This window comes from Centropristis striata, chromosome 2 (genome assembly GCF_030273125.1).
Source record: "Centropristis striata isolate RG_2023a ecotype Rhode Island chromosome 2, C.striata_1.0, whole genome shotgun sequence".
Taxonomy (NCBI): domain Eukaryota; kingdom Metazoa; phylum Chordata; class Actinopteri; order Perciformes; family Serranidae; genus Centropristis; species Centropristis striata.
This window is the reverse complement of record NC_081518.1, coordinates 11920530-11981477: the sequence shown is the minus strand read 5'-3', so window position 1 is coordinate 11981477 and position 60948 is coordinate 11920530. Positions and strand designations below refer to the sequence as shown.

At 38.2% G+C, this 60948-nt stretch overlaps 2 protein-coding genes across 4 annotated transcripts; one reads left to right on the top strand and one right to left on the bottom strand.

The window, feature by feature from the left end:
* Nucleotides 1–254: 254 nt before the first annotated feature.
* cmc2 (C-x(9)-C motif containing 2) lies at nucleotides 255–4600 on the top strand. 3 transcript variants are annotated; one of them, XM_059349799.1, is made up of 5 exons: nucleotides 304–614; nucleotides 1590–1663; nucleotides 2209–2279; nucleotides 2368–2439; nucleotides 2555–4600. In XM_059349799.1, exons 2-5 carry the CDS (start codon nucleotides 1627–1629, stop codon nucleotides 2636–2638), a joined length of 264 nt encoding a protein of 87 aa, XP_059205782.1. In that variant the 5' UTR covers nucleotides 304–614; nucleotides 1590–1626; the 3' UTR covers nucleotides 2639–4600. The 3 variants fall into 3 exon arrangements, with proteins under 3 accessions (XP_059205797.1, XP_059205782.1, XP_059205789.1); XM_059349814.1 differs by lacking the exon at nucleotides 1590–1663 and having other exon boundaries at nucleotides 255–379; nucleotides 2163–2279; XM_059349806.1 differs by lacking the exon at nucleotides 1590–1663 and having other exon boundaries at nucleotides 308–614; nucleotides 2163–2279.
* A 1269-nt stretch (nucleotides 4601–5869) lies between these two features.
* Nucleotides 5870–38845, bottom strand: LOC131984807 (chromodomain Y-like protein 2). Its single transcript, XM_059349788.1, has 7 exons — nucleotides 38670–38845; nucleotides 22813–23419; nucleotides 16328–16545; nucleotides 7530–7702; nucleotides 7233–7443; nucleotides 6935–7078; nucleotides 5870–6849 (listed from the first exon to the last, which is right to left on the bottom strand). The coding sequence occupies exons 1-7, from the start codon at nucleotides 38691–38693 to the stop codon at nucleotides 6691–6693; spliced, it is 1536 nt and encodes a 511-aa protein (XP_059205771.1). The 5' UTR covers nucleotides 38694–38845; the 3' UTR covers nucleotides 5870–6690.
* Nucleotides 38846–60948: the final 22103 nt, after the last annotated feature.

Sequence of the window (60948 nt, the reverse complement as noted above, 5' to 3'; positions counted from 1 at the left end):
CGATTTTACCATAGGTGGTCGGCGTCATGAGGAGATGATTTAGGCAAAAAAACAAAAAACAATTTTGACAAAAAATGACTTAGGCGATGATTTTATCAGTGTGACGAAATTGAAACCACCTCCCACTAAAGGGCAACTGGCTAAACGTCAAAACCATGAACAAAAACGGAAGTACGGGAAGGGAAACATCTTGTATCTGCTGTAAACTTCGGTCATCAAATGTCCCGCCTTTTTTGATGAAAACGTATTCCATTGGCGGATAGGGAAACAATCTGGACGCCGATTCGCTGTTTACCACTGTCACTCTCGCTGTCGTCAAACCGTTACGAAAGGGTTGCATGAGGCAGCATGTCCTACAGGTCCTCATTGTTTTTGTAGGGTACGTTTATTTTGTGTACAAAACCAACAGATTTAGTCGAAATTGTAGAGTAATTGTTGTGACCTGCGGGAATTTTCTACGAGGAGAAAGACGAAGCCCTTCGTGGTCCTTAAGCGGTTTGCAAGGACTTATCTTGTGTTTCAAACGTTAGCCGAGGCCGAGCAGTTAGCTAACGTTACACTTCAACAAGGTTTGCTGGAAAACTTTCGGATCAGATGACACGGTCTCCCCACTGGTAAGGGTCACACTCACCTAAAGCCGGCAGTGCGCAGTGCTAAATACATAGCTAATGATAACTCAGCAAGTTGTACAGCAACGTTGTGTGTGAGAAACCTTGCTGTTCATTACAAGTCAAACTCAATGTCAAAACTCACCTCAGTAACAAACCCCCCATAGTCTGTTGCAGCGAGCGTGTAGCCTGATCCAGAGTGTGTTATTAGTGAAGGCTGTATTGTTAACGTGTTTCCAGTGGATTCAGGGTGATGCAGGTAGTTTGCCACATTGTTGTATATCATCACACTGTCAAAATAATCGCCTAAGTCATTTTTTGTCATCTCCTCATGATGCCGGCCACCTATGTTAAAATCTCCTACATCCTCAGTTGATCAGATCATGTGATTTTACCCCTTTAAGAACATCATTTCTTTGACAATTTGCCACATTCATAGTCATCAGATAAGAACCCAGCAAAGAAGAGCTAGAGGGAGATTGTTTAGTTATCAGTTTAGTTTATCAGTGTTTTATTGTTGACACTAATATTGGTAACACTTTACTCTAAGGTATCTACATAAGAGTGACATGAGCGTGTCATAAACATGACATGGGATGTGCCATTAACATTAATGACACTTTTAAGTAGCATTAATGCCCATCATACTTGTCATGTCATGTTTCTAGCAGACTTGTGTGACTTATGCAGACACCTTCAAAATAAAGTGTTACCATATCTTGCTTAAGTCACAAAGGCATGTTCAAAAAATTGCTTAAGTCATTTATTTCTCTTAAATTACATAATTTACACATAGTGTTATTACTATGCCAATAGCCATCCTTTGTTACATCCTTTTTGAGTGAAATGATCAATAAATGTCATATGTTACACTTTTGGTGAAGTTTTTTGTGTGTCCTGCAAAACTTGAAAAAATGAGTTAGGCGATTATTTTAACAGGGTGACGATATTGTCCCCCTCTTTGTCCCTCTCTATCTGCAGGTAAGTGTCCACTGGAAAAACAAAACCAAGCTTCAAAATGACAGCTCAGGATGGAGAGGGATGGGGAGGCATGAGTATCCTTCAAAAAACATGTCATTTGAAGTGTTTCATCACTTCAATCAGTCAACCACATTTTGGTTAATATCAATTCATTGTTTACGCCATTTATCAAGTAATAATGTCACACATCTTCTAGTTGTGGACTCTCAGATAAGAAGATAGCCTGCATACCTTTTTTATATTGTTGCAATTGGACTATCTTATATAGCTTATTGACTAAACAACAAGTCTAACATGTCGCCTTGGGCTCTGGAAAATTGTGATGAGCATTTTTATTCTACTTTTGGACATGTTATAGGCTAGGTTAATGAATAGACTTTAAAAAAAAATCTGTAATGAAAACAACGTTGTTGCAGACGTGAGTGTATTCCTATGTAATGCAAAAGTGCATGACAGCAGAAATCAAAACTGCTCAAAGACAAACGTGCGATGACATCTCTTACAGTTATATTCCACACTGATTGTTAACTGAATGCCCCTATATCAGTGCTTCTCCTATTTGTTGATTTGCAGTATTGCCGCAGTGGTACCGTAAGCCCTTAACTCAGCATGCACCCTGACCTGTCACCTCACCTGCACACAGACGAGTGTAATGAACTGATAAGTCGTCTGAGGCAGTGCCACACAGAGGTATGTCATGCTCCACATTCATTTATTGATGCATGCTTTATCCCCACAGAAAACCAAACAATGTTAACATGTTTTATGTTACTTTCAGCACAATGTCATGAAGTTCTTTGGCACGTGTAACGATGTGGACCGTGCGATGCGTGTCTGCCTGAAGAAAGAGGTCTGTCACTTGTTTTTATGCACTTTGTGATAAAGATGCAGTCAGCTATCTGAATACTGGTCTTCTGTTATTTGTTTTTTTATCAATGTTTTCTTTGTTTCCTCACCATTCACAGAGACTGGAGAAGAGAGAACGCAGCAAGCAACATGCACAAGAGATGAGAAAGAGGCTGAAAGAAGGGCTCAAAGAGGAGCTCTAAAAGATATTTCACTGCAGCTTTGCCACTGGCACTGCGAGTATTCAGATAATGGGACTTTGAATTAAGCATGACACTGTGTAACAGGCCTCCCCTGCTGCTTTTATACCAAGACAGAGGAAGGGTGAAACTTCTGTCTCCTTAAAAATCCAGAGAAGTGTTGATTATATTACCATTGGCAGGTCTAAGTATCATGTGCTTTTAGAAGTAGAAGTATATTCTGATATGAGTTAAGATAAAAATTAGTAAGAGGCAAGATCATTTCAGTGTTGGGATCATATACCAGCAGTGATATGATTAAAATGCAAAGATTAATCCTATATTTATTGTGTTGTGAACCCCCCAAACACACTTTGGACTTTTATCATCTGCACAGGCTAAAACGTGCAGTGTTGCCAGAATGTTTTAGGTCAACATAAAAACAACACTTTGGATTCAAGATTGCTGGACGGGATCATCATTTATTTCTCCCTCTGTCAGCAGCACTCTGCAGCTCCATCAAAGAGATTAGTGGAGCTGGTGGCAGAACCCTTTCATCAAACCATTATTTAAGTTGTCAGGACACTTCCGGAACAGCATCATGTTTTATTCATGAAAACGGGGAGCGTTAATTTCAGACCATCAGAGATGCGTGTGAAGAAGACCCAAAACAGGATGACTCTGGTTTTACTCCCAATGTGAACACACACCCCTAAATATACATACTGAACACACTCGTTGTTGAAAAGTTTATTTGAATGGGAATCATATTGATTCGTTGCAAGTTTGACTGATTTCAAATAAAGTGAAAGTCATTTAATGTAAGAATCCATGCTTTGGTATATATGTGTCATTTTAAAACAAAGAATCAGTTGGATCGCAGATCTTGAAACGACCTTAAAGCATTTAAATGTGTTTCCTTAAAAGAAACATTAGAAGAATGGTTACAAAATGTTGTAAAATTGTCAGATGTATTGATACTTTTTGGATATTGCGTGTTTAAAATTATAAAATCTCTATTAATGATAGTATCAAAAGTGTCAAAGCTATATTAAAAAAAAACTTTATCAGATTTTAAACCCAGGGCTACACAGATAAAACGATGGGGAATAAATTAACTGGTCCTCAGTCTGTGGCTGGATAGTGGCTTGAGAAACTTAAAACAAAAACCAAATAGTGAAAGTACAGTTTCTTTATTTGAAGTAGCTCACTCTACCCATCACAACATGAATCCATTTTTGACAGACATTTAATTTGTAAGGCACCCCAAGGTGTGCTTAGAGAGACAAAGTGGGGAGAAAAACATGAATGATGAAACACACATTCATGGGATGGTACATGTTATTGTGGTTATAAAAGATCAGTCATTTGCAATAAATTATTAAACAAACATAAGTAGTTCTTTTTAAGTTTTAAATTTAAAGTTTTATATCAAGCACACTTCAAACATGCCGATTTGGGAATTTGGATCAAATGCCTTAAAGAAAACCTAATAGTTCAAAACAAGTATAAAGAAATGCATTTTATATCTCAGGTGACACACAAGAAATTGTCATATTTTACAAGTTAAAATGAATGAATAAATACACATCAGACCCATGTCCTAAAGGATCAGTGATTAACACTCAGTGGACCTGAGTGGTTTGTGTTCAGTAGCCACATTCCACAGGTCCTTCTCAAGAAGCAGGATATTAACTGTGACCGCACAAGGAATCGTCAAAGAAGGACCCATCCTGTATAGAAAAAAAAAATCTACTGACTACTACTGGTAACTTAAGCCTAATGGAGTCTTTGGTCACAAAACTGCTGTTGTTCTCTGTAGCTGATTATATCTCTGGCTAGTTAGGATGAATGGATGTGTTTTTTGTTTTTATTTTTCACAAAAGTTAATTTATATTGATTACTTAATGACTTTAATGGCAAAGTGTCATACAATTCTTTATCAAACCATTAATTATTCCCTGCAATAAAAAAAGATGATTACAACCTGATGGAGTATAAGCAGTTTTGTATGCTTCAAACTGATAGATCTGAATTATGATGGTCATTGATCATCTGTTCAGTAAAACATATATTATAAATTATCTGACATGCCTTTGATAATTTACACAGAAATACTTAATCTGATGTCAATTTAAAAAAAAGGGGAAAATTGAAGTGAGTAGTGTTTACACATTTTGGTTTTGAAATGATTAATTATCTGACCCATTTAGTTCATTAAAGTTTTTACGGGATCATTTAAAAAGGATGATTCAGAGAGTCGGAGGGCTGCTGGAGCAAAGGAAACCACATGGCACTGCACTCCAAATGGTTATCTCAAATAAATACAAAAATAAACTGCAACATTTCTAACAATACTTACAAGGTTTATACAAAACTTACCCTGAAATACAAGGTATTCAGACAGGCAACACATTTATATGTACAGTATATTACATGCAATTAGTTCCACAAAACAGTCTACATTATATATTATTCTATACTGTATGTGTACCACTGCAAAAATGGACAAATGTCTTCCGAGTTGTACAAAACAATTTTCACAGACGTACATTTTTTTTTTTTGGTAAAACAAAATAGATCCCTTAATATAATACACATCGCAATATAAAATTTCATAAAATCTTGAATCATCACATGCAGTTAGGACAAAGTTGACTCCAGCAACACGACATTTCCACAATATAGATCACTGACATTTAGTGTAGTCACAATGTGATTAATGTGAGGACCAAGCAATTATCTTTTTTTTTGTGTGCTCTAAAAAAATTCACAACTAAGAAATGACTGTCAGGTAATATTAACATGATGAACACGCATTTCACACAATAGCTATCTGCATTGATTACCGGAAGCCATGTTATATGAACAACCACAGTGCTGCATGTATAACTACTATATGTAGCTCAAACTAAATGGGATCAAATCTGTTACGTGATATGTGCCACTAATTAATTAAGTAATCTGAATTCATTTTGTACTCAACCCAAAACGCCATTTCAGAATGGACACATTTGTATATTTAGTGCCAACATAAACATGAGGCTTCCAGTGTTCTCCATTTAAATTATATTACTAATTTGCATCTAAACAAATCTCCCTCAAAAGAAAAGTCCTGACCTCGATGAGATTTTATTTGTATAAATAAAAGTTTTATTAAACTCTTGCCGTTTTTGCTGCAGGTGACAATAACTTAAGACGGATGGATGTTGACAACATGAGGGTGATAACGTGTGCACTTATGCACTAATCACCAGACGGTCTCATTAGTGTGAGCATCAATCTTGATTTCATGTAATTGAAGCAAATTTATGGTGATTATGGTAATGATAACAAATTCCCTGGCAAACAAGATGTCTGTTCTGTGTAATAAAGACTCTTACAGTATGAAAAATGAAAATCGTGATGAAAAAAAGCATACATTTTCATTGAGTTTTGAGAAGTTTTAAGCAGTCACTGAATGTGATCCACTGACATGTACGAGCGTGTGTGAGCATTTGTGGCCAGTTTTCTTCTGTCCGTACAGAGAGGATGGAATGTGCACGCAAGGAGCAAATAACAGTGTCCCTCATCCAAACTTGATTTACACTCAAAACAACAAGCGACTAAAGAAAATCCTTATATTCACAAAGCAACTCTTTGAAATAAATATATATTCATATATATTATCGCCTTTTTATCATGTGCTATCAGACACATTGATTTCATATATCCTGATAATTTCATAAACAAATAAGTTTTGCACATGTACAGAAAACCTCCCTGAAGACCCTCCTTCAGTGTTCACTTAAGTAATGCACATTTGGCCCTCTGCTCTTTGAATCCTTGAAAACAGGAAAAATCTGGACAGTTGTGGATCCAATAAATATAAAATATAAGTTGATTTACGAAAGAAGAAGATTGTGAAGTTATGTTGGTAGACATGTACGCAAACAGAACTCCAGAGAATCCCCTCTGCTCAGGGATGGAAGCAAAGACCTTTAATGCAACATTTCCTTCTGTATGAGATCTTGTCCTGGATGTCTCTCTGTAGATAACCTTTGACCCACATTAATCAGTTTTCCAGGTGTGGACGATCACTTCTCATACGCCTTGTTGTGCAGGTAACTGAAGAGTGCCTCGAGTCCTTTGGTTGAACACCAGAGCTGCTTCAGCATCCGACACTCTTTCTCATTCACTTCCTCCAGGACCGACATCAGGATGCTCCTCACCAGGCATTTGGATTCTTCTAAAACCTTTAAAAAAAAACACACGACAGAGGACAGGGTCATTTGGTTGTATTCAAGAAAAGGCTTTGCACTTTTCTAGATCAGGACCTACCACTGCATTGCATGACGCCATTTCCTTCACACGCAGCATCACTTCTTGGTTAAATGTGGTTGGCCAGAAGACCTGGGACACAAGACCTCGACTGCATGCTTCTTGTGCTGTGAGTTTTCTTCCACAAAACAGCATCTCATTAGCCTGCCATTGAGGACAGGAAGGGAAGGGGGGATTAAGTACGTTTCAATGCAAATGTTTGATTTGGGTAAACACAAATAAGTAAACAATGAGTATACGAGTGATCAAATTAAATCAAGTGGAATTAGCCTAAAGCCTTGATAGTGCTGGGACCCACCAGAGCTACGCCCAGGATCTGGGGGAAGGTGTATGAGGAGCATCCAGAGGGGGTGAGGTGGAGGGCTGCACATGGAGTCTGGAACCAGGCCCTCTCACTGGCCCACACCACATCACACAGGGGCAGGATGGAGGCCCCTAAGCCTAGAGCAGGTCCGTTTATTGCTGCCACAATGGGTTTCTTGAAGTGGATGAATGCCAACACAAACTCCCTAAAGGGGTCAAAGAGTGATCAGTACCAACTCTGTCAAGTCTAATGGCAAGTAAGAAGTTTTCAGCGGGGAATATTCCTTCTTACCGTACGGCATCTGCGATGCGGCTGCTCTCTTTTCTTCGGTCAGTGGACAGACGGCCTATTAGGTAGGACGGCTCCAGGCCACTGCAGAAAACAGTCCCCACAGAGCTGAGCAGTAATAATTTACTGTCATCGGCAGCTGCATTACCCAGAGCTCGACACACTTCCTTCATGATCTGAAGAGAAATAGGAGGAGATGCTGTATGTCACATCTTATCTCACCTGACAGATGAAGAAAGGTTTAAAAAGAAAGGATAAAATACAGATCGTCAATTCTTAGAGTAAGGCTTGACAACTACTCAAAAAAATGTTGGGCTCGCAGACAGGCAGGCCTTGGAAATAATAACAATGAGATTTCATGAATGCTTATTTCCATTCCTACATTACTGACAGCTTATGGAACTTTACAACAGAGATATACATCTAGTGTAACTTGGCGGCATGGATTGTTTTTTATCTTTAATTAAAGGGCTATAGATTTTCAGGATCTAATTCTTCTAGGTCTTACATATATTCAGAAGTAATAAAGTTTGCTTTTAATTATCTTCCGAATAAAAAATCTTAAATTTATTAATAATACAACAATGATGCAAGCTTTTAGTCTCCTGCTATGCAAAACTATTACATTGTTTCAGTCATTTTGCAAGTGACAGAATATCCAATTTTATCCTGACAGCTGTGAGTGGAGAGGAGTGAATAGTTATCAAGAAATTGAAATACAAATAGAAGAATACTTCAAGGGAAGACACATTTCATTAGAAACAGCACTGTACAAGCAATTTACAGAACAATAATTATCGAGCACAATGGGATTATAAAGCTATGATTTTTTCATCATATCTGTTTTTACAAACAAAAGTATTGCATAAGACTTGCATAATACAAAAATACAGTACACCCAATGCTAGTTATAATGGCATTCGTGGCATCAATGACCTTATAGATGCAGTACATTAAAGACCTAGATGATGCAGTAACTGTGTCTGAAAGCCTTCAACAAATGTCATCTCCTCACCACAAAACAATGGTGGCATAGTATATGTATGAGTATATATAATATTCTTATACAATGGTGTCACTTCATCCCAGTTCTGCAAAGCAGTCACAGTCACACATGACCCAGATCATCCACTCTACCAGCACTTTACCTCCTTATGGTTGCAGTTTTACACTAACCATGTGCAGAAAGGCCCACTTTAGCAGGAGCTTTGTCCCAACAGCCATGCAAGCTTTAAAAGGGTAACATCCTCTCTCAGTTACAAAGTATCCAAGAGCTAAGAGTGCTAACCTATATCTTTGCCTTGTCTTTGAATAACTTTTGTATAATTCTAGATCTAATTCTGAACCATTGATAGGCTGCAACTTGTTCAAAATGCAACAGCAAGAATTGTAGCATAAAACAGGAAAAAGGAAATGTATTAATCCAGTATTAGTGTCTTTAAAACTGTCTTTCTGTAGGGTTGAGGATTTGGTGTTAAACATGTTTTTAAGGTATTAAATGACTTAGCACCTTTTACTTTCTTCTATACCTTAATGACTCCCCATTCCATTCCCTTGAACTGTCTAGCACTGGCTTCAGCCAAAGTACCAAAAGTATCAAACGTGACTTACAAAAAGTATGAAAGTATGGTGAAGCAGCTTTCGGTTGTTATGCACCAAAGGTTAGAACAAACCACCACACATGAGACAATAACTGAAGACAATAACTTTTGTTAAGAGAAAAAAAACAGCTCAAAACTTTATTTATACATTTAATTTTTTTTGCTTTTAATTAACTCCACCTTTTTTTCACTTTATATTTCTTTTATATCTCTCATACTCATTTTATGGGTTCAACACTCAACAATAGTATATCTATCTATCTATCTATCTATCTATCTATCTATATATATATATATATATATATATATATATTAGGATTAAATGTCTCTATTATTATGTTCCTTGTCTCCTGCTTTTAATACCAGTCTTATTGTTTCATTTCTACCAACAAAAACACTTTGAGCTGCAAAGGTGCAACGTAAGTAAAGGTTTTTTTTCATAATCGTTATTATTTTTATTATTAATATTATTATTAGTTTTAGTATTAATAATAATGTAGGCACCTATTGGGGATAAATTTGCCTCTCAGTAAAGTGAAATTTTGTCGGTAACTTTGTTGTAGCTTTGTGAGCAGCTCAGGCTACAGGTGAGATTTGTTGATACAACAACTTGCTGGGCAGCTTGTTTCCTTGACAGCCTGCCAGCCAGCGGCAACTAACCTGACTCTATGTTGATACTCCTACTGATTGTAGTGTGGGACCAATAGGAAGTGTAAGAAAAGTTGTTTGTGCAGATGCAATACAATGAGTCAAAATGTTTTTTTTCTCTTATTAGGAAACTGCAGAGGGACAAGTTTCACTCTGCCAGTTAAATCAGCAGTGCATTGTTCAGCATCACCAGCCAGGGCCGGTTCTAGACAGGCATATATGAGGGGGCAGTCAGAAATGTGAAGGGGGCATCATGTGTACACATCATGCTCCAGCACTTTTTTTCTGTGCTTATAGTAACGGTGCTTTCTTTATTGAAAGGGGTCTATGTGTCCAACCCCAACCTGGAGAAGTGGATTACACTTTGTCAGGCCTCTACCTTCAGACCTGTCCAGGTGTCCCACCTGAAGACTAAGCTCCTGCTGGTATAGCTCTTAAGGTAACTGAGGCACGCAACCCCCCTGACCACAATAAGGTGGCAATCCCTCAGGGGGGGAAACTGAAAAATAAGAATAAAATAAATGAATAAAATAAAACATCCTTCATCCAGATTTCAACCAATAATCGTGTATCATGTGTCCCTTTTTGAGCTGATTTTTCCGCTATTGCAGATAATTTTGTCAAATTGTAATGTATATTAATTTTGTGAGTATATTAAAATGTGCTTTCTCAACTTCTAAAATTTTGATTTGAGGGGGCAAGACATTTATTTAAGGAGGCTCGGCCCCCTCTTGCCCCCGCGTAGAGCCGGCCTCGTCACCAGACAAGTGTGTGGCTTTTGTCTCATGTGATGAAGAGGGGAGCAAGCCTTCATTGTCAGACAGTCGACCTGTTAAAGAAGTCGCCTGGGAGCCCACACCACCACATCATTGTCTGCAGTCTATCTGCCCACTCCACTGCTGCATTTTAATCAGATTATCACCCCTGACCCATATTAACCATTCAACCTCAAAGTGAATTTAATTCTCTATGTCTCACCAAGCACATAATCTGTCCCCAGTTTTAAATGGATGTGGTGTGTGAGTGTGCGTGTGAGTGTGTATGTGTCTGAGCGACGTTATTCCAGGAAGGTGAATTAATAAATCTGCTCAGATACGAGAAGCAGAGATGGGCAGATGCTGGTTCCACTCTGTGAAACAGAGAGGAAGAAGAAAGCAGCCAAAGTGACATTTGTGTGCAGTGCGCAGATGCCTCGAGGACATTCGTAGACAAACAAAGGTGGTATCCACAACAAAGAAACTTGCAACAGCGAGCATCAGCATCCCGAGAAATGAAATCACCACTGCGAGGGTTGAGTAGAAGTCAATCAATCATATGTTTTGAAAATTGAGTAGGTTTGTCAGTTCGAGTTCTTTCCAGTTTCCTGGAGCCTTTTGATATTCTAAGTTTAAGATACTTTTACTTTTTTGCATTGTATATAGTGTTTAGATTTCTCAAAACAGAAATAGCTTGCCTTTTTATGAGGCTACATCCAAAACCACTCCTACGTTCACCTATTCACTGCTCCCTTTAGAACAAACAGTAGTTTACTCTAGAGAGCAGCAGAGCGCCTTGGAGATATGCATTCAAATAAAATAGTGGACATGATGCACTACACTTTATTTAGGAACGTCTCAGAGAGTTCTACCAAAGTCTTCCGTTTCTAATATTCAAAAGGCTTTATGAGAAATGGAAGTTTCTCATGTCAGAAAAATTAAAGCACAGGTGTTAATAATGCCATTGGTGATGGCTGGATTCCATTCATCTGCTTCAGTTTCAGGGTCATTGTGCTACGGTACGGCTCACTGTCATGGCTTACTTACTGGGAGCACAGGCCGAGCCATCATTAATGTTATAAGTAACACCTGTGCTTCTCAGGCCAAAATGTCTGCTGTGAAAAAGACCTAGTGGGACTCATTACCCTCTTAGTGTTTAATTAACAGCAGATGAGCAGTAAACAGACCTATTTACATACAAATATACCATATGCTACAGGTGCCTCATAAAAGTGATCAGGATACTTTCAATTGATTTAGATCACTTTCCTATTAAACAAACAGTCACATACTTGTTTGTTTACTATATGTCAAAGTCTAATGTCAGATTCTTGTATTCACTGTGGTGCTTGATAGATTTTTCAAAAAGTCATACCACAGGATATTTAGGGAACGCTTGAACAGCAGTAGAGCACCGATGCAGAAAGCTACCGTGTGTTAAGTCAGAAAGGTGACGGAAAGTGTACCAGTTAACAGCTCAGGGGGGCCTTCTCACTTAAAGCAAGCATTGAGGGTTTGGAAAATAAAATGTTCAGGGATATTTCTGAAGCCATTCAGTAGGCACATCCTGCAGACTCTCTTGTTCCTGTAGCTTCAAAGACTGAGCAACAGAGAGGGAGCTATCAGAGCTGTTTGATAAGCCCACAGCTTACGGGCTTACTGTCACACATGAAAGTACACACACATGTGCACACACACAGTTTAGGCCACTTCAGTGCCTGTGAAGTACAGGCTGCCGAGCACACAGCGCTGTATCAAAGCCAGAACCACCCTCTGTGGAAGATCTGAGACGAATCCTACAATCTGAGGGGAGGAAAATCCTGTTTACTTAGATTTATGATCCAGAGGTGGACGATTGTGACACATGCCATAATCTGTGGCTAAACCCACAAAAAACAAAACAAAACCATGTTAAAATCTCAATTTTATTTCTTCTTAAGTTAAAAACTTTTTTCTTTATGATATGCTTAATTAGTAGATCTAGCAAAGATCTAAATGATAAAAATAGACCTGAATGACATATGGCCTTTCCACTGTGCCGGGTCAATATCAGTTAGTACTGAGTAATTGTAACATAAAACCATGATGATCGTTAGAATTTTAAAAGAATCTGTGGGTGATTCCAAAACCTATCATAGACCAACTGCTCTAATCACAACATGGTAATCCATAAATTATACCTTTAGAAAATGAAAGAGAAGGTTACCGAATCTCAATACAAAGAGTCCAAATGCGAACAGACTGGAGGAAGAATCTAGTGAACTGTGGAGGCAAGTTACTGAATACTTAATGCAGCAGCTTGTTGTTGATTGGGGAGGGGGAATAAGCAACCAATCACAGGCTGGACCTTTCCTGCAGGCAGCCAATTCTACAAGTGGATCATCACAATGCAAGAAGCTACAGCATCAGAGCAGAGCGCCGGTAAACTGCATTCAGTGTTTCAGACATCCCAGCATTATGAAGCTGTCATTTCTTTAACCTCTTCATTAAGAATGGCGCATGTAAAGCAGCACATTGTGACGGTGAAAATTATAACTTTACACATACACACTTCAAATTAGAGGCTCTGATAGAAATAGTACATCCACGTCCATCATAGTGACAGATTATGATAAGTAACAGCGCAACTCCTGAATAAAGAATGTACAGTGTGTTCTGCAGCGAGATGTTTGACTGACATGGAGTTAGCAGGTGATCGACAAGTTGCTGCAGAGACCGGGAGAAAACATGTCAAAAGCCAGTCAACACAGCTTGTAGATTGTGTATCCTGAATGCTTGTAGAGAAGACTCAGCTGGTAAATTGTCAGACCTAATCAAAAAAGCTCCTAAAAAGAGAAAGATCATGTTTCTATGGTGTTGTTTTTTTTTGGGGGGGGGGTCTAATTTGAATCAAATTTTGTCATTGCAAAAGTAAAATTAATCATCTTATTTTAACAGCAGTTTTTGTATTGATGTATCTGGATAACCTTGTAAAAGGAACAAGATCGCCAACCTGAACATCAGAATAGGTTGTTTGTTAATACCACACAGAACAACCCATATGAGCTTTTTCGGTTAGGTTTAAGGTACAGAGCAGAGTCATCTAAAAATAGTGCACACGCCAATATATGCTGTATGTACAGTAGTTTTCAAAATAAAAGCAGTCCAATGTGACTAACCAGATTAATCCAGGTTTTTAGTATATTTTTTATTGCTACATGGTGCACAAACAGGTGCAGTAGATTCTCAGAAAACCAACAAGACCCAGCATTCGTGATATACACGCTCTTAAGGCTGTGCAATTGGGCAATTAGTTGAAAGGGGTGTGTTCAAGAAAATAACTGTCCGCCGTTGACTTTACAAAATCAAAACTATTTTGTACAAAGTTTTTTGTTTCCAGGATTTAGCAATCCTGTGATCACTAAACTAATATTTAGTTGTATGACCACAGTTTTTTATAACTGCTTCACATCTGTGTGGTATGAAGTCAACCATCTTGTGGCGCCTTTCAGCTGTTATTCCACTCCAAGATTCTCTAACAACATTCCACAATTCATTTACATTTCTTGGTTTTGCTTCACAAACACCATTTTTGATGTGACACCACAAGTTCTCAATTGGATTATGGTCTGGGGATTGGGCTGGCCACTCCATAACATCAATGTAGTTGGTTTGGAACCAAGATTTTGCTCGTTTACTAGAGTGTTTGGGGTCATTGTCTTGTTGAAACACCCATGTCCTCTTCAGCAAACGAATGCAAAAAAATGCAAACTGATCCATGATCCATGATCCCTGGTATGCGATAAATAGGCCCAACACCATAGTAGGAGAAACATGCCCATATCATGATACTTGCACCACCATGCTTCACTGTCTTCACTGTGTACTGTGGCTTGAATTCAGAGTTTGGGGCTCGTCTCACAAACTGTCTGCGGCCCTTGGACCCAAAAAGAACAATTTGACTCATCAGTCCACAAAATGTTCCTCCATTTCTCTTTAGGCCAGTTGATGTATTCTTTGGCAAATTGTAACCTCTTCTGCACATGCCTTTTTTTAACAGAGGGACTTTGCGGGGGATTCTTGTAAACAGATTAGCTTCACACAGACGTCTTCTAACTGTCACAGCACTAACAGGTAACTCCAGACTGTCTGTGATCATTCTGGAGCTGATCATTGGCTGAGCCTTTGCCATTCTGGTTATTCTTCCATCCATTTTCATGGTTGTCTTCCGTTTTTCTGCCATGAGTCTCTGGTTTTGCTCTCCATTTGAAAGCATTGGAGATCATTTTAGCTGAACAGCCTATGATTGTTTGCACTTCCCCTCTCCAATCAACTTTTTAATCAAAGTACGTTGTTCTTCTGAACAATGTCTTGAACGACCCATTTTCTTCAGGTTTCAAAGAGAAATGCATGTTCAACAAGTGCTGGCTTCATCCTTAAATAGAGGCCACCTGATTCACACCTGTTTTTTCACAAAATAGATGACCTCACTGATTGAATGCCACACAGCTATTTTTTTAACACACTCCTTTCAACTAATTGCCCAATTGCACAGCATTAAGAGCGTGCATATCACAAATGCTGGGTCTTGATGGTTTTCTGAGAATCTACTGCATCTACAGGTACTGGTTTGCCATGTAGCAATAAAAAATATACTAAAAACCTGGATTAATCTGGTGAGTCACATTGGACTGCTATTATTATGAACACTACTGAATATATAAAGGCTGCAGTTTCATTGAATTTAGTCTACACAACCACTGATCTAGGTTTAGGGAAAAAAACGTCCTGGTAAGGTGGTATAAAAGACAGTTTAAAAAGTACATAAATGTACGTCAACGTCGGAAATTAAGTAGTTATCAGGGTGACGTGGATACGGGAAATGACATAGTTGTGTAAAACATGATGTACAAAACGGAAGACATGGAAGTTCACTTGATGTTTAAATCACATTGTTTTCTTTTGTTTTCACATGGGACCTTAACCCCGTTCTCCTGAGTGGAAGTCAGACGTTTGTTTGACCCATTAACCACCACCAGTTTTTGAGGGGAGAGCAGTTTCTGTTAAAGGGGCATGAACAAGTCTTCAAATTGTCTTTTTTACCATGTTAAATATAACATTTTGATGATTCTGCAGATGTTGGTGATCACAGTGTTTTCTTGTGAGATGCTAACTGGACAGAGCAGGAAAGTTAGGGTCAACATTGCAATGTAGCAAAGATATCAGTGTTATTTCTACATAGCAAGCATTGGAAATGTGGCCATCTCTAGGGTCTCCAGTTCTCTGGAAGAATAATTATATAATGCTGCCCTCTATGAACTTCCTGCATAAATTTGTCTGTATTTCAACTTACATTTTGCTGCAATAACAACAGATGGCATAACACTGGATTATATGTAGCCCTAATTACTCTACTTGTAGAAATCTTGTTTGGCAGGAGGCACTTTTCTGTGTCAGTACTCAGGACAGAGCCAGGAGCAATCTTCTAACCTTTGTTGCAGAGTATACAGGCTCTTCTATGGCGATGCCCTGTGCAAAATTCATGCAGCTAAACATATTCACACCTGGCATCTGTCAAATGAAACCACACTTTTCAGAAGTTGTCTGTTGAAAAGCTCCCCTGGAGCAGTTGGGGAGTAAGTGCATAGCTCCAGGGTATATCTACAGCAGCTAATGAGGAAACTTTTCTCATGTATTTTTCCCCAAACAGAGATCCAAGGCAACTGGGATACAATGAAAAAATAATATAATCAAATGTAGGTCTAGACATCAGAGAAACACAAAAACATAGGGGACAAATGTACATTCCCGTTCTCACCTCTGGTGTCAGAGCGTTGTTGTCTGTCGTTTGGCTGGACAGCAGGACGTGCGTAAAGCCTTCCTCCTTTCGGACCACGATGTCTCGGAATCGACAGTTGCTCTCGTTCTGTCGCACATTGTACCTGAGCCGCTTGTCAAACACGTAGCCTTTCTCCTCAGTCAACTTCCGCTTTACTGAGCTGTGTAGATGCATCTTGCCATTGGCCAGAGGTGAGCCTGACAGGGGAGGGGTGACAGAACAAGTCAATGTGTCTTCTCAGACTTGTGTAGCTATCAGACACTTACTGATAGAACTGATAATTAATACACCCCCATGACACAAAAATTAAAAATCAAAAAACTGCATGTAAAACTTATTTTTCAATCTGGGTTTTGGTTGACGTGCATTATACTCATCTTGGCCACGATAATCTGTGTGCATACATGTCAAGGTTGAACCAGCAGGGAGCTTTACAAAATAAAATGTGTTTGAGAAACATTTTGTGATTCATGGACAAGAAGTCAAGGCACTGCCGGGGGGAGGATCGCTTTCGGTTTGGTGAATGAGTGCAGATCGGCATGAGAGTGATCACCTCCAAGTGCGAGGGACTGGAAAACAGTGGACTGCCCCTTCTGGGTGGGGAGTGAGTTACTGCCTCAAGCGAAGGAGTTTAAGTATCTCGGGGTCTTGTTGACCAGTGAGGGTAGAACGTAGCGTGAGGTGGACAGGCGGTTTGGTGCATTGTCAGCAGTGATGTGGTCGTTGTACTGGACCGTTGTGGCAAAGAATCGATTTACCAGTCCATCTATTTTCCATCCCTCACCTATGGTCATGAGCTTTGAGTAGCTACCGAAAGAATGAGATTGTAGATACAAGCGGCTGAAATGAGTTTCCTCCGTAGGTAGAGTGAGGAGTTCAGACATCCGGAGGGAGTTCGGAGTAGAGCCACCGCTCCTTCGCACTGAAAGGAGCCAGCTGAGGTGGTTGGTAAGGATGCCTCCGGGGCACCTCCTGTTAGAGGTGTTCCGGCCACGTTCAACTGGTAGGAGGCCCCGGGGAAGACCCAGAACACACTGGAGGGATTATATCTCTCGCCTGGCCTGGGAATGCCTTGGGGTCCCCCAGGAGGAGCTGGACGTTGTGGCTGGGGGGAGGGATGTCTGGAATACTTTGCTTAGCCTGCTTAGCCTGTTTATATGCATCCTGGTCCTGGATAAGCTGATGAAAATGGATGGATGGATGGATGGATTTTGGGATAAACATTTACATTTACAAACATCTTTGTACCCTATCTGGAATGACTATCTTTTATTCTTTCATGTTTTACTAAGTCTTAGAGAAGAGACAGTTATCCTCTGTTTGTGTGTGTATTATAAAATTGAAAAACTACTGCATACTCGTATTTGCAATAAATACAAGATAACCCTAGATAGCATTTTCAGCATGTGTGATGTTAGTGCAGCATGAAGCATATGTAAATTGTATGCCAAAACATAATAATAATATGATAACTAATAATAACTAATAATATAATAACTTCTGAATTATTAGAAAAACATAAGTTTTGGAAATGTAATTTACCAATAGAATTGTTTGTCATTAAAATAAATGAGTCAGATTCGACATGCACACCAAGTGTGTTTTTTGTAAGAATCCTGTTTTAAGTTTGATGTTTTTTAGGGATGTTAATTATTTTAAATGTGTGCTTTTGTCTGGACATTTTCAAGCTGGCAGGCATGTCATTAATGTGCTAAGATAGCATTCACCGTCATCCAACAGTAATCTGTCTGCATGAAATTTGAGCTGTCACTGCGGGATTCATTGAATATGAACTTTTGTTGATTGCATTAATATTTCTAGCTAGAGCACCGCACACAGAGTTGATTTATTTTGCTGTCTTGCTTAACTTTCACTTTTGAAATGTAGATATTAATATTTTTCATCATTATCCAGCCTTTTCACACAGAGAAGACATGACTTATGGGAGCAGTGCAATCTCGAGGGGACTGTCATGAATCCAAAAACTGTTGGGATTCACCTACATTGATAAAAAGCTTTCTGTGAAAGCTGAATACAAAATTGTGCACTTTCATCAGCTGAATGGATGAAAGAAGAAAAAGCCACGAGTTTAGCAGTGCAGTGCTTTATTTAAGATCTAGCGACGCAGTAGTAGGAAACAATGGCCCACAAATAAGTCATACATTACTCAGGAACAAAAGCTCAGTTTTTCTCACAGCAAGTGGTGTGATCCTGTTTTGAGACATTTCAGCTAACTACTAAAATATAAGAATATATATATATATATATATATATATATATATATATATATATATATATATATAGTACAGGCCAAAAGTTTGGACACACACCTTCTCATTCAATGCGTTTTTCTTTATTTTCATGACTATTTACATTGTAGATTCTCACTGAAGGCATCAAAGCTATGAATGAACACATATGGAATTATGTACTTAACAAAAAAAAGTGTGAAATAACTGAAAACATGTCTTGTATTTAAGATTCCTCAAAGTAACCACCCTTTGCTTACTAGAATATAAGACATGTTTTCAGTGATTTCACACTTTTTTGTTAAGTACAATTCCACATGTGTTCATTAATAGTTTTGATGAATTTACAATGTCAATAGTCATGAAAATAAAGGAAACGCACTGAATGAGAAGGTGTGTCCAAACTTTTGGCCTGTACTGTATATATATATATATATATATATATATATATATATATATATATATATATATATATATATATATATATATATATATATATATATATATATATATACATACATAACATTTTTTTTTTTTTTAAAGATGAGTGATTTTAAGATGAATAATGCAGTGAAGCTGAAGACCCAGCTGGCGCTTTAAAAATCAGTAGAACTTGACCTTTGAGTTGGTCACTAAGAAAAACAGCAATAGCAAACTAAGTGAGACAAAAAACAGGTTGTAACTTCTCCTAGGGTATTACAAAAGTAGATTTAGGCTGAAGACAATTGGCATTAGCCGTTTAAATTCTTAATAATGAAAGGTTTACAATGTATCACTTCTCCAAGCTTTCTCAAACTCAGACCCAACACATAATAATTCAATTCACAGTGAAACTTAATAAATTGCTGTTAGTTCCTCTAACAAAAAGATTTAAGAGTTGGACTCGCAGTACAAAATGTAATTAACAGTGATTTTTAGATGAAGAGTCAGTTGTAATTCAATCCTATAGAGGAAGACTATAAACAGAGATCAGCCTGGACACACGAGGCTAAAGGCTTTGGTCTCACTGACACGTGACAACACTATGCTTTAAATTTATGGACAATTAAGAGTTACTGTTAGAAACTGGTGCATCGGCTGCCATTAGCTAGCTGAGAGAAGCCAGCATTTAAGTCACTGTGGTAAAATGAATGACATTTGCAGCATCTCGCCTTTGCTCCCACAGTTTATTGAAAGGCAATGGTATAATGGCAGTGGAAGTTATATCTCCCCAAGGCTCAGGCTAATTCTTTTTCCTGTGGCAAAACAGAAACTTGAAGGGAATGTTTTATGAAGAAAGGTCAATCAAACCAGCATTGAGAATGTGTCTTGTTGCTGTTATGCAAGCAAATATCTGGTGCTCCATTTCTTACAATCCCATGCAAAGAAAAAGAGAGAAAGAAATGACATGACCTTGTGTAGACAGTTTGCTACCAGTCGACAATCACAGAGACACCCTCTGCCAGTGGAGCAGATTAATGGGTGGAGCTGAGGGTGCTGAATTAGGTGAAGGGGTAGGATTAGGTAATTATACATAATGGCTGGCAGACATTTAACCATTAGGTTAGGTCAGTAGCCCTAATGTTCTTAGATGAGGTCTCACTATCAAGTTGAGGTGCTTTTGAAATCAGCGAAACAACTGACAGATGCCATGTAGAATTTTAAAAGTTTTCTGCTTTTACATTCAAAAACATTAGAAAATATGTTTCGAGTGGTAAACACGTCAATTCCTGTTTGTATTCAAAAAATGTTTAAATTAAGGCAGGGGATTTATAACTTAAGGGGGTTGCTAATGTTTGAAACTCAGAAAGTCAGAACTAATCTCAAATACAGATGTGTGTCAGTTTTGGGTGTAAAATTATGGAATGGACTAAATGATGAAATAAAGATATGTAATTCTATGTAAGTTTTCAAGAAGACTTTAAAATCTAAAATTATCAAGGGTTACAATGAAATTTGATTGAATTTGATTTTTCAGTTTAAGGTATCATGTGTTTTGTAACAATGTGAATTACTCAGTTAATGTAATGTATATGCATGTAGATGGTACAGGAGAGGCAAAAATAAGCCTTGGGGCTTCAGCCTATTCCTTTTTCGGTTGCTGTCTGATGGATTCTTTTGTTAAAAACATGATTTTATTTTGTTGTCTGTTTTTTTTGTTTGTTTTTTTTTGTTTGTTTTTTGTTTTGTTTTTTGTAACCGAAATAAAGCATTCATTCATTCATTCATTCATTCATTCATTCTGGTGTGCCTACCTAGAATTGGTAATGTAGCCCAACAAGCACACTGACCATCATTGATAACATTACTGAAGTTAATGGAAGCTGGGTGATATTATGGACAAACTCCATAATAATTCTCCAGCTGATTTTCAAATATGGCAGAAAATCCAACCGTTGCCATACATTATGGCATCATTCTGATCTGGATTTTCTCCTAAACAAGCAGAGATCGCTTTTTGAAAATGTATGTAATGATTAACTATAGTGGTGCAGGCCCTGGACTGTGACCCAGGAGTAAAATTCAGAGGTGTTATCAGATGCAGTAAAGAACCATCGTATGAGCTTTAAGAGCTACGTGTCAGCACCAGTCTCTATGATATAAAAGTATGATGGCTAAAAGCAAGTAATGTGATCTATCATGAAACAGGAAACAGCCAATCATGGAAATATAATTTCGAAAATAACTTTTATGTATGTAGCTGCCTGGCATGTGAGGAACTTTTCAGTGAGCTCACAGACTCAATTGCCATTATTTGAGTTTTACTTAACCATATGAATTGCTGAAATGATGTTAGATAGTGGAAGTGTTTCAGTAACCTGACACGCCAGATGGTTTGTTTCATGGAACCATCAGAGGAACAGTCATTGGAAACTGTTTGGAAAAGAGAAGGCACTTTAAAAAAAGACTTGGCAGGTGATTGGATGAACCATCTGTCTATTACCATCTATCACAGACCAGCGTCAACCAAACAGCTGGAGCAAGTTTGTAAATCAAACTTTTGTACTCTCCAGTTCTTGTATAATTGATGTGATTGCAGCATATACGCTAACCACCAATGTTGGTTCTGACAGAAACGCATTACTTGAAACCTTCAAACCTGTGATTCTGCAAGAATCCAGTTGCCGTGCAACGTAAGCGATTCAGAGGTATGAAACCAGACTAAGAGCACACTGGTATATTTTTTATAAGTGGAAAATGTCACACTAATATCTTCACAATTGACAAAAATTCAAAATCTTATTTAAAGGGGAACTCCACCTAAATGAAGAAGTAGAATGTCCTAAAAAGTTCAATTAATATTTATGAATATGAGCTACAAAGGCCGGAGATGTTTAACCATATATTAGTGTACTCAACTGGCTGCATTGTGAACGACATTTTTTACATACTGGCCTGCGTACAATGCGCGTTACTGGAGGTTTCAACTATTGGGCACACCAAAGAAGTCATACCGTATAGAAATACTAGATTTGCAGGATGTAAATATACAACACTCCAGGAGGTTACTATATTAAAAGATGCTAGATAAAAGCTTCTAAACTGTCTCAGTTATATTGTGTTAGGATGCATTATTTGTAATTCTGCACAGCATGTATTCATAAGCTCAGCGTAAACTTGATCCTAAGGAATGTGTATTTCAGGAACTTGTGTTGCCACTGATCACTTGAGAAAGATGTTTCAGCTATGACAGGGTGGCCATATAAGATGACCACACATGAGCAGTTATATTACGCGTGTAGACAACTTTACCATGTAAGCACAAAGTTAAGCAACCTTCAATGTACCAGAATAACTGGCAAAATGCCACGAGTATATAACAAGTTTCTGTCTCTGTAACCTTTTTAATTCATTGTGAAGCATGCCAGAACTGAATCCGATGTCGGAGAGGTCGTCTTTCAATGCACATTTTAATCCACACGCTTGTTCTCCTCATTCATCAGACCACAACAAAAATGCATACTATATTGTTAATCTTGAGATCAGGGATAAAAGTTACATTTCAGTTCTCATTTAGTCTCCTAATGGAGGGTTGTGTCTGTAAAAGCCCCCTAAAATACTAAATTGTGGTTTAAATAATCAGCTGTCTCCAAACATGTGGAGTGTTGTGGATAGTTTGGCTATCTTTATTGCTATCATATTAACTATAATATTATAATAATAAACATTTGCCCTAAAATATCAAGCATTAGCTGAGCTCTATTTTTCATGTAATTTAATTTGGTAACATCTTACCTAGCTCAGTGGTGAACTGCTGTCCAGTGGTATCCACGTCTCCTAGTTCTCCCTCCCCTCTGTCCGAGGGGAGTCTGTGTGACCTCGCTGCTGTCCTGTACATGAGAGGGTCCATCTCTCCATTCTGGAGTCCGTTATGAGGAACCCTCACTGGAGGAACAAAGTGAGGCCCTCCTGGTGGAGGAGCCTTGTACGTCATGGCTTTGCTAATTCTGTCCCCCAAAGCATGTTTCCCAGGTCCAACGCCCACCTTTCTCTGCTTCTGAGTGGGTCCTGACCCTCCACCTCCAGTCCCCAAAACAGCTCCTACTGTAACCCCAATGGCTGGCCCACAAGTCCTTTTCTTCTTTCGTGCCTCAGACCGAGCTCTGGAGGTATCTGTAGCAGACGGCTGGCTGGTGATGAGGGCTTCTTGACGAGTTTTTGGAACTTTGGGCCGTTTATGTGGGTGCAGTCTTAAGCTGTTGAACTGGTCAATGAATTCCTCGCAGTGCAGAAGGTGGTGCTCTGGCTCCCATGTGTCCTCCTTACTTCCATAACCTTTCCACCTTATCAGGTATTCCCACTTACCCTTCTTGTTCCGCCTCTTGTCCACAATCCGCTCCACCTGAAGGCAGCATACAGAAAGGCAGGAAATTAGACACAATTTTGACATTACATTTAACAAAACATTTAACATTTTTATCATACAAATTTACTAGTTTCTCCACTGAATGAATATGAACTGAATGTACTTTTTTCTAATGCCCACCATGTATTAGAGTTAAATCAATTTTAATAGGAAAATTAAAATCATATAGTCATATAGTATCATATACTATAGAGTATAACAATAATAATAATAATAATAATAATAATAATAATAATAATAATAGTTCATAAAACAATTTTGTTCCTGAAAAGCAACCCTGTGGGAGTGTTTGGCCCCTTTGTGTGCCGTAAACCACACAGCTGCATTGTGGGTCCAGCAGCTACAACATTGAAATTTGCTCTGAATATTCATGATCCCCTGAGGATATATCCTTATGTTTTTTGCTGTAATGGCACCATCAGGCCAAAAATGGCTATTTTGTACACAGGGAATACATATTAAAACCTTATGCTAATTTACAGGGAGTGTCAAATCTTTAAAAAAGTACATTTTGTGACATATGCCGAGTTAAAGATAAGGGCTAATTCCCTGCAAAAGACAGATAACAGACCAGAGCACAGCTGAGAGCTGCAGGCTGCCACCTTGGAGAAACCTTAAACATCAGCTTTTCGAGGTCAAACCAAACTACAAAAGTGTGTATTTTACTAATATATATTAAGCCAGCAGAGACCACACACATCAGCAAATGCTACTGTTTGACACAGGCACTTAATTACATACAGTAACTGAATATGCCTAGTGTAAAAACTGAGACTAGTCAAAAACTATACAATCTTTTAGCTCAGCGTATGATTATAGAGGATAGATCTAGAAAAAATAGTGACTATAATACAGGTGTCTTCCTCTGTCAGTTAAGTTAATGAAATTACCCGAATACAGTACAAACACTAGGTATCTAATGCTCAAACTGATAAACTTATTTTGTAAATATATACAGTCATGGAAAAAAATATTAGACCACCTTTGTTTTCTTCATTTTCTTGTTCATTTTAATGCCTCCAAACATTTGTTTGGACAAATATAATAACAACAAATAGCTCATAAGAGCTTAATTTAAGAGCTGATATCTAGCAATTTTCTTGGTAATAACCAAAATCATTATCAAGAAAACCATGGAATTTTTTTTCCATGACTGTACACTCATTGATTTCTGTGTTTTCAACAGCGTCCCAACTTCTTTTGGAATCTGTGTGGTAAAAAAGGTTTGTTGTTGTTGCATAAAAATAGGGCAATGACATTTTCCATCACATGCTACAAGACTAGCTATGATAGTTTCATCTACAAACTTCACACAATGTGTGTGACTAATCACCCAAACAATCAGTGTGTGAATTACTTTGCAATTTTAACTGATTGCATTCGACTTGATTTGCAATTCAGAAGGTGCTGATAAGGTTCGAGTTGAAATTTCCGGGCAGTAGGCTCTTTATATCCCATTATTTGTACTGACATATCCATTTTGTGGAGAGAGATTTTGGCAGACCAAACTCTGGGCTTTAATGCAAATGAATACAGGTGGGTTGGAATCAGCTCCAGTGGGGGGTTTGACAAATGTTTGGTTTCTATTGAGTAGTCATAACTACTCTACACTCACTGGATTTTCAAGCACAACCATCTCTACAGTTTACAGAGAATGGTCCGAAAGAGAGAAAATATCCAGTGAGTGGTAGTTCTCTGAGCCAAAATGCCTTGTTGATACCAGAGGTCAGAGGAGAATAGCCAGACTGGTTTGAGATGATAGAAACGTAACAGTAACTCAAATGACCACTCGTTACAACCAAGACATGCAGAAGACCATCTCTGAATGCACAACACGTCCAACCTTGAAGGAGATGGGCAACAGCAGCAGAAGAACACACTGCCACTTTTTTAGATACACCTTGCTAGCTAATAAAGTGGCAGGAGAGTTTATTTTGTGACTAGGTATCTTAACTCCATTCATGTAAATACTGCTGATTTTCAATGTACCAGATATTTGGTGATGTAAAAAAGATCTATAACTTCCACCTGGACATTCAGATTTTTAGATAATTTAATTATTCTTAAAGAAAACTCAACACACCTCTTAATAAATGTCATTAACAATAAAACACTTGACTTCAGCATGTGACGGGACAAAAACAGGACTAACTGAAGTTCATCAGATTACTTTATGTCAGACCATTGGTTCATCATAAAAATGATGAGAATTCAAACATCGCAAACAGCCACACACACGATCACATCATAAAAGAAACATAACACAGGGGAAACATCCACACACCACAATGAAACATAAGAACGGATGAAGCTGACAGCCTACTGTTAAAATGTACAAGTCAAGGCTTGCACCACACTGACGCATCTCAGACGTATAGCACGCAGGTTTTGTCTGGATACCTACACATAAGATTCCTTATCACTACCTGACATGGGGGTACTTCATTGCTGACAAACATGACTTGTACTATAAGAATCCCACACAATAACATCCGCAAGCATCATGTAAGATTTTCTGTTTACATTAGTTTCTAATAGTTAACCTGAAGATAAGCACTGAATATATCTTTTAAGTCTTTAAGATTCCAAGCAAACAGGTAAGGACAAGAAAACGTTTTAGGAGGGGTATGTTAAACAAACATAGGATATTTAGACCTGGTTTTGGCCCATGAGACTGATGGAAAACAGTTGGAAGGTTTCATCAGAGCCTGTAGTGCAGCTATGGTAATAACTGCTCATCTTGTTCTCGGATGTGCTGCGTACATTAAGAGGAGTAAACAGCCTTTGATGGGTGAGCCGCAGGGGTGTCACAGAAATGAACAGACGATTAGGTTGCTTACAGTCCCAAACAATGTCACACTTAACAGCATTGCAGAGAGGCGCATGCAGGGAAAACAAGAGAAGCAAGGCTAAAGCATAGAGTAAACTTGTATACACAGACAGGAGAGGTTGGGAACACTTGATGCTTCAGTCTGAGCTGAAAGAGGATGAGTACATTTTGGGGCATTATTATCAAACACCTATAATACGGTACTGATTTCATTAAATGATGTGTAGTAATTCTAACAAACCATCAGCAGGCACGAGGACCCAATGAAGGTTACAGATGTAAATTTGCTTCTGTGAAGAGTGGATGGGACAGTATGGAATGCCTGGATATGCACATGCCCAGGAGGTTGAGGCATAATACCAACAAAGTCACACGTGTGACCTCGGTGATGCAGGGAACATGATACCGGGGCCTGACACCCGACAGAAGTCTCCTACAGAGCCTTCTTATCAAGACAAGTGACAATAGCCGTGTTTCAATTAAATTTTTATCAAATTTTGCGAAAATTTGTAATGTCGCATTAAAGAAAATGTGAATTAGTGAATGTGAATGTTTCCATCAACTGCTTTAGATCAAATAAACAAAGCTGCATAAACATACTTTCGTCAGAAGGTGGCAGAGTAATGTATTGCTGTAGTCCAATACGTCAGTTAGCAGTAGAAGAAGAGATTGAGCAAGAGAAAAAAAAAATCAAAAACAGGTTACTTATCGGACAACTTTGGCCTCACACAAGGGAAAATATGTCTTCAGGTATTAGATTCAGTTGGGCAACTTAAAATTGTTCTTTTGGGTTTTGCGGCAGACGAAAACAGCTAATCAGTCATATGAGTTAAATGTTTGCTTATTCTGAAAAAGTGCTTCCATGTCCTGTTTAGCAGATGAACGGTTTTTTGAAAAAGACAAAAACCACCTCAAGTGAGTGTAAGAACTTTTATGCGCATTTTCCATAAAGTTTTTTTCATGCATATCTTCAAAATGTGCATATAAATTTGTTGATGGAAAACGTGACTATGACCTCTGGTGGTTATTCAAAAGTTCCTCTTTTTCCATTTGATCTTTTTTTTTTTCATTGACCACCAGAGATACCTCGATGACCAATACCAACAAGGTCACAAGGAATCTGTACTCAGTTGCAGACTGAAGGACCACAAGATGGGGGGCAGTCACATTAACTCTGTAGAAGCAACTGAAGGTGCAACTGCAGCGCACATCCTTCAAGTTGATTCCATTAAACCAGTATCTATCTGCATTAGCCTGGAGAACTGCCACCATGTGAATCATAATTTCATGTTTTGCAAAAGATATGTTTTAGTTCCAGTGAAAATACTGACATACCAAGTCAGAATTTTATGATTCATACACTCTGGAAACCAATTTTGTTTGAACACTTCTGTTTTAGAGTGGATGACGGCTGAAATGGACATTAAAAGATGCATTTACAAATCAAACAGCCTTTGTGCGGATGTACACATCTGCCACTACCAAGTCCAGAGCAGTAAAATGACAACATTCAAGTCACAGTAACAACTTACAGTATGTTGACCAAAAGCCGTGAAAACATTCAATAACCATCATTATAAAGTAAAAAAATATATATGATTAGCAATACCTCCAACGTATAAGCACTGCTTTACGTTTAAACTTACACCAACAGTATGGATCATAGCTGTGTGCACAGTTGGAAAATACAAAAGATGTCCATGCCAAAATGGACATTTGCTTTGTTCATAGTGATGAACACACACCTTTTTTGTTTTGTTTTGTTCTTCTGCCTGCAACTTCACTGTTCTGCTTCAGTGTCACCACTAGTGTTGTTTCTGGCTACAGAAAGCAGCTGTTTTGGTGGAAAAAGCCCTGGTAAACTGACTACCAGTCCAGCAACAAATGAAAAACAATTTGTGACAAGCTGGTGAACAAAGTGGAGCATCTAGCATCTTAAGAGTCAGCTATTTCCCCCAGGAGACAGTGAATAGCAAATAGGAGCAAAAAGGAGAGAGATACTATTGAACTCATCAGATGGCCAGAAAAACACATTATCATAAGGTGATAAAATGTTAATGTTGTGTTTACAGCTTGTTGGGCTGACCTCAAATGATTAAAAAAAACAACAACAACATGAATGCAGGTATAACATGATTGACCAATGAATCCTTTTTTGGACAATCCTTTTTTTCTTCTCTCTTATGTTCATACTCAAACGACCAGTGCCCATTTCTGTGATGATCAAAGCTTTTCTTCTTTACAGCAAGATCTGAGATCACCATCATCTCTGCCATTAAAGGGAATCTTTTGGAGACTGACAGACAGAGGTGGATAGTAATGCATTATATTTACTCTATTACATGTAGTCATGTAATGTAATCATGTTTCAAAACTACTCCTTATTTCTGTCCTAATGTAAATATTCAAGGTAACAGTGTGTGAGCAGTACTCAACTCAACTCAACTTTATTTGTAAAGCACTTTAAAAAAAAACCACAGCCGCAACAAAGTGCTGTACATAAACAAACAGAACAAGAGACAATAAAATAAGTAAAACAGGAATAAATACTAAAATAAATAGATTCCTTGCTTTTTAAAAAAACAATTTAAAAACAATAAATAAAAGCAAACCATAAAACACTAAAAACAAGAGCAGAGTGTCATGCGTGGTTAAAAGCCAAGGAATAAAAATAGGTTTTAAGATGAGTTTTAAAAATGGACAGTGAGGAGGCTTGTCTGATGTGCAAAGGTAGCTCATTCCATAGTTTGGGGGCTTCAACAGAGAAAGCTCTGTCCCCTCTGAGCTTCCGTTTAGACCTCGGTACCTCTAGGAGCAGCAGATCAGCTGACCTGAGGCACCGAGCAGGAGCGTAGGGGTGGAGGAGCTCAGAGAGGTAAAGTGGGGCGAGACCATTTAAAGATTTAAAAACAAAAAAAATAATCTTAAAATGGACTCTAAAATGCACAGGCAGCCAGTGGAGGGAGGCCAGGATGGGAGTTATGTGTTCCCTCTTACGATCTCCAGTTAAGAGGCGAGCAGCCGCGTTTTGCACTAACTGGAGCCGTGCGAGGGATGACTGGCTGACTCCAAAGTACAGTGAGTTACAGTAATCCAGCCGAGATGTAACGAAGGCATGGATTACTGTTTCAAAGTGCTTGTGCGTAAGGAAAGGCTTCACTTTAGCCAGCTGCCTGATATGGAAAACAACAGCACTAATCTGACAATCTAATTTAAAATCACTGTCCATCTTAAAACCTAAATTTGAAACAGTCATACTTCAAACTCATTGCTGAAGCCTGATAAAGAGAGACAGAAGAGTAAAGACAAAATTCTGCACACACAAAAAAAGACATAGCCTACATCCCAGTTGGTGTTCTCGAGGTCAAAGTGAAGACATTAAAACACCTGTATTTAATAGGCAAGGATGAAGCATTACAGCATCATCTCCTAATTAGTCAAAATGATGTAATATGAGACATAAGAGATAGAGATAAGAGACTGATTGAGCCACTTCTCTAATTGTATGCTCTTCATGTGATTGGAGAGACCTGGATGTGGGGGGCTCATGGCTGATCTGTGCCCATGGGAACTAGGACTTAAGATATCTATACCTGAATTAACAAAGTTTAAGGACACTGTAACATACGCCGACACTTTAATTTTTTTTACATAACCAACATAGTCTATAATGCACATGATTTGCAAATTTATTCACTGAATCACAATAATAATGGAGAAAAGTGTCCTCCAGTCTTTCTTGCTTCAGTGTAGTAGAGAAGTAACGACCAACTCAACTCACGATTTGAGAGCTGACAGACAAATTATGACTGAAAAAGATTCCTTTAATTATTTCTCAGACAAAAATAACATTTCTAAGGTAGGGTGTAACTGCAAAACAAAAAATATGTAATGAGTGTCAATTTTGGTGTTTAAAACAAATCCCACATCAAAATAGCTAAAGTAGCAATACAAATAAACAAATATCTTCAAATAATCAAACTAAGGCTTGCATGTGTTCCTAGTTTGGGATTTACATGTTTGTTTGTTTTTAGGAAGATCAGCACATCATCATTCTCAAACAGAGGCTGAGATCTCACATTCACAATGTCCACTGTTGGACATTTTAGCTAATGTTAGCTAAATGTTGGTAAGCTAATGTTAGCTACATGTTGGCAAGTTAATGTTGGCTACATGTTGGCAAGCGAATGCTGGCTACATGTTGGTAAGATAATGTTAGCTACATGTCGGTTAGCTCATGTTAGCTAAATGTTGGTGAACTAATGTTTGCTACATGTTGGTAAGCTAATGTTAGCTGTTAATAGGCTAATGTTTAAGCTTTTCATCTTCAGTTGAGTGCAGTTTTTTGGTTTGTAAGATTTTAAAAAAGTAGTTCTGGTTCTTCAACTTATTGGTAGTACATTTAACCACAGCTTTTTCTTTGCGATATTTTTCTGTTGTTTGCTAATTGACAGACTCAAACGACTTAAATGATCACACATTTCTATCAATTTTTATCAGTCTCGCGATGCATGGTTACATCCCTACAGTGTAGCCTTTGTCTGATTTACCTGAATGAACCGTTATTGTTAATTTCTTATCATCATCTGTAATTGTTATTTACAAATTAAATTTAAAAAATGGCTGTATGCTTGCAGTGGTCATTGTGGAACCGCTGTGTCTCTCCTCCAAGCAGCGGCTGGGCTCCACCAGCGGTGAAACACCATGCATCATAGATGGCAGCAAAACACAACAGACTCTTACACTAAGCTGAAATGAAATGAGTGATTATAAATTAGATAAATAACTTTTAAAAAACGGCCTCATACTGTTTTGCTGTCATTAATGGTGTGTGTTGTTTTTCCACGGATGAAGCTCAGCCTCTGTGATTACACACAGGACTCAGTGGAGTAGAGGAAAGACAGACAGCAGAGAGCGTGAGAGTTGACGGCAGATGCACTCGTCGAATTGCTGATCATGAAGGCTTTGCAAGGGAAAATATCAAAACAGGGATTGGACCGGGCTCAATATGGGTTTATAGCCAAAATAGATCAGTTAATACTACTACACTAATTTAGTTATTAGTGGGGAAATAAATGCCAGTGACTCATCAGTATGTCATCAGCTCATTGCTCCATTAGTATTACCTTGCCTAATTGGGCAAAATGAAGCTTAAAAGTTTATAGTTAAGGGATAACAGCATAGTTTAAGAGCCTATGCACTGTAGATGACGTAGTTGGTGCACACCTCAAAAATGTAACTATGCATCAGAGCTAAAGTGGCTTCGGAGTACAACTTAAATAATTGTGATTGGTTTAGCTTGGGCTGCTTGTGTTTTATTGTCAGTAGAGATTGATCAGAATAAGTTAAAAGTTAAGGATGTTGAAGAAATGAGTGCTGTTCAGTAACAGACAGCTAGCAAAGACAGACCTACTGCAAACATTCAGCTCGCATCAACTCAACACATTAATCGAAAGCTATGCTATGGGCCTCTGCAGTGTGACTCCCACTAACACTTTATGTCTACTATAAATTTAGCTTTATGCAGAAATGTCTTTATTTTCTACCGTGCTTTATTCCATCTGAAGTCTACTTGTTCATATGAAGGTACACAGGCATGAAAATTCATAAGATCAAGCACTGTCTGTCTCTTTGTAGGCAGTGGATTTTTTTTAAATAGTCACTTCAGTGGAAATTAGAGGGCACCTGACATTGCCTAATGTTTAAACCAGAAATGGAGGATGGTTGGAAAGTTTTGCAAGTGGTTTGAATGCAGCTGTGGAAATAGATGCTCATAATTTTCTCAGAAGTGTTGAGCACAATAACGGGAGTAAACATTCCTTGATGGGTGAGCTGCAATGGTGGCATTACAATGAACAGGACATTTGAATGCTTACAGACCCAGACAATGTCACACCTAACCATATAACAGGAGAGCAGAAACACATGCAAAGAAAAAGAGAAGGGAAGTGGAGGAGGTGGATAGAAGGGACAAGTTGCAAACACAGACCAAACAGGATTAGTAACAGTGAGCTTCAGTATGAGCTGGAAGAATGGAGGTGGGCATATCCTCCCTCAGCTGCCAAAGGCCTTTCCAGGATAATCCAACGCAAAGCATAGTGAGAAGAACATACAATGGTCTGTCAGGGATGTCAGGAGGGGTGTGTAATGTAAACTCTGACATCACTTCTGGGTGTGGTGCGCTCTATTGCAACAGGTGCAATAGAGCGCATGTCTGACCCACACCAGTCATGCTCAGTCTGCACTGGAGCACGACTCAACTGCAAACTCACAAGACCAGGAAGCAAGACCTCAGCTACATGAATATCCAATAACCAGTTTTCCTGGACACAACCAGCCATTGCCATGACAGTTGACATCAGTGTGGTGTAAAGAAAATGTTTTATGCCCGTAAATGCAGTGTAAATAAAAACTAGAAAATTTCCTCTGGGGAAATTCGGAAAGGGCCACGGGAGCTACTGCCGGTGTGTGTACACTATGATGAGATTCTTCACAGATTTCCAACAATTAATACGAGTAATGTTATGATACTATATTATATACAAGGAGTACACCTACAACAAGCCTAAATCACATAAAGTTACCCGAGTGTGTCTGTCTGTCTGTCGCTGTAGAATGTTCCAGCACAGTGACAGCAGCCAGAGGTGGACAGACTGGAATCTCTGGCCTCGAACAGAAAGCATTTTTGGAAAAAACATAATACCTATCATTGATCCTACTTCACTTTGAGCGTCCTGAGTTCTTCCTGAACAGCTACAAATGTTTTTTGTGAAGAAAAATGAAGAAATAGCTTTGTAAGAGCGATCTGAAAAACTGTTAAATATGCTTTTCTCCAGAAATCTTCCAGCATTTTTAATATGGGAGTAAATGGGGCTGTTGGTGCGTGTTGGTTGCGCATCTGTGCGTCCTACGCCCAAACTATAACTGACAGAGGATTGTGAATGAGGAGACAAATTTTCCTATGTTTCTATGTATAAAGTATTTCTGTAGAGTGGAATTTGCGGCCTGGAGCGCAGTTTTCAAATTTATTTTTTGACAATTTTTTCTCTCCCTCTACACTGTGAGCAATGATGTCACACACTCTGACACGAACATTCCATGCAATACACACCCATTATAATCTCAGAATTTCTCCAAAAATGATCATGGTCATTGAACAGGGATTGATAAAAAACGATATGACCTATCGAAACGTGGATTGATGCACCAATACACAAGACTTGTGTCTACTGTTTAAAGTTTAAATGGAGTCTCTAGGTGAAATTATGCCGGAGAAGTAGACGTTTGAAAATCTCCAATTATTGTTTTTTTTTTGCTCATTTTTTTTCGGCCGTCCCCTTGCAAAATTTTGGGCAATTTTTACGACTTACATCGCGAAAAATTTGTATGCCGCAGAGAAAAGTAAAAGCACACCAATCCCGTTCAAACCTCACGTTTTGATATATAATTTGTGTAAATTTTGAATAGTAGCGGGATGAAATTGTGTCTGGAAGAGGAAGAAGAAAAAAATCCATAGTATAACAATAGTGCAGCTCTTGCTGTTGGGACCAGTGCTCGGTGCGATTGCCCTGTGGCCCTAATAAGTAATAGTGTATTACAAAATAATTGATTACAAATCACATGTGCTGTTTATCAAACACATGCACGCTGACAGCCCTCTTAGCAAGTGTCTGCAAGGTGCGTCTCACTCAAGAAAACATTATTATGTATTTCATTCAAATTACTATGGTTACTTAATTTTACATGGAAATTTTTCAAACTCTGAAAACTAATATCTGATTACTACAATGCAAGCAAATAGTGGGCAGGAAGTTTGGGCTTCTTTTCATATATTTTTTTTATTTGAACTTCACCATCAACTTGGGCTTGTGTAAAAACTGCTAAAAGTAAAAACTGCTAAAAGTAAAGTCGGAAGTGTTGGCAACTATTGCCAATAGTCCCCAAGAAAATCTTCATTGTTTGGCATTGCAGTTTGTATACTGGGGAAACTCTGTGACTCCCCAGGAACATACGCAACAATCCTGATTGTGGACTACACCATCATCCCAGAAACCCTACACTCCAAACTCCCCCAGCTCAGATCCAGCACCCTGGCCATCAGCACTGGCTATCCCCAGGGATATGTGCTTTCCCCACTGCTCTTCTCCCTCTACACCACAGACTGAACCCCAGAAAACCCGTCTGTTAAACTCTTTAGGTTTACAGAGGACACAAGACTGTTATCTGCCTCATCCACGACAGTAATGAGTCTGCTTGAAAAGCTAGCCCTGTGGTGTCAGAACAATCCGGTGAACACTTAAAACTGTGGAGATGACAGTGGACTTCAGGATGAGCCCACCTACACTGCCACCATAACAATACTCACAGCACTGTGTCTCCAGCGTAATCCCTCAGGTTTCTGGGATCCATAATCAAAAAGGGCCTAAAGCGGATTTCCAAAATGGACACCATCAGAAAAAAGGCCCAGAAGAGAGTGAACTCCCTGCACCAGCTCAGGAAGTTCAACCTGCCCCAGAGCTGCAGATCCAGTTCTACACTGTAATAATCCAGTCTTTTCTCTGCACATCCATCACTGTCTGGTTTGAATTGGCCACCAAAGAGGGCAGGACAAACATTATTGTCATGCTGTCCTACAAACCTCATTGAGTTGTTGTTTATGTGTCTGTCTGTCTGCCTATAGATATACAGTACACACCTTTTTTTACATAGTAGTCGATTGTTTATAGTCATCAAATATTTATGCTTACCTTTGTTCAGCTTGTTGTCCTTGTTTTGAGCTGTATGTCTATTTTGTGTATGAACACCGACAGCTACAAAAGACCTTTTATATGTACATATACTTGTCCATTAGTATTCATTCTAATTCTATCTCTAGGAAGACACATTCGGTGGCTCTTTTTAAGAGAAAAGAGTTGATAGTATTATACTAGCTATTATTATAAATCCCCCTCCAGACACAAAAAAAAGTCTAACAAGGTCCTGAAACTTCACAAATCTAGAGAGAAAGTTGGCATCACTTGTGTCACCAAAATCATCGGAATGAATTCCCTGGGAACCATAAATCATAAGTCAGTGTAAAAACCATCATCAAACAGTCATCAACATGGACAGCAAAGAGTTACAACTTGTCACATTTTCAAACTATTGCAATCTTTTGTTCTTCATAGTGAAAAATGCATGCTTTTGACAGACACATCTTAAGCAGGAGATGAGCATTTGAGGCTCGAATTTTGGGTAGAGATTCAATTGAAGAGTTTGTTCCTCTAAAATATGTCTGATGTCAGCTGTAAACAAAGAAACAAAAAAGTACCGAAGATAATAGGAAAACCTTAACTTCTATGCTGTAGTCTTTTCAAAGATAATTTATATTTTTAATGTTTGCTATGTTAAAGAGTTGAAAGTGCTTCGTAAATAAAGCTTGAGCTGTGAGCATCTCTGAACAGCAACTGACCCCATCAACTGTTGTTTTCTTAACTACATTGTAGAATTGACATTGTTCCTTTCATTCACGGTGCCTCAGCTGCCTCAATGCATTTCACAAAGTCAACAGAAAGCTGAACCTTTCTGAACAATTTGGTAAAAATGCTTTCACACAGTACTTCTCAGGCGGTTTGATGTCATGATATCTGTTCGACACAATTAGCTAGTTTGCCCTTTTTTCCATTAAACATGCAATAGATCAGAGTGACTTTCTAGGAATGCCCACACTTGGAGAGCTTACATACTGAGTGCTGACTTCAAGGTGATTATTAAATGTCAAATATTACATTTATTCCCACCTCCAAACAGTACCAGAAAAGTACAAAAAATTACCTAACCAGAATTATCTAAGAAGTTGTCATTGGAACACATTAAAAAAGTACTTGGCAGGTGATTGGATGAACCATCTGTCAATTGCTGTCACACACCATGACTATCAGCTCCTCACAGGATGCCGATTGGTCCGATCACTGGTTGATCACTAGGAGCCTGAAGAGATGGATTGTTGTGATTGTCACATGACCTCATGATATTGTGAGAATCCAGCTGCTTGTGCAGGGGGAACCCATTCCTAGAGGTCACTGCATGCTCATCACAAAGTTGTTCAGGTCTGGCACCAACCCCTCGACTCCCCTTCTGTCCAAAATATGCATCACTTTTCAAACAATCTCTTACAGCCCCTATCAAACAAATCACTTCTACAGTACATTACATTATTGCTAGTTTATAGGTGCTGGCACTCCCACCATTCATAAACATAACAAAATGATTACTTGATATAAACCCCAACAAGGGGAGACACTGCTCTCCATATTTCAAATGATATTTTAAATAAAAGTTGTTAGGCAATAGCAAACTCTGCTCAGCTTCTCAATGCGGGTCCCTCTACACAGAAGTGTCACCCATGGAGCTGTTGTCATGTTAGTAGGGAAACAATTCAAAGACTCAAATGACTGTTGTTGGGCCAGGCCTGCCAGCACATTGTTACTAACAAAAACAAATAATATTTCATGGGAGATAAACAACTAACCTGTTGAATATGGTTGAATAGGTTACCAGCTCTACAGAAAATCAGTAGTGACCACAATATAGGCTGCCACATGAGCTAGGTTACACAAACCAACAGCCCGCCTGGAATAAGCATCACATTCAATCTAGTAGTCAAATTTAAAAACAAAAGTACAATTATATGTAATGCTACATTCAAGCAACTCTGAATTAAAAGAAGGAAGCTGTTGTTTCTATTATTTTAATAATATGGCCAACGCAGCATAACAGCACGGTCACACATACAAAACATGAACATCAGCGAATATACACCTCTGATTCACTTCACTTCTGTGTGAGCAAAGGGGAGAATAAAACACTGCCAAAGCAAATTTGCATCTTGGCATCAGGTGGAGTTTAATGTTGGTGAACATTGACCGATGAAGTCGTCGCCTCAACCAAACTCAAAGAAGTGTGTGTGGTTGACCACACTGCCTACATTCAGTGTCACCCCAGGCAGGTGACCATCGCCTAAAACACAGCAGGTCAGTAGTAGTAGTATGTATGAATGCATGAAGCTTTTTCCAACTAAAAGAAGCAAAATTATTAAAGCTGAAAACATGCAGTTAGGAACCAGGTGGTGATGAATTGTATAATAATAATAATAATAATAATAATAATAATAGGCTAAAATATAAAATAATAAATAAAATACAATAAAGTAAATAAAACTGTCAATACTCAAACCACATAAGCACCATGGAGTGGGGATGTATTAATATGAACGTATTAATATAGTTCATGGATCCTCTTTTTGGCAGCATTGTGTTATAATTTTCTAAATGAAATGTGTTCCCTGGAATAAGCAATAATTATAATGAAAACTATTACAGCCAGCAGGGTTAACTGTATTAAAACGGTTTCTGAGGACATTTTATCAACTGCTTCTCACTTAGGCTACTTAATCTATTGTCTTCTAACAGATGTCCTCCTCAACTCCTACATTGTTTGTCAGTGCTGTGAGCAGATAATGTTATCTACTTGGACACTCTTGAGAGGATCCTTAAGAGTTTTTTCTTCAGTTACAAGTGTATTTAGTAAGTCGAAAATGTTTACTTTACTTTGAAAGAGGAAAAACTTGTTTTGTCTAACTATATGTGTCCTTGGAAGTCATTAGACATTGGCAGCCCCCGACATCTCTCTGTCACTATCATGAAGTGAAACATATGACACCATGTCAGCATAACAAAGGCTCGTGGCACTAAGTGCCTGATTCAGTGAAGCTGAGGTAGAAACCAGGCTTCAGGCAAATTCTGGCACCGGTTCTAGAGTGATGTTGCGCACGAGGGCAGCGTGACCTTCCTGCCACCCATTTGGGCAACTTTTACGCCCCAAAACTGTCGGAGTCATAATTTTACAATTCGCACATCAAGCGTGAAAGAAGCCCACACAGACTTGTTTACACCCCTCGGTAAAAATAAACTGGTGTCTCATCTTATGTCCCAAACGGCCTGTGAAACAGTCACACCGCTGTTAAAGGCTGTGATGACAAAATATCTTTTGGCATGTATGCGCACCTTCAGAGCCATCACTCCGTCTGTAGCTATTCACCATATCCGTCCGCTCAGCGCTGCTGTCACTTTACCACGACTTTCAACTCGGCGACAGACTGAGGAGTTCTGCCCGTAAATGACATCTTATCTATATGCTACGGCCGCGAAGAATTATGTCAAAGTATATCAGAAGCGACACAAAGTATACGCATAAATTAAGCAACCTTGTGTTCGCAAAGCATGAGAAGGGTTAGTTTCGCCTGTTAAAGGGCTTAGTACACCGCTTTTTACATACGCGACGCCCTCCCCTTTACTTCCTAATTCCATTATTCGTCAATATTACAGAGCATTTTCCGTGGACATGGTTTTATCCTACCTCGTAAAGGTCTCCTGAAGCCATACTGGGGTGCGGACTCCGGCGGCGCGGCGTTCTTGCCTGCCTTGTTGGCTTTTTTTGGACCCTACTCTCTCGGTGTTTCGGCGAAAGCCCCGATAGACGGGAATTAGCGAGCAGCCGTGTTATTCTGAGCAATCCGCAGTAGCAGATCAGCAGACAGTGTCAATCGAGCCCGGCGCTCTGCGATGGATCGTTCCACACTTAAAACAAACAACCATCGGGGCGGTGCTGTTTACCCAGACCCAAGTGGAGGACTGAAATTTAGTCCCCAGCTAAGAATGCACAGCCTGATGGTCTGCATGCGCCCTCTGTTGCAATCCAACTACTCAACGGGAGATGATATGCTAGATGTCTAGTGTTCAGCTGAGACACTTCCCATTCTGTGTCCCACTCTACCTGTCCACTTTACTTCATACCTGATTTCACCTTCATTTAAAGTCATTAGGAAACATCCAGAACAAATTAATTGGGACTATTCATAATGAATGATGCTTTTGTCAGTTCATGCATTCCCCCTTTCATTGACCAGTGTTTCATCACAAAATTGCCATCATTTTGACATTTATTCCCATATATGATGTTTATCAGGTAATTTGGGGAACTTTCTGGAATATTACTCAAATAATAACTTAAAGTTTTGAATGGTATGGATATTTCTACATTTAGAGCTGGATACTGATCTCTGCTATATTTAGATAAAGAACATATTTTACCAAGTAAAATACTTTTAAAACTCCTAATCTAACCTAATCTTAATTCATAGCAAGAAGCATTGCCACACATCACTTATGGTTAACACATAACACCAAATACTTAAGGTTAAAAGGATTATTTTATTTCTTCTCTGTTTTTAAATGGTTAAACCAAGTTACCAGTTCAGTCAGTCATTTTGAAAATAAATATAACCTGGCTAAATGTGTGATATGCACAGACACTCGTGTGCTTTTAGCAATGATGGCTAATTTTCGACTATTGTGGCTAACATGGACACACTGTTTTAATTTTTAATATTGTGTGAATGATATATCAGTCATATGACACAGTAGTACCGTGAATTGTGTTCTTTTTTTTACATGGCGAAAAAAATCTCAATGTGGTTTCCTTTCAGAAAAATGCCCCATTATACCTGATGTCCCAAACTACTATTACTATTACTATTTATAGATATGTGGTAAGTAAGTCAAATTAACATTTTTATATTATTGTATAAAATACTGACAACATTTCACCCAAATTCCAAATAATATATTGTCATTTAGAGCATGTATTTGCAGAATATTAGTACTGGTCAAAATAACAAAAAGATGCTGTGTTTTCAGACCTTGAATAATGCAAAGAAAACTAGTTCAAAATATATATATTTTTTAAAAACACCACTCATGTTTTACATTTCAGAAATCAATATTTGGTGGAATAACCCTGATTTTAAATCACAGCTTTCATGCGTCTCGGTATGCTCTCCACCAGTCCTTCACATTGCTGTTGGGTGATTTTATGGCACTCCTGCCGCAAAAAAATCAAGCAGCTCAGCTTTGTTTGATGGCTTGTGACCATCCATCTTCCTCTAGAGGTTTTTAATGGGATTCAGGTCTGGAGATTGGGCTGCCTATGACAGGGTCTTGAGCTTGTGGTCCTTCATCCACACCTTGATTGACCTGGCTTTGTGGCATGGAGCATTGTCCTGATGGAAAAACAATCCTCAGAGTTGGGGAACTTTATCAGAGCAGAAGGAAGTATGTTTTCTTCCAGGCTAACTTTGTATGTGGCTTGATTCATGCGTCCTTCGCAAAGACAAATCTGCCCAATTGCAGCCTTGTTTAAGCAGCCCCAGATCATCACCGATCCTCCACCTAATTTCACAGTGGGTGTGAGACACTGTGTCTTGTAGGCCTCTCCGGGTCTCTGTCTAATCATTAGATGATCAGATGTTGGAGAAAGCTGAAAATTGGACTCATCAGAGAAGATGACCTTACTCCAGTCCTCTATGGTCCAATCCTAATGGTCTTTTGAAAACCTCAGCCTGGCGCTTTCTTGCTTCTCATTGATGAAGGGCTTTTTTCTAGCTGTGCACGACTTCAACCCTGCCTTTAAGAGCCTGTTACAAACCATTCCTCGGCGTGCACTTGACCCCAGCTGCTATTTGGCATTCTTTTTGTAGGTCACTTGATGTCATCCTACAGTTGTTGAGTAAAATTCGAATGAGTTGGCGGTCGTCCTGGTCAGCGGAGAGCCGTTTTTGCCGTCTGCCGGTCTGTAGCTTTGTTGTCCCCGATGTCTGCTGCTTGACCTTGTTCTTATGAACCGCTATCTTTGAAATTTTATGGATGGAAGCAACCTGACACTCACTGAATCCCTCTGCCAGAAAAGCCAGAATTGAACCCTCCTTTTCCTCACTCAAAACGTTTCTTTTCAACTCTTTTGGGATGGTCAATAGTCATTTTTTGATTCCAATTACTTTTGAGGTAGTATTAGCACTGTTTTTTTCATCCAGCTGGTCCTATTGCAAGAGAATTTCTATACTTTTCCTCATTAAATAAGATTGGGTTTCATGTAATCACCTAATCATCACCTCATTAAGTAGAATGAGGTGTGCTTGTGTTGGACACACACTGGAATGGAATGGCTGCCATACATGTAGAGATGCTGATTCAAGAAAGAATTGGAGTGGTCTCTTAATTTTTTCCAGAGCTGTATATATATATATATATATATATATATATATATATATATACATATATATACTCCGCAACTTTATGTTAGGCCATATGGTAAAGACTCGTGTGAAAAGCACCATGTGAATGAGCATGTCATATGAATTATTGAAATGATGGGGCTCAAACTGAAAGTTGAGAAAATACTTAATGGAAATATACTCTAGATCACTATGAGCTGACTCACAATATGTATTGTTCCTTGTATTTGTTTTCCACTTTAAGAAGATATCTATTAATCATAGTAATATCTGAAATATTCAGAGAAACTTGTTTTAAGCCAAGCACAAAATAGAGATTAAAATTTAAAAAGTTGTTATGCACATGGTTCTGCGCATTGATCCCAAAATTAACATACCAGGGAAAATCACACTTCTAACACACGGCACAACACTGAAAGGTATTCTTATATTCAATTCTGTATCTAGCAGCATGCATATGAAAACACATTCTGCCTGCTTCACATTATTGATACTGAGGTCTGGGGAAAAGGAGCTCAGTGGAGATAATGTGCAAATGTTCTCCAGGCCACACTAGTTTTGGAACATTACTGTTCCTGTGAGTGTGCTCCAAAGTAAAAATATCTCACCGTGCTGATTTAACAGAAAGAAATGCCTTCACTGAAAAAAAACAAATACTGAAGATAATGAGCACATCATTTTAGTTGACAACACTGAATAGTATTTTCTGTTATCATAGCAGAGGTGTAAACTGTTGTCTTATTTTGCCCTTCATTTAATATTAATGCCAATTTTGCTTGTTGGAAGGATTTGAAATAGTGCACAGAATTATACAATAGTACAATGAGAGAGTACAATGAGAGATATAAGCTCAACTTTCAAAGTTCAAGGGCACGTCATGGTCTAAATAAGTTGCTGAACCTAAATATATAACCTAGAATATATTAGCATTAACAACAGGAATTTAATGGCCTAGTCTATGTGTTATGTTGGAAAAAGCTGCTTACTCTCTCTGAATATCCCAGAGTACACCCTTTGGATTTACATATGAAATTATTTTTCATGATTTACTAGTATTCTGTCACAGCACAGGATATACTTCAGTCTATATTTTCTCTAAATTACTGAGAACACTGTTTGGTTTGTCAGTGTTAGAGCTGGGATAGGTTCAGTTAAGAGAAAATGTTGGTTAGAGAAAAATGGTTTGGGCCTTTAGTTGAAATAGTTAAGTGATAGGTCAGAGGCAAAGGAATGCATTATGCCACTCGAGGTCCTGACAAGTACATAAGTTCAAATGTGTGTGTGTGTGTGTGTGTGTGTGTGTGTGAACTTAAAATGGTTTCCTGGGATCCTGTGATACCATTTATTGCAGCTAGTGGCATCTGTTACAGTGCACTTCATGTGGTGCTCCCTTTATGAATCTTTCTTTGAAATCCATTGTAGACGTTCCCTTTGAGATTTATTCAGCTGAGGGGGGAAATGTACTTGAATGGAAGGAAAAAGAAACACAGGACTTTCTTTAATGGAGTCACCCAGACAAAAAAAAAACTTTGCAGGATGCAATATGGTGCCGTTTCAAGCAATTCAAAACCATGTTGTTGTATAAATGGCACCTTCGTCCTGTTTCGTAAATGAATAGCAGTTTAAACAGTTCATATGTGGGAAGCAGGAGGAAATGGCAAAACAGGAAGTGTTGCCTGGATAGATTTCAGTGAGTCATATATCAGGAGACAGATAGACTCTCTCCATTTGGAAATAAAAGCAATTTCTCTTGAAATAACAAAACTGTTTTCCAGATGTTTAACAATATGGACCAAATTCTAAATTTTCTATATACATACTGCATGTGTGTGTGTGTTTCTGGGTGACACCTACTGTATACCTGCTGTTGGCAGCACTGCACCATATTTTAGATTATGTGTATACTGTACATCTGTGGAGGGAAATTAATGCTTTCTTTTCCTGTTGTCATAGTTAAGTTATTTCCTCTGTCTTTAAGGTTGAGTCATGTTGTGATAGGTGGAATTGTGACTTGTCATTTTTAATAATAAATTATTTGATTCACTGCTGGCCGCTTAATAATTGTACTTGCAATGGTACAATGTTAAAGGGGCATTAAGAGTTTAGCTTATACACAGTACTTGTGTTCGATTATCAAGGTTACAAGGAATTTAATATTTTAGCTTCAAATGTTGACCTTGGTTAGCATTGGTTTTACTTTAAAATCACCCCGAGGCCTTCCCAGGCCAGGCAAGATATATAATCCCTCCAGCGTGTTCTGGGTCTCCCCTCGGGCCTCTTGGATGTGCCTGGAACACCTCTATAGGGAGGCACCTAGGGGGCATCCTGATTAGATGCCCGAACCACGTCAACTGGAGGGGGAGTGACTAAGAGCGATTCAAAAACCCCAATGATTCGTTCCCAAGAGAGCTGAAGAACCCTGCCTGGAGGGACACCGAAGCCAGACCCGGGAAGGGAGCTCGCTAGCGAGTGTCTGGTGGCCAGGTGTTGGCCAATGGGACCCAGTTGGGCTCAGCCTGAAGGAACAACATGGAGCTGCACCTGGTGGGCTCACCACCTTAAGGGGAGGTTGTAGGGGTCAGGTGCAATATGAGCTGGGCTTGTTTTTAGCAATTGTGTAATGTTTATTCATGTTCTGTAAGTGTGTTAAAGAAGCCATGTGTACTCAGTGTGTACTCTGATGGAGTGTGTTTCTGAAAAGGAAATATTTACTTTACATTTTATTATTTGTAGCATTTGCTGGAGATTTTTGACCCCTAGTGGTGCTATGGGCCAATATTTTTACGAGTGGGCCACCGTTTTGTTTATGTTTTATGGACAAGGATGCTATGCACATGCATGTAACGTTATCATTGTTTGATAATGGTATGGTTAATGCACAAAATGTACAGTTATTTAGATCTAATCTGTTAAGGAGTTTCTGAATTATCTTGCAAACAAGCAGAAAAACAAACAAACATATTGGGTTTCTTTGGTGGCCCTAACAAAAAAAGCTTACCCAACAAGGTGAAAGTTCAGTAAGCAAGGGATAATTTTGAATCATGTCTTGATAGACTGACCGTTGCATATCTATATATAAGTTTTTCATAATGTACATCTTAACACAGAAGCATCCTTAGTGCATCTAAAAGCTAATATTGCTTTTTTGAAATCCTCCCTCTAACCCATCCAGTTGAATTACCACCACTCTGGCCTCAAACAGTCCACACTGTATGCTCTGTGCTCAGTCACTATAGTACTTCACACTGTTACAACCGTTTGTCTCTTACATGTTCTCTTATTTTAATCCTCTTTCCATCATAGCTGGACATCTGGAATCCTGTGGTTTACCTCCCACGTTGCAAACCATTCTCTTCAGGTAATGTAAGAAACTCTGTGTTTTCTGTACACATTGTTCAGTTACCTAAAGCTCATTACTGGGTGGGTCTGCTTAGCTGTTTGCATGTAATGTTGATTTTATCATTGCCAACCTACAATCATGCAAGGCCAGTCACGGAGTGCACGTTATACTGCACATGTACCCCTCATGAACAGAGCCAGTTCCTTCTAATGTATGTCTGCTTGCCTATGCAGCTGTGAAAGCTCAAACATACATAATCCCCATGAATAATTTCTGTATACTGTTGTTAAAATTCTATAACCTTTACTAAGCCTGACCATGTAGCATGAGTTCATGTTGTGGGATGACTGAAATTTACTTTAATCTGGTTTAAACTGCACACATCCTCAAGAGTGATGGCTTAGAAGAGACAAGACATCTTGAAGTGTTACATAGCTTTAAGGCTGCTGTCAATCCAAATCATAATACAAGCCATGATATAAATCAAACTGCAGTCCAGCCAAAAAGCAAGAGAAGTTGAGAAACACTGACTGATTCATAGCCCTTCATATCAATTTCATATTTACACTTCCTTGCCACTTTGGTTGCACTACTAGTTTTGGCATACCACTAGTGGATGTAGTGTCTTTGTTGTTTGTTTATTTCATCATATGTATTTGTATTTTATCTTTATTTTATTATTCTATTCTATTTTTATTAGCATCTACTTGTGCTGCTGCAACAGCCCCCATGGGGATAAAAAAAGAAGAAGAGATGTCTTATCTTATATGTTATCCTATCTTATCAAGTCATATTCTCTTTTATATACAGCATCACTGGCTAGCATCATCAGCTAACAGCATGCAAACTAACAACAACCTGCTAACACAATGTCAAGTTAACCAGCATGTTGCTATGACCGGCAGCATTTTGCTTAAACCACCAATCATCTTAAACTACAATGCCAGGCTAACTAGCATACCAACAGCATGCTAAGCTAAGCAGGATTCTCCCTATGCTACCAAGTAGCATGCTGCAAGCCTCTTCAGCAATGATGATGTGGCTGACCCCATGACCTAATGATGCTGAGCTAAAGTTAGATGTTAGAAAGAGAATGCAACCTTTTAATCCATCCATTCTTTATAGTTCTATTAATAATTGATATTCTAATCACACCATAAGCCTGTTTTGGTTAGAAGCAGGCCTGGCAGTTTACAAAGTGCTTTACAAAAAAGAAAAACAGCATATAAAATTGAATTAGAAAATGGGATAAAAACAATAGAATAAAGTCTGTTCAGGTTTGGCCAGACCTGTACTCTGCTTGGTTGTCTGTTGCCCCTCCCAGTATGGGTTCCTATTTCAATTTTCATTTTTTAGAGCTACATCATGAAAATATTTTGGATCCTCTTTCACGGTCCCCAAGGTCGGACATACAACACTGTAATAAAATTAAATTTTTGGCAGTAGGTGTGACAGTGAGTTTGAGATTACCCTGTTGCACCTCTCACACATTCAGGTGTGAGAGGAGTGAAAGGTGTGAATACCTCAATAAAATACTCAATTATAATATATAATAGTAAGTTTCCCCTGTAAAAGTAAAAACCCATTTGATGTAAAAACCAGTATGAATTTCAAATGTCAAATCCACTACTGTTACTTCAAACTGTTATGATGTAAAGATTGACCGACTGCTACATTGAGATTGTGGGGAGTCCAAGGACAATGACAATACATTTTTAGATAAGCTTGTACAACTTGTGGAATGATGTTGTTAGCTCCCTTGACCTGCTAGTTCTTATAGTTGATGATTGCAACATAACCCAGTCTATAACTTCTAGCGCTTGAGAGTGCAGCACCCACAAATCCTCTACAGAAAACGTGTTTTTGCAGCCATAGTTAAAGGTGTAAAAGACCTTTTTTAATTGAGACTTTGTTCCTTGTCACAATGGTAAAAAACAGCATTAACAATGGCTCTGTTCTATTCAAGTTTAGGCCATGACTAGCGAGCTAGTATGCACAATACCAGGGCCCTGAACTTGAAGCAGCTAACTGCAATTCAGACACCATTATATATTTTATTCACACCTGTGCTGTCCTGCTATTACAGGAAAATTAAGGCTAATACATTCTCTGCAAGAACAGAGAAATTTGTTCTCTGTTCCAAGGCTGCAAGAACAGAATGACGTCATTCTGTTCTTGCAGCCCCAGGAGAGAGGACACATTTCTCTGTCCTTGACACATCATTTGGGCAGAACTTTTTTCTTGTGTGGTGTCCGACAACTATCGTAGAGGATGAAGCCATTTGGGAGTTTAAAAGTGGTTTCTTTTCTTTCTTTTTTTCTCTCTTTTTTTATTCTTACATTAGATGTTTATGGGAAACAACACAATCTATCCAGGTGCCAGTGCATCATGTGGCATACAGTATGTCAGAACAGCAACACAGCCCAGTGCTGTGACCAAGCAGCAACTTTTGGGTCTAAAATGTGAAGTCAAAATGGAAGTGCCGGCAAATCCATACTTCACAAACCAATGGGTGACACCTTGATGACTAAGTGTACTTCTTTTACACAGTCTATGGCTGTTAATGCAGGTCAGGACACTTCTTGTGGACATGGATTACACAAACCCACTTCAAGGCATTAAATTATAGCCCGATTTCAGGTTAATATAATATCTTAAAATCACTATGTTGTTTTTAAGGTATCTAAATACACCAACAAGCTACAAAAACAAAAGGCACAGTGGATTTATGATTCATCTAGTCAGTCTGTTCAACTGGAGCCACAGCAGGAGCAGCTTGGATTTAGGCCAAAGTCAGAGTCAGTGCAACTGCATCAAGTCAGATCTAGTAGCAGCAGCTAGCTACCCTGGGAGAAAGCAACAACAAAAACAATCATATCCAGCCATCTCCCTCAGATAAATCCCCTCCATCATTCGCCACCATCTCCACCCCAGCGAGCCATGACCATGTGGCCACAAATTATACAATGACACCCCACCTGCTGCTCTGGAGCTTTAAAGAGCAGCTGAGGAAAATGTACTGGAGTTTGACGCAACAAGACATAAATAGGCCTGGAGGAGGATTTTTGTGAAATCTGCCAAATCAGATAATTACTTGAAGGATGCAAGAACAAATCAGCAAAGCCGTCATCACAGTATTATACTGCAATGATATAGTAAAATAATAGATTATATATATCTGTTCATAATTGAAATTATTGAGAGAATAAGTAAATAATTATGCTGTAGCTGTTGCCACTGCTGGAAACCTCCTAGCCACCATAAACTACACCTCCATAAGACCTATTCATTCTAATGTATATTGGAGAGTGACACTAGGGTTGTCACGATACTAAAATTTTCAACTCGATACAGATACTTAGGAAAATATTCGATACTCGATACCATTTTCGATACCACCAGGATAAAAACAAAGACCCCAAAATTTACCAGAAATATTTTTATTAAGAAGAAAAATGCAACATGTAAAAATGAACAGAACCACAGGTTAAATATTTATAATAAAAAACAGTTGTGCAAATAGAAACTGCAACTATGACAACAAGCTTCAGGTCTCAGGCAGTGCAAAAAATATATAAATACAATAAACAATAACAATTAGAACAATATGTTGAGGTTGTATGCTGTGCACAATATTAGGCAAGCTTGATAAAAAAAATAAAAATAACTTAAGTGTTCCTTACTTTGCTATGCTTTACACACATAACAATAAACTGAGCTGAATAACTGAATGAATAAAGTAATTTTGATTTGATTGATTTGATAAACTATCGATACATTTGAAAATGAGTATCGTTTTAGTATCGATACTTTTTTGAGTATCAATACTTTTGACAACCCTACTGCACACTATTTGTAAAGTGTTTGCTAGAAATAAAATTGCCACATAACATAAAGCCCAATAGTGCTATTTAGTTTTCTTATATAAAGCATGTATAGAGTTTTTTCATGGTCGCCATTTTGACTCGTCATACCCTAACTGGAAAAGCCACAGGTGTAACCTAATTAATGAGGGCCCCACCCAGTAAACCATGCAAGTATGAAAACATACACAGTTAGGCCTTGCTAACTGTTCGTGTCCTGCTAGGATGAGTCTGCTGTGAAAATAAGGTCCATTATGACCGCTACTTATATTTTTACACTCAACACAACTGCTGCTGTACGCACGCGGAGCAGGCTAATTAAAGTCACAGAAGACAGAAATTCAGATGGTGCACACAGCCTTACTGAACTGACATATTGTGTTGTAGAAAACGCACGAAGAAACAATGACTTTCTCTTAGAAGAATGGTGAAACATCATATTTTGAGGCCAGCCCCGAGGCTGAATACTGCGAGACAGTGGGAGAAAAGTTTACTTATTCGCCTGCGGCTCTGGACCTAATGTGGATGCTTGTTAATGTCAGCTCTGCTAGTGACAGCGGCCCTAACGAGTCAACTAACGTTAGCATGTGCAGGTAGCTCGCTAACTAACAAGTGCACCCACGTAAGGGTACCTTGTCAAGTTTGGACATGAGGTTTAAAGACTAAGGTGGATTATCTCATGGCGGTGGAAACGTGTGCGTGGACGAACAAGGCAAAGGACAACAAACACCTGGGGTAAGATAAGACTGCTGGTTTGAATCATGTTTATTGCTGGTTTAATGAGCAGTGCTAAGGTTTTGGGTTTGCCTTGCTAACGTGTAAAAGAAGGTATGTGTTTGCTGAAGGTGCCAGTTATTGTGATTCAGGTCTGACAGGTGGCAGGCTTGATTTGGTTGGAGAGAATTTTTTGAAGATTTTTATTAATTTGTCCAACAGATGTTTTGTGAGTGATTCACTGGCGTGCAAGGAGGAATTCGCTGCTGTCTCTTCATGATGTTCATCTGCAGCTATTTTGCATCAAAAATTTGCTTGGATGATGTGATGATTGCATACAGTGCAGCAGTGCAATGGTTTTGGTTAACAGAATAGGTATTATTAAGGCTTCCAGTGTTGCAGGTTTTGGGTTAATGTGTTTCCCAGGTGTGCATGGCTGTGTTTTGAAAGCAGAGTTTACGTTGCTGCAAAATTGAATGATGTGTAGGCCTATGTCTTGCCATTTCTGTATGTTTGAACTCAAAGATGAGATCTTTTGAAATCGTTTGAACATTTGTGTGTTGTTTGAAAAAGTATGACTTCGTTTATAATTTTAATAACATTGATTAGATTGTGAATCCTTAGAAGTGCACAGAATTTGAAATATTGACTTTTGAGGGTGGCATCTTTTGAATCATTTAAGTTTATTTACTTTGCTGAATGAAATGGTGTCTCTTGCTGGACACTGTATTTTTGCTGATTTGCACAAACATTTTCTATTTTACACAAACACGTTTATTTACTTTGCTGTCGTGAAGTTCTTGTTTTCACACTACATGACTGACTGGAGACAGGGGTCATGGTCACATTACAAGGTCTTTCACCAGGAGGAATTCCTGATGATGTCTATTTCACGAAAGCACACGAGAAATCACGTGTGTACTATTTATAGCCTGTTTCCTGTAGGTGCACAGCAACTTTGGCCCTGGTTGCAAATGCAACTAATACAGTAAAGTTCCTGGTATTACAGGGGAGTTCTCTCCCAGGTTTACCCTCAAATCGTGTCTTGCACGTGTCTCCTCATTGGGCACATCTGGAGTCCATGAAATTTCCAGAAATTTCGCTTTCTAGAAGGGATGTGATGAAGAGTTCACACACGGTGCTCATGCAACAATTTGTGAGCGCAGAGCCAATGCTGATTTGCTTCTGATCCGAGTTAGGACAGAAAACTGATCAATGAATCCAAATTTATACTTTTTTTTAAATCAGTACATAATTAGTTAAATCAGACATGTCTGTGTTGTTTATTTGTGACTAATAAACTAGGTTTGCAGGTGCCTACCTACTGTACTGGAGTGTGTTGATGCTGCACTTGTTGAGTCAGTAAGAGCAATTTTGCTTAATATTATCAGACAATAAATTATCAGCTATAATTTAATTATCAGAATAATGCATTAAAAGATACACTTCCCATCATTGACTGATAATAATAATAATAATAATTATAATAATAGTAATAATTATTTCATTTTATTTATTTATTTATTTAATTATTTCCCATTATTTCTCATGCATCACTAATTTGTTTTTTTTTTGGGTGCTCGAAAACTTTCACTTAATGGAAAATCAGGGCTAAGGTCACCTAGTGTGTACTCGGCATAAAATAGCTGTCAGAGCCACATTATCTTAAAAACTTTAATCACCACTTAAACCAGGCAAGAGCAGTATTTTGTACTGTACATGCAAGTGTCTGTGGATGTCTGCCAAAGCTGCAGGTCAGCAAAAACTAAGTGTATAATTAACTTGAAAAACCTGGTATTTATTCATAATATATTTTGGGGCATGCATTCCCTCTTGCAAGACCCAATCTCACTCAACCCTGTTGCTGATGCAGACAAAATAGCCTTCATCAACAAGACTACACAAACATCCTCTCCAGACAGAGTTAGCACCCTAAAACATGATGTGCAATTAAATTTGATGGGGAAAATGCACCCTCAAAGCATAGTAGCACCTGAAATGTTCACAGGGTGAATTCTTGTTTTGAATACCTTATTATTTAAGTATAATTTTGTGTACAAGATTAGAAATCATGGCAAATTTAAATCCATAAAGCCATTTTTGATATTGTGATATGCATCTAAAACCACAGTCACTCATTCATCCCATCCTATGATTTGCTTTAAAGGTCATAACACAGTCTGTCCTCCAGATAGTGCTCTCATTCACATTCACTTAAACTCTCAATTATAGTTCAGTTTAAAACGGTGGAGGACCAGAATATTTGTCAGAATAAGTTATGCATTTAGGTGTTACTTCTTGTCACCGTTCTCTGTTGTGTGCACTTATATTGTAACTTCAAGCTGAGTGAATGTGAAATCTAATAATTCATTTTCCATTATTTCATTTTTAATTTTCCAATTATCATGTGTATAGCTTATGATTGGTGTTATGATTACTTGATTGTGATGGTGTGTACAAATTATGATGTAGTTTAGTTATACATTGTGTACTGCTTGCTTGGGTTCAGCCTCAGTATTTATGTTTCATGTTTTACTGAAGCTAACTGTTTGCTGTCTATTGACACAATCAGCACCACAGATAGGACTGAATTAACTTGGAATTTCCCCAATTTTGCATTTATTGGTTCTCAGTTTTGTTAGTTTTGATGACCAGTCATGTGTCATTTTTGCTTTTAAAAACCGGATGTCTGCAGCTAATGTGTATCCAACGTGTGCATGCATCCTAAAATGAGCATTGCCATAAATGTCAACTTTGACAGTAACAGTCTTTCATGTTCTTACATTGTTGCTACACATGTGTCAAATGTTTATCAGGTATGGAAAGCCAAGCGCAAACACTACAAGCAACTATTAATTTGACCATATCAGGCATGATGTCTTTGGACATTTAAAAAAAGCTCCTCAAGCAATGTCTGTTCACCAAAGTCCCAGTTAACCATCTCAACCCTGTCATCAGTGCTTTTTTTCTTTTTCTTTTCAGTCCTTCCTGTTTACTTCTTTCGTCACATGTCAAGTGTCCTTTGGTTTCATGAAAGGCGCTATATACATTTTTTTATGCCATTTTAAGTCCCAGTTAAAGGAATATTAATATGATTTCCTCTTTAGATTAACTTTCATTAACACAGATGAACAGATGATAGTAACACATCCCTTGTTTTTGTCATTAGGGATCACAACAAACATATTTCAGACAATAATAAATAGGGCTGCAACAACGAATCGATAAAATTCGATTATTAAAACTGTTGGAAAAGAATTTCATTATCGATTCGTTGTGTCGCGCAATTATTACACCACTCAATAAGTTGCGGAGATGTTTGCTTATAAAAAATAAAAATAAAAGTCACTTTCAGTATGCTTTTGCAAAACAAAAACTAACTTTGTTGCATTCATCCACAAGAATAGAGTTATGAAATCGTCCCCCAAATTGACTGTCTTCATGAATGAATTCAAATTGTACTTAAAATCTCTAAAAATTCTAACAATATCAAAGGCAGAAAAATTATATGATATAAAAATTTCCCCACTGAAATGAACAGTTAAAACTAATTTGAATCCCCCTCATTGAAAACAACAGACTATGCATTTTATTTTTGTCTATTTATTTTTGTATTTATTTTTACTTTATTTCAACTGCTCTGAATTTACAATATTAATGTTAATTAGTTTTACTGTTGATTGATGCACCTAGCATTCTTTCTACACTTATACAAGGTATGTACTGTGAAAAACGTGCCAGAAATGTTTATATTTATAATTTTCAATAAAACATTGAAAAAAAAAAAGTTGAGTTGAGTGCGGAGCGGAGCAGAGCAAAACAGAAGCAAAAACAAAACGGGAAAGACCATTGGAGAGACAGAAAGAAGGGAAGACCAGACGGAGTAACGTTGCTGAGGTGTGTGTTCTGTTTTAAAGTCAGGAACGTAACGTCCCTCCAGTAGCTCTTCTGGTGCTGCTGTTTACTCGTTATCCAGCTTGACAAGCATGACAAGCTAGTGTTAGTTTGTTAATAACAGTCGTAAAGCAGGGGTGGTATAGTTTGCAAGGCTAAAGACATGTTTTTATTCACTCGCCATTTTTGGCCCATTCATTTTTCAATCTGTTGTCATGTATATATTCTGTGCTTTGTCCCATATCGGTTAGTCTTGACAAATATATTTGTGTGTATTGTACTTTTTTAATTTCATTCATTCTTATTTTATGACACTTGGTCATCTTAAGCTGTGTTTAAATGTGGTGTATAAATGAACTTAACTTGCACTTACTACAATGATGGTTATAATTGCAATGCAAAGTGTCTCAACAAAGGTTGTGAGAGTTTGAGTGTGTGCGTCTGTGAGTGTAGTAGAGAACAATTTCTAACTTGAACTATCCGTTCTGGTTTTGGAATAAAGGGTTGGAAATTAATGCTTTTTTTGTATTTTTATTTTATCCGATTCATCGATTAATCAAAAAAAAATCGACAGATTAATCGATAAAATAATTGTTATTTGCAGCCCTAATAATAAATAATTTTGCTATTTGAGAGACATTTAAAACAGTTGTGCATTGATAACCTTATGAAATGCTGTTGCCTGTAAACAGTTGAGCATATGATAGTGAAACAAAGTGTCATGGGTTGATCACATCGTCTGTATGTGTGATGCTGCCCCAATTAAAACAGATATCTGCTATACATACAGGCTTCATTAGACTATATGCACCTGTTGCTGACTGTAAATCCTGAGGCCCTACCTGCATCTCACCTGTCCACCGAACATAACGGTGTTCATAGTGGTCTGGTCTGGCTTTTAGAAATGTAACATAATATACTAAACTACTTTTGAACAAAACCTTTCTGTGGAAACTTCAGTTGTGTCCATAGCAAAAGTTTAGTGTTCTTGATGTCACTGTGCAGAGTGGCCTAATAGTGTCTGCAACTACAAGAAAGCTACATGGCAATAAGGCAACTGATCCTATTATTGCACAACGTCTAAAATATCCTGTCAAAACATGTTGCCCCTATTGCTTCTAGTTTAACAGGTAAAGTTAATAGTACTGATAATTGTAGTCCTGTGGTATTATGTAGTATCTTTTTCAATGTGATTTAGACAATTGTGATGAATAGGGCACAGCCTGACGGTCAGTTTGGCTAAAAGAAGCCACTGCCATGTGTAACAATCATAAATCTAAATGTAAAGGTTTAAATTAATAGATTTTAAAGCTGGTTTGCTGCATTAAGTTTGCAGTTTCTCAAGTGATTCCATCGGCAGTTCAATTCAACCAGTTCAATGCTGTATCACACAGCATGATGAAAAAACATATTAAATTGAATTAACATGACATCTCAATGAGGCATGTTCCCTCTGTTTGTTTCACATGCTTACATACACATACAAATGTATAACATTTACAGCTTTCAGTACAAAACTAAGCACTGTAACCAGCATTTAGAAAATAATATCACTGGATAAATATTGGAAAACCCTGTAGTTGAGGTAATGGGAACTATAACAGATTAATGACACTTTAGAAATGGGTAGTAATTCTATTTTACCCACTAGATGGCATCAGTGTCTTACTATAGTGGAGCAATGTGTCTCGAGTTGTGTTGCGTTCAAAGGTCTGGTTGGACTCAAAATGTTAAATCTTGCTCTTGTTTCTTTAGTGTGGAAGAGGAAACTGATTTGTATCTGTCCCTTCCATAATGCTAGTCCTGTCTGTACAACAGAGACTCATTAGAAAATTCTGTGGTGAGTTAACTTTCCACTGAAACCTCAATAGGTTTTACCATGTACCAGATTAGTATGAGGAGATAATGAAGCGCCATTAACAGTAGATTAACAGAGCTCTATCACACGTCGGTGTTAAGCGGGATGAATGACCTTCTCGTACTGCCGTCGTGCGTCAAACATTTTCACTCGCACACTTTATTCCAATGTATCCTGGTAAATGATCATAGGTGTCATGTCATTTCCAACCACATTACCCTTTATCTCCTTTCACACAATGTGTCAGTGTGACAACTGGGAATAACTCATCAGATAAAGAGGATGAATTAGTGAATATTGGTGGAATTATGAATGTTGCACTCTACTAAAATGTCACAGGAAGATCATTATTTTGCAGTCACACTTAGTTATTTTATTGTGAAGTCAAATATTTTAACAATTAAACAAAACAAACAAAAACAAAACAAAGACAAAAACAAAATAATTAAAGCTACGTTTTGCAATAAATATACAAAGTCCTATCACACCTTGGCGGTTTGTCTTGAAAATTTTTTCTTTGTACCTGCAGGCAGGTCAGAGGTCAGGGTAGCTACACCTCAGTTCAAAGGGATTATTTTATTTCTGAAGTTTACTTACTCATAGACAGTATCAGTATTTTTTTTTCTTGTTGGATAGCACTGTACGTAGTTTTTGGAACAATATCGATTTTTTTAAACCTACAGTACCAGTCAAAAGTTTGGACACACCTTCTCATTCAATGGTTTTTCCTGATTTTTATGATATTTTCTGCATTGTTGATTAATATTAAAGACATGAAAACTATGATGGGACACATATGTAATTATGTAGTAAACAAAAAAAAGTGTTTAACAAACAAGAAACAGATATGAAAAGTTGAAAAAGTGGGAAAACAAATAAAAAAAACCACAGCATCAAAATTCTGTTTCTTTTATATTTTAGTTTCTTTAGAGTAGCCAAGTTTTGCTTTGATGTTTCAAACTCATTAAGAAGGCAAGAAACTTAACAAATTAACTCTTGACAAGGGGCACCTGTTTTTTTTAAACTACATAATTCCATATGTGTACTTTCAGTGTTGATGTCCTCAGTATTAATCTACAATGTTGAAAATAAGGAAAAATCATTGAATTAGAAGATATGTCCAAACGTTTGACTGGTACTGTACATTAAGCCTTATACAGATGGTCTTGTTTGGCCCAAATCACTTGGTATTTTGTGACTTTTTTTCTATGCAAAAATCATTCAATTAAAATGAAACAAATAACACGCTGCTCTGCATCCTTTAACGAGGAAAGAGGAATTTAAGCTCAGTGTCCAATAGAGGGCAGACAAGTGCTACAAATGTAATTTCTTCACATGGCTCATCCACTTACACAGACACAGACTACATTGTTTTCATGTGTGAATTCAGCTTTGCATATCTTATAATTGTGTATACTGTTTAGCTTCAAGAACACAGTTTGTATTTGAATTCATACTATAATTGTTATTAATTGGTATGCTGTGGTCATGAGCGTTTAATTATGGCTACTGTTTCTCCTTATATGTGACCTAAACTGGAATAGATAATATTGTGATTGTCCAATAAACACAATGATCCTAAATCCAATTAGTCAGTGTTCTACTGTGCGGGAGTTCAACTCTGCCACATCCAGCTCACCTTTTCAGGTCCCTGCACTCCAGAACAGTAAGGATTAATTATTCAGCTACAATTAGCGTGATGTCAATAGTAATTGCCACCAGTGCAGTGCTCCTCTGACATTGAGGCGGCCCGTTGTGAGACGGAGATTACGCTTCTCTCATGTTAAAACTCCCAATTTCAATCAAGTTACTGTATGTGTTCAACCTCTGGTGGGCAAACACACTCACACACACAGAGAGACACATCCCCACACCCACCCAGGGGCAGGCATGCATGACTGCAGTCAAATAACTGACACTAATGCACACACGCACACACAGAACACACACAAGTACTTTCACTTAAATTTGAGGACTGAAGTGACTGTAAAACACAGATAAGTGTTGCTCATTTTTTCGTTTCACATTTGTAATGTTTATTAATAGACGCATATTTACAAGACTGTGGTGAGCGGGTAGTAATTGCCCAGAGTCTTTCCCATTACAAACAGGAGATTGAGGAGGTTAACACACAAACTAAAATATGCCACCGCTGTTATTGACATAAATTGAAATTACATGCCAAGAAACTCTCACAAAACAGTACATTCAACCTAAAATAACCCTTCTGCAGGCCTGCAGTATACGATCATGTACCTGTAGGCTGCTATTAACTTGTTCAAATCAGGACAAAAATGATGATTTTGAAATATATTTGGTATGTAGCTACAGTGTTTGCAGTTGACATGACAGACCTTACTTCCTCTTGGCCTGCAGTCTGGCAAAGGCTTCAGGGAAACAAGGGTGATCTCTTTTTATTTTATGTTTTTGACCATTCATTTTGTCCTTTAATGTTTGCCTTTTTGCAAGCAAAATTAACTGAACTAAACTGGAACGATACAGTTGCTTCTTCTGGTCAGGAATCCATAACCACACCAGTCACCTTTTAATCTCCTTTGATACACCCCTGTTTGTGCATACTGTACTCTGAAAGTGAACTCTGAGCTTTAAGTTAATTTTAAGCAAATTGTATTAATGATAAATGCTGATGCTATGACTAACAGTATTAAGATAATATAGTGTCCACTTAAAAGTATATTTATTATGCCTTTCACTATTTATTTCAGTAAATGGTGTTTGACTTGTTTAATTAATTAAGGATGTGATTAGAGTTTTGGCTGGGAGAACTCTTGCATTAATTTCAACTCTTTCTTTCCTCTATCTTTCCCATCACTTGAATGTATTCCATATCCGCACCATGCTCGACCAAAGACATTTTTAGTCAGCTAAGGCTCTTTTTTCCCCCCGATTTGGTGACTTATTGTTTAGTTGATATAATTGACACATTTGAAAAACAAGCTTCTTCGCAAAGTCATACCATGCGAAAGCTCCTTTGATCTTGTGTTAACTACAGATGCTCTCATAAGTATTTTGGGAAATGAGTCTTTAAGAATGAAAAAAACAAAAAGAAAATGACCAATTAGTTGACAAATTCACTAAGTAAGTAAAGTAAAAGTTTGTTTTACTCTCTTGATTTAGGAAAAAACAAAACAAAGTCTTATCGTGAAGAGTTGACAGACAAAAATGATAAAGGGGCCAAAAGAATGATAGTTAGTGAGTGGTAAGAGTTGAAAGGAAAAATAAATTGGGAAGAGTATGCTCATACAATAAAACAGTGCGGTGTACAACCCAGTACTGTGTATTTATTTATTTACACACACACACACACACACACACACACACACACACACACACACACACACACACACACACACACACACACACACACACACACACACACACACACCTCTTCTTCCCTGCTACTTTATATTATCTCATCCTCTTTTTCAATTGTTTCTCTATGAGACTTTATTTCACTACTCCTACATGTTTAATCTATTAGACTGGGTGATATAGGAACCACTGCCTTGTTTCCATTGATTTCAAACTGAATTTCATTTAGAGGTAGAGGTAGAGATTCATAATCCTCTATAGTTAGAGGATTATGAATCTCATTACAAATTTCACACATGCTTGGTTAGTCAAACTATTGAACTTCTGTTATCACAGTCAAGTTTGTGCAGCCAGACAGAAAAAAATGATATCCCAGGCTGAGCAGAGTAGCTCTAGAGAAGTAACTACTACTTTATAAATGAGGCGTAATAATGTTGATTATGTTGAATTGAAAATATATTAACTTAGTTAAATGTCTGGTTCTTTAGGTCTCTGTCCAACAAACTCTGTGTGTGTGCCTGTGTGTGTGTCTGTGTGTGTGTGTGTTGAAGATTTGTGGGCTAAGGTTATGGTGTTTGTGCCTCGTCTGGACTGGGTGTTGAAACATCTCACTATGAAGCCAGGAGTATTGATGGCGGTGATAAAGACATGTAATAATGTCATAAAGCCAGAGAAGACAAGGAGCTGTAAGTGGAGATTGGCTGAAGAGTGTAACCGGTAATCAGTCAGCGGGGTGAAAAATGACAGGGCCAATGTGTGTGGACAGAAATGGGGAATAAAACATGGGGCTCATGAAGGCTGAACAGTCCAGAACAAGAAGTGGGCGGGGGAGTAGAGGTGACCTGCTCTTAGAGGGGACAGGCCTGTCGCATTTCCTGATTACAACCAATAGGTCTCAATTTCACATGACAACACCAACTACTCATTTGGGGCAGTGTCTGTATTATAGAGCTTGGAGGGGAGAGTGGAGGTGGCGTTAATGTCCCACTGGGTTTGTAATACCTTCCTAAAGGAGTAACCTCTATGATGAAGAGTATTTTTGTGCCAGCACTTTTCTGTACTTGCAGTATAACCCTGATCCATTCCTTGTCCTCTTTTCTCCGTCTTTTAGCTCCTTTTAAGCTGGTCTGTATGCGGTTTGGTCTCGGCTAGTCTTTTATATTGCAAATTACTACTTTAATTATTCTTTAATTGTGAGATTGAGTGGTGACTAAATTAAGTTGAGTTCACTAGCTGGAATTAACACAAATTTTCACTCATTTTGACTGACAGAGCTTTTGATGCAATGTGACAACACATTCTGTGGTGTGAGGGTAGTAAATAGTTGAGTTGATCAGCAACGCAGAGGGTCTGCAAGTTCGACAAAGCGGACAAATTGGTCTAGGTGGTGCTAATGGACTATAAAGGTGGGCCTGATTAAAAATAATTAGCTACAATAGGTTGCCTGTATACCAGCTCTATGTAGCTGCAGCAGCAGCAGCAGTGGACATGACACTGCTCATAGAGGCAATTAAGGCACTTTAACTTGACTGCTGCAATATTCTTTCTTTTCAACTTTTCTAGGTCATAATCAAGTCTAATCGAAACACACAGACATGATACACATATTTTTAGACTCGGTGTAAGTTTTCGTTCTGAGGATATTGTCTCTTATGTCCAAGGCGGATAATTGTCTATAAATCCACTGGAACGTTAACTTTTGTCTCCATATTTTCTTCAGTATTTAAGTAATGAAGTGGTACTTGTCTGTCCATAGACTTAGTCTTGGCCTCCCAGCTTTTTAACTATTCTTCCTGGGTTATTGTTTTATTATTTATCAACTAGTTCTGGTATTTAGCAACCAATGACGTTGCTGTAATCACAGTTTTTAACCATCACTCCTCAGTGAACTGCCTCCTTGGCGGAAGTCTGAGAGCATTTTCTATTTCAATATATAGTCATCATTCGGGATTTCCCATGTTTTATTGGAGTCTGTTGACACTGATATAGCCTATATGATGCATGCTATCTTTATTTGCCTATATCATATAGGTAAATAAAGATAGCATGCATTTAGTAAGAAAGTGAAAATATCCAACAATGATGGGCAAACAAGGCATAAGTACATTTTATTTATATAAACTACGCACAAAAAGTAAGGCAATTTGTGTTGGGTAGATTATTTTGTCATTGTAACAATGCTTTTTGGCAATAAATCTTATACCGTTGGAAAGCCTGAAGGCTCCCCTTTTAAATGGTACTACATTTGTAAGGAACATGCATTTGTGGGATAAGCAGCAGAGCTGAGTATGTAGGCTGTGCCCAAGAAAAATGTGCCAAATCTTCTCATTATTTTGCTGTTGCTATTGACTCTTTTTTTGAGCTTTTGGTACTCCCAGGTGGTGCCAATCAGAAACTTGATTGGCAGCACCTGTGACAATGGGCCCTGCTACAGTGAGTAGTCAGTACAGTTGGTGTCTGTTCCAAGAATCGGCATGCCACGTTTCACTGATCTGCATAGGGTACGTGTGACAGGGCAACTTCAAGCTGGTGTTCCGCAAAACCAAGTTGCGGCATTATTTGGA

Excerpts from the sequence above, each read along its gene's own strand:
- cmc2 (XM_059349799.1), top strand. The coding sequence starts at position 1,627 with ATGACAGCTCAGGATGGAGAGGGATGGGGAGGCATGA. Across the intron at positions 2,280-2,367 it reads TGAGGCAGTGCCACACAGAG|CACAATGTCATGAAGTTCTT; the intron begins GTATGTCATGCT and ends TGTTACTTTCAG. Across the intron at positions 2,440-2,554 it reads GTGTCTGCCTGAAGAAAGAG|AGACTGGAGAAGAGAGAACG; the intron begins GTCTGTCACTTG and ends CACCATTCACAG.
- LOC131984807 (XM_059349788.1), bottom strand. The coding sequence starts at position 38,693 with ATGGCTTCAGGAGACCTTTACGAG. Across the intron at positions 23,420-38,669 it reads CTTCAGGAGACCTTTACGAG|GTGGAGCGGATTGTGGACAA; the intron begins GTAGGATAAAAC and ends TGCTGCCTTCAG. Across the intron at positions 7,444-7,529 it reads CGCATCGCAGATGCCGTACG|GGAGTTTGTGTTGGCATTCA; the intron begins GTAAGAAGGAAT and ends TGACCCCTTTAG.